The 72,089-nt window shown below is 31.8% G+C and overlaps 2 protein-coding genes across 4 annotated transcripts in view; both read right to left on the reverse strand.

Moving 5' to 3' along the window:
* Window positions 1-22,286: 22,286 nt before the first annotated feature.
* On the reverse strand, window positions 22,287-49,931 carry LOC132760023 (mucin-2-like). 3 transcript variants are annotated; one of them, XM_060751910.1, is made up of 18 exons: window positions 49,711-49,931; window positions 41,470-41,643; window positions 40,577-40,779; window positions 40,291-40,374; window positions 38,575-38,707; window positions 37,984-38,109; window positions 37,037-37,124; window positions 34,771-34,848; window positions 34,208-34,347; window positions 32,592-32,641; window positions 32,096-32,237; window positions 31,523-31,687; window positions 29,879-30,017; window positions 28,425-28,544; window positions 28,185-28,239; window positions 26,172-26,339; window positions 24,806-24,919; window positions 22,287-23,772 (listed from the first exon to the last, which is right to left on the reverse strand). In XM_060751910.1, the coding sequence occupies exons 6-18, from the start codon at window positions 38,061-38,063 to the stop codon at window positions 23,195-23,197; spliced, it is 1,917 nt and encodes a 638-aa protein (XP_060607893.1). In that variant the 5' UTR covers window positions 38,064-38,109; window positions 38,575-38,707; window positions 40,291-40,374; window positions 40,577-40,779; window positions 41,470-41,643; window positions 49,711-49,931; the 3' UTR covers window positions 22,287-23,194. The 3 variants fall into 3 exon arrangements, with proteins under 3 accessions (XP_060607893.1, XP_060607892.1, XP_060607894.1); XM_060751909.1 differs by lacking the exon at window positions 49,711-49,931 and adding an exon at window positions 44,067-44,216; XM_060751911.1 differs by lacking the exon at window positions 49,711-49,931 and adding an exon at window positions 43,120-43,214.
* Window positions 49,932-60,151: 10,220 nt separating this feature from the next.
* The window catches only part of LOC132760032 (uncharacterized), a 15,998-nt gene continuing 4,060 nt past the window's right edge, over window positions 60,152-72,089 (reverse strand). Inside the window, exons 4-10 of the mRNA XM_060751919.1 lie at window positions 71,513-71,677; window positions 67,924-68,062; window positions 66,456-66,575; window positions 66,221-66,275; window positions 63,855-64,022; window positions 61,884-61,997; window positions 60,152-60,354 (exon numbers count right to left, since the gene is read on the reverse strand). Coding sequence (XP_060607902.1) covers window positions 60,152-60,354; window positions 61,884-61,997; window positions 63,855-64,022; window positions 66,221-66,275; window positions 66,456-66,575; window positions 67,924-68,062; window positions 71,513-71,677 — 964 coding nt within the window. The remainder of the gene's footprint in view (window positions 60,355-61,883; window positions 61,998-63,854; window positions 64,023-66,220; window positions 66,276-66,455; window positions 66,576-67,923; window positions 68,063-71,512; window positions 71,678-72,089) is intronic.

Below are 72,089 nucleotides of genomic sequence, written 5' to 3' on the forward strand. Positions count from 1 at the left end.
TATATCCTTGTCGTTAATCATCAACTGGAAAAAAAGAGAAAAAGTACACTTAATGTAAAGTAAAACCATAATTTAAAGTTTAACATGACGTAGGGCGGAAAACTCAATTTAGGAAGAATATTATCATAAGAGGTGAAACTGATAAATAAGAAACATACAATCAAAATTAACAAAGCTTAGTTAACATGTTTATTGCAAGGGAAAATACTTGTTTTGAAAAATAAAGAAAAAAACATAGTTGATTTTTAAACATTATTTTTTGAAAAATGATTTTATTATAAACTTCGGATTCATGCAATAAATGAATTTGTGAAATTTGAAAAATGCCAGGAAAGTTTAATGTGTTATTCTCAAATGCTTTTCATTATCGATAGTTTGCCATAGGTTTTAGTAGCTCTATTTATTGACCACAGTTTGTGTTTTAGTTCTTACTGGAGCCAGTATAAAAGTAAAAGTGAATAATATTTGTATAGGATACCAACTCCCATCTTATGAGAAGTATTGTGTATTACAAATTAATTATATATTACACGTTCTTTTATTATTGTATCTCGATCTCAAACGGGCGAGTGAGTAGTATCACTGCCGTTCTGTAGTAAGATTTTAAAATAATAGGGCCCATTGTCAAAACATCATAAAGTATCGTAACGATATCAGAGATGTATATACAAGGGTTTGACTTTTTATTATCTGATACTTTAACATGAAGAACACGGAACATTCAATAACCACTCGTATTATATAGTTGCCCAACTATATGTGATGGCATAGAACACATTACAATTGACTATTTAGTTGAATATGTTCAACTGAGGCGAGGAGATTTTATAAGCATGACAATCCTTGCAAAAGAAAAAATAACCTGAAAAGGGAGAAATGCTAATCAAGTAACAATTACTGCTGGAAGTAAAATAGAACGAAAGAGTGAAACAAATTGTCATTAATTTAGCGTAAAATTTGATAAAACCAAAGGACATGAACAACCAAAGCATAACGATAGTGGACAAAAATGATATGTTCGAATGCAGACCGGGGATATAATGTCTTTCTCTAGAGAGTATTTTCGGAAGGATGCTGGTGTGACCTATATGGCGATTGTGCAAAAAATAACGATGGATTTCGTAATTTGATTAAAAGACGGGATATCACCATAACAATGATTGTATGAATGAAACCCAAACTTAAAACATTTTTAAAATACAAAGTAGATCAAAAGCTTAAATGTTGTAGTTTTATTTTCTCCCCTCTATATATTCATTTTACATTCTATGTGCTAATAGTAAATGATGTTTTGCATAGAGAAAATATACCTTTGCAAATTTGGTTTGAAAAACAATTGTTAACTTTACAATATCCCTTGTAAAAAATGCAGGTGGCATTTTTATTGGCGGGTGCTCCACTTCGGGTTGATATTCACCGACTTCAATTTGATTCTTATTAAAGAACCTGTAAACATGTTTTTGATATACTTTGAGATTTTTTGAAAAATAATTCATCACTGTGCTTAACAGTAACCTGTTAATTTGCCTTTAATACATATACATTTTTGTTTTGATTTTTTTTTTTCATTTATTCCAGATATAATAAGGTTCTTTGTTTAAATGTTTTTTACGCCAATTTTACACAATTTTTGTTCTATTCCCATAAAAGTGTGGAGAAACCAGACATACAAGTAAACGATTGTTAATCGAATCAGCGTTGAATGACAAATTACAAGTACTTGTATATTTGTACAAAATTTAAGATAATGTTCGAAAATAAAGAAATGTATAAATCTTAATCCTGGTTTGATCATACTTGAATAAGGTGAACGGGTATAATAAACACTTTTGATAAAAACTAAATAAGTTAAAATTTACTTTAAGCAATTGTTAACAGACAAACCAAATGATTTATAATGTAGAATGTTTCTATTACATGACCTATTTGAATTTTGTACGTAATCGAAGCAAAATGTGATGCCGTTTCATGTTGGACTTAAACAGATAAGCAATAATACCGTAAATGCTTAATCGATTCACAAGAATATAAACAAACTTTCTTATTTTGTCAACGTATCTTTATAATTATTTTGTTTACAAATTTTTTACATTTATTTTTCTTCAAATTACAGGAAATGATTACCATATATCTGAATATACTTTATTATTAAGTAAATTATAGTGAAATCTGCACACACTAGCCAGAATTTGTCTTGCGGTGATTTAACGTTACTTTATTCGTAACTTTCGACTCCTCTTCTCGGAATTAACCAGTTGTTATTATGAGGAAACATGAGCATGACCAATAAAGTTCGATGTCACGATCTTTTGGGTTAGGGAGCAGTCACTCTATTGTCTGGTTCAACTCCATAAGTTCCAAATCTACTATGTACTTTATATGGATGCAGACTTCTGACAGAAAAAGTTTTTTTTTTATTTTAAAACAAACATGTACTTACCGAAGCACGAAAACTGGTGCGGTTTTCACCGTCAGAACCAGACTGAATGCTCTTCTGCAATACATTTCGTTTTGTCGTTAAACACAGACATACTTTAAACAATTTAAAAGTAACCTTGAAAGTCCAATAAACATAACTAAAATTCAACAAGACAGACAGTTCTTTCAAAGCATGCCTCCAGACGATTACAGAAACTACCGTCTCAAAATTCCTCTTCAAACACATTATATAATATAAAGAAATGGAAATTACACTTCGAAATACCAATTCTTAATTTTTTTGGTCTAAAAACAGACCATTCGCCTTACCACCAACGAAGTATACCTTCTTTAATCATACTACGGAACTTTTTTATCCAGATTATTTCTAGTACCATGTGATTGTACAGAGCAATATCGTGATTGTGATACGAAAAGCACGGAACAGAGGAACGTATCAAACAAACACGGAAACGAATGAACTGCTTTGGTTTTGTTATTTGTAGTGATTTGTGGTATAATGTTTAAATCCATATGATGGCCAGCGTATCGATTTAAACATTAGCTTGAAGAATGTATAAGGACCAGCCCATTAACGAACATGAATTTAAGATACCGTGCTCTCTGGATTTTTCCGAAACACTGTTGAGACATATAAAATCAATTACCTCCTTTTTAAATTGGATACTGTATTGGTAACGCAATATATTATGAGATTAGGAAAAAAAGCTGTAACTGTTTTAAAATGTTAATTCTTGTGGCTTTACACAGACCAGTATTTACCACCTTTTTGTTGGTGTTGGTGTTTAACTTTATCTATTTATGTATTTATTTATTTAATTATTTTTACCATGCAGAGACGGAAGTCTTTAAGACCAGTTACAATCTTCTAAAATGAACTAGGACACACGAAAGCAAAATAAAGACCAAAAACAAAATTCATCAACGTCTAAACAAACTAACAGAGAAAGCGCTTACTAAGAAAGATAAAGCAAACATCGTTCAGACTTGGACATAGTGTTTTATTGACAATTGTCTATAACGGCTTATTTGAATGCAGGTAGGTCAAGTAGATCGTCAGTTATAGAAATACTTGTGAAAGAAACATCTATTTCATGCTGAGTAATCGTACCTTAAATCTCATATTGATAGATTGATTTTCTTTATCTTATATTATGCAATCTACAACAAGAAGGGCCATAATGGATCGCTATTTTTTAACTATTAAAGGTTATGTTAAATATGTGACCCCTAGGCAAACCATAATTGTCCCCACAGGAATAACTTAAATAAATTTTGTTATTTTCACTACGCAGTGAAACTAGTCAAATATTTTAGGGTGCAGGCATTGTAAGAACACTAAAGAAAACTAAAATGCATTTTCCTATACGAGTCTAAATAAACCAAGTGCTCACGTGACGTGTATTTAAATGAATGGCATAAAATATCATTTTCTCTGAAGCTGTAAATTCCAAAGCTTAGATCGTGACCATGGCGCAAAAAGTATTGTAACTGACATTTTTGAAATTTTACAGGAGACACAAAAGACTGATTTGTTTTGAGTAAATCTTTTTAAATCCAGACAATAATGTTAAAATATCATTAATAAGTATTACTTAATTGGTTATAAGCATCACAATCATTCATTTATATATAAAAAGTAAAACGCAAAAAGTGATGTAAGTGCACTTACCATAGTTTTTGCACTAACTTGAATTTTAAGTATCGAAGTTACTGCATTGCATAGACATTTTAAGATGTTTATTATAAACAAATGTATTGTAAAGTTTTCGTTTAAACTGAATCAGTCATTGTGGGTTAAGAACAACATTAAATACATTAAACTTATGAATGGAAGTTATAAACTAAATAAATTTAAATTAATTTTAAACAGTAACAGTTATTCCAAAGCAAAGTATTTTTTTAATTTCAAAGTAAATGTAAGCATTAATCACAACAAAATTACATAGAAACTGTAGACTCGCTTGATTAAGTCTATACATGAGCAATAATGAAAAGTGCGACATCCCTCACGCCCCTTAGCACAGACTTAGGCTGTACTCGATTTTCAACTCTTAAAAGTGCTGGAATCAATGATTACAGAGAATCAGAAAAGCATAACAACACTAAAGTGAAGACCGTGACAACTTATTAACCATGTTTTTACTGTTGTCTAATGGTACAGTTTATTTATGTATTTGTTATAATAAGGGGTGTTTTGTGATCTATATATCATAATATATATGTCTCAATAATATCCAACAATCAAAGGGACATAGACTTCGAAATTTTGGATAAAACCACTAGGAATCCTGAACTTTTCTGAACTTTTGGTTGGATGAAGTTAAGATATTGGATAAACCTGCTAAGAATCCTAAACTTTTCTTGCCCAACATATCCCAGTGAGATCCTTGTATAATATCTCTCATGAATAGACTTCAATTTCTATATATAAGTTTTTTTCATTGCTCTTTTTCAAAATTTTGATACATTGGATTCAAATTGTCTTATTTCCTGCCACCAATTTTTAAGCATTATACACCATATCACTATCATGGTTTAATTGATTAGATTTTAAAGGTTTTAAGTGAAAAGAAAAATTCAGAGTAATTTCTGTGACATAATGTGGTTTGGATCTATGTGCAATTTGTACAATGTGACATAATGTGGTTTGGATCTATGTGCAATTTGTACAATGTGACATAATGTGGTTTGGATCTATGTGCAATTTGTACAATGTGACATAATGTGGTTTGGATCTATGTGCAATTTGTACAATGTGACATAATGTGGTTTGGATCTATGTGCAATTTGTACAATGTGACATAATGTGGTTTGGATCTATGTGCAATTTGTACAATGTGACATAATGTGGTTTGGATCTATGTGCAATTTGTACAATGTGACATAATGTGGTTTGGATCTATGTGCAATTTGTACAATGTGACATAATGTGGTTTGGATCTATGTGCAATTTGTACAATGTGACATAATGTGGTTTGGATCTATGTGCAATTTGTACACTGTGACATAATGTGGTTTGGATCTATGTGCAATTTGTACAATGTGACATACTGTGGTTTGGATCTATGTGCAATTTGTACAATGTTTGAAAATTGAGATTTTCTGTTAATTAAAATTTTTTACATGCACGACATAGGGAATTAACTGAGTCATTCTTATTTTTTGATATTACCCCATTCTATATGTATGAATGCATGGGAGTTGTAGATGTACCACATCAGATGTAACATACTAGCAATAATGGTTTTGACCAACGTTATTGAAACAGATTACATGCCTTTGTCTGCCATGTTTTTATTATTATAGAAATTAAAATAGAAAAGATAAACCAATGTTAGAAACTGTTCCATTCCAAAGCTATAAACAGTAAAATTGCAGTTAAATTTTTATATTACAGTTGTCTTTATATAATGCAATAAGAATGTTCTTTTAAGCAATTTTTTTCTTTATTTTCATAATAAATAATTGAAAAAAAATATATAAGAGCTGTCATCGATAGAAATGATATTGATGTAACGTTGATATTTTTCTGTTGATCAGTACACATTTTAGAAAATTGATAATTTTTATTTTAATAATATTTGAATGTCCAGAAATTATGAAAATTCAACCAAAACATATGCAGAATAATATTTTATAGCAGTGATGACAAAAAATTTGTTAGCAAATATCATGCAATGGGGATTTGTTTGAAATAGGGCACTTTTATGAAAAGACCATATTTTTACTGAAAGCATTAAAACAGTTATTGAAAAGAATTAGAGACAAGTAGTTGATACTTAAAGTGTGTAATTATCAATATATCTGTGTATCATCAATATTTTTTCATGTTAAATTTGCTTTCCACCGAATCAATGACAGATCTAATATTATTTAAATCAATTAAAAACATCAACAAAATTTGAATACTAAAAAATTCCTAGCTGTTTTGTTTGTTGTCAAATTAAAATTTTTCTTTAAATGTTAGCTTCCTTAAGTAAATTTATATATAAAATTTGTATTTTAAAACTAATTTTGCTGTTTAATAATGCAATAGTGAAATATTTGAATGCAGTTACAATACTTTTTGCATCAAATACTAAAAAATTCCTAGCTGTTTTGTTTGTTGTCAAATTAAAATTTTTCTTTAAATGTTAGCTTCCTTAAGTAAATCTATATATAAAATTTGTATTTTAAAAGTAATTTTGCTGTTTAATAATGCAATAGTGAAATATTTGAATGCAGTTACAATACTTTTTGCATCAAATGTTCTACTTATTTGTAAAAACATTGGCGCAAAAACTCATGTAAGTGTACTTACAGTAGTTTTTGCACCAACAATTTCTGAAGCTGTACTTACGTTTTTTGTTTTTATGACAAAGAAGTCATTTTTTATCAAAATTCAGCTTCTAAGCTTCAGAGACTTGTGAAACTTTGTATTTCTAAAAAAGTGATTTTCTCAAAAAATGTCAGTTACATGACTTTTTGCTCCACGGTGACGATGTACTATGACGTCATTGGGATTGTGACGTTGCAATTCTTTCTAAAATGACGGCTTAACATTTGCAGGGCATGTTATAAACAAAGCGAACGTTTTCATCAAAATCCTTCGGTTATTGGCGTTTATATCTGTTTATTATTATAAGATATCAAGAAAATTTCTGTTGCAGTCACAACCGATGTATTGTATTCAAATAAAATGAGCGATTTTTATAGCTTTATGATGTTGATCAATACCATTTCGGATAACAAACAAGAAAAGGTTCGTTACCATTAGTCACGAACTTTTTCTATAATAGTCTATATGAATAACATAATATATCTAATTCTGCTATGTGTATTATATTAATTTAGTTAAACCTTGTGATCATATTATGTTTGTAAAGAGAATATACATATACATGTCTTAGTCCTATCAGAAAATTAAAAAAGGGTTAATTGAATAAATAAAGCTTTCGTTTTCGCTTGAAAGGCTTATTTATATAAAAGAAAATCATGCAAACATTATATGTCTGTGATTATAAATTTAAAATATGGGAAACATAATAGAATAACCATTTCTTTCAATGAAAGGCTCGTTATCATCGGTCACGAACCTTTCAGTAACCACAGTCTTTTTTCAAGCTTCTGGCCAATAATAACTTATCTTTTCTTACTACAGATAGATATGGCGATGTCTAAAGCTGAAATCATGCGAGAATACCGTAAAAGAATGAAACAAGACACGGAAAAATATCAAGAATATTTTTGACAAGCAAGACAAAGAAAAAAATACGTTACCAAAAAGAGACAAATTAAAACGCAATGCAAAGAATAAGGAGTATCTACAACGTCATCGACAGAAGAAGAAGATTGAAAGAGAAATGATAGAGATAGTCCGTGTACATCAACCGACATAGGAGACAAGTGGTAAAGACAGAGGTAATTCAGAAAAGTCTCCGCTTGTTGTCAACTTTCCATTTCCAACAGAAGAAATTTGCCAAGAAAAATATTGTCCAGATCACTTCCCAAGAAACAAAAGAACTAAGCAAACTTAAGACAAATAATATCCGAACCGCAAACATATGTCAGATATTTTTTCTTGCGTACTCTACAATATTCCATTATAATTTAAATTCTTTATTTTCAACGGAAATTAATATCATTACAGCCGTAACTATTTTCTTACAACAGCGTATGAAATTGCAACTTCATTCATAACGGTAAAATGACGTCATCCTAAGCGTGCCATTGTACGGCACGCGACTCCGGCATGGGTAAAACACACGGAAACGCTAGTCTGCTATGCAAGAATAATTATAAAAGATTGCAGTTGAAATACAAAAAAACCCTCCGAAGTTTGCAGATAATCAAAAATTCGAAAAAAAAGAATCTATGGAAAACACTGAAACAAATTCAATAAAAGTAAGCGAAAATTTAATACAAAACGAACAGATAGCAACGCCAAAATAAAAAACAAAGCATTATATGAAAACAGCTAAACTTTCACAAAAACAACAGTCGAAGTCAGAAAACAGCTCCTTTTCAGCTTTGCTGTTCAAAGTCAAATGCAAAACAAGATATGTTTGTAAAACATGTATACATGCCCCCTATCTGCAGCCAATTAGTCATGTGGTCAGGTTAATTTGATTGTCTTTTGACCTAGTGATCAAAACATCAATAGGGATTATTTACTGGTCATGACTAGTCACTAAGTAATTGTGAATGTAAAGGTTGTGTGCAGCAATTTTATGACAAAGTTATCACAAATCTTACCAAAAAATAATGTATGCATATATTTCATAAATCATGTAGGCCTCCTTAATGACAGCCAATTTATTATATTACAAAATACCTTGAAATGTGTATACCAAAAGCATTTTAAGTTAAATAAAAATACCAACCAAGGCAACTTGAGTTGTTGACTTACTGGTCTTGTACAAGGCCAATGTGACCTTGACCTTTGATCCAAAAATCATCTACTGGTCTTGATCAACCATCATACCAAGTTTGAATTTCCTAAGCAAAGTGTTATTTCAGTAATTGATCGGAAACCGTTATTGCCTACAAGGTCAATGTGATCTTAACTTTTGAACCCTCAACACCAAAATCTATTTTGTTTGTTTGTTTGTTTGTTTCATTTTAAGCCTTTTCTCAACAGTATTTCAGTCATATAGGCGGACGAAAGTTACTGTACTCCCAGTTCCGGAATGTAATTGCCTTCTATGTGCGGATGTAACGATCAAATCTGTCAATCTGTGATCTTTCGGTAACAAAAAGGAAACATACTGTTAACGTCTAAAGGTGCATTTGAAATACGACCGCCACAACGTATAACATTCTTTTCATCAATGTAAGGTCTATTTGCTTTACGATGCTGGATTTTTTTGTTCAATGTGTCATTTAGGTAGATGTCTGGAAAGCATGTACACTGCGCATCTTCTAATCATATGCATAAGGCATTCTCACTTTCTTCTAGTATGGACCACATCTTATCTCTCTATTTCTACAGTTGTATGCAAAACGCAGGACAGCCAGCACAACATTCAGCTGGACAATTGCTTTTTGTCTCCTTTTATCATGTCGAGCTGTGATGTGAAGCTGGCTAAACATTCAGCGCAGAATTAAGCTCAACATTCGCTATTTGGACTCTTTTGAATGTCAAGATGGAGCGTAAATGTGGCTAGACAATCAGCAAACATTTATCTCGAGATTGTTTTTCACTCCATTTTGAATGTCTTGCTGGCATGTGAAATTGGCTGGACATTCAGCTTAACATTCAGCTCGACAGTCGTTTTGTTTTGTCTTTTTCTTGACATTTGGTTTTTAATGTGTCTTCTTGAATGTCGGACTCTGGTGTAAAGCTGGTTAGACATTCAAACATTATTCGCGTGTTGACTTCTTTATGCATGTCGAGCTGGGATGTATTATAAGCTGACTAGACATTCAGCACGATTTTATTTCGTCATTCGCTTTTTTGTATCTTTTGAATGTGAAGAAGGGATGTGAAGATGGTTAGAAATTTAGCAAACATGCAGCTCGACATTAGTTTATTTTTTTTCTCTCCTTTATTTATGTTCAGCTTGTATGTGAAGCTGGCTAGACGTTCGTTTTTTATGTGTATGTTTTAATGTTCAGCTGAATGTTGTGCTAAATGTTTAGCCAGTTTCTCATACCAGCTAGATATTCGAAAAGAAAAAATACGAATGTTGAGCTGAATGTTGTGCTGAATGTCTAGCCAGCTTCACATCCCAGCTTGACATTTAAAAAAAGACGTCGAGATGAATGTTCTGCTGAATGATTCGCCAGCTTCTCATCCCCGCTTGATATTAAAAGGAGGATAAAATACAAATGTCGTGCTGTTTGCTGTGCTAAATGAAGAGCCAGCTTAACACATCCAATGTCAATGTTAAAAAGGTGATAAATAGAAACGAATGTCGAGCTGAATATTCTGCTGAATTTTCAGCTACACATACCAGCTAAACTTTCAAAAAAGAGGAAACAACAAATGTCGAGCTGAATGTTGTGCTGAATGTAGAGCCAGCTTTACATCCTTGTTGACATAAACATTAACGAATGTCGAGCTGAATGGTGTGCTTCACATACTAGCTCGACATTCAAAAATGAGGAAGAAAACGAATGGAATGTCAAGGTGAATGTTGTGCTGAATGTCCAGCCAGCTTCAAATCCCAGGACGACATTCAAAATGAGTTAATAGCCGAATGTCCAGCGGAATGTTGTGCTGAATTTCTGGCCAGTTTCACATGCCAGCTAGACAAATAAAAAGGAAACGGTAGATGAATGTCGATCTAAATGTTTTCTCAAAGTCTAGCAAGTTTCACATCCCAGCTCTAGACTTATCATAAGCGACAAAAACAAATGTCAAGCTGAATGTTGTATGCTGAATGTCTAGCTTGCTTTTCATCCCAGCTCGACATTATATAGAGACACAAAAACCAAATGTCTTACTAAAAATTGTTCCAAATATCTAGCCATCTTCACATCCCTGAAAGTGTCCAGTGCTCTCATTTAAAAAGTGGGAGATGACAATTGCAAAACTACTCGCATTATAGAATTCTGAAATTAGCTCGTAACGTGAGCTTTAGCCACTTTTATAAGGTTATGCCGGTTTCGCAAATGATTCACTGAAGTAGCAGTTGTAGCTTCATAATAAGCGCTTGATAAAAATTTCATCTGTTGCAGTTTTGCATCATACCTCACAAATAGATCGGCAAATGTCTGGAGTTTATAGAAAATTAACAAAAGAGGAAGTTTTATATTCGTTTATTTTACTACATTGTCAAATATATTTACGGACAACATTGAATTTCTTATACAGTACTTTCTTGTGGTTAAACTATTTAGAATAAATTAGTATTTCTTTTGAGTTACAAGATAAATAAGATCTTTCTTCTTTTTCTTTTTTTTTATCTAAACATACCTTTTATGTTGTTCACGTGTTTTCAGATTTATTGTCTTCATGTTATTTGTGTCTTATAGGCCCATTGGGCCGGGTGTATACTATTGTTTATACATGTCTTGTTTGTTCATTGCTTATATGTTTACATATGACACATTAATAAAATATTTATTTACTTTACTTACTTTACTTTTAAACATATTGCGCATTCTATGAAACATGCCTTTGCAGCGTCTTTTAGAATTTGGGGATTTTTTACATCTTGAAGATTATACAAGCGTTTATGTTATATCAGTGGGTTTTTTTTTAAATTTTGATAGCAGCTGAGCGACTTTTGATATTTTTGATATCATCGGACCTACTTGATTCATGTTGTGTTGCTAATAGTTAATAGTGGAACTTTTTGTTTGATACTCGTATTGTTGGGAATAATATTAAATCATCCGAATTTACAAGAAACTGAAACGTATTACCAGCCCAACAAACTTGACAAAGGCCTCATCACGCCCATTTTTGGCAACTCCGCGGCGGTACTAATCAGATGTACCACGCGAGAAGTATAGGATAGTTTTGTTCACAGTGATGTGAAGAATATTATTAGTGAACAGATATGTTCAGACAGGTAGGTTACAATACAACGCCTGAAGAACGCCAAAACGTACACATTAAAGGAAGCCTTGTGTTTTTTAGATCAGGCGTGAACATGCAATTGTCAATGTTGACCACACTAATACGTTTAATGTTAACTTTAATAATTTCTCCAGGTACCCAGTTCACCGTTTCCATCGAAAAACCGCACTCCTTACTATATCTTATATTATCTAAACTCTTCACTTTTTTTGGCCATTCTAGTAATGTAACGCGAAATTTCGACTAATGTGACACACCTGGCACTAATTCTCTTCTCTAGTGCATATATAATGCTTTCTACAAAAAGAGAATTATTAGTATTGAAAATTCAATATCATATCTACTTATAGAATTATGTCATGGCATTTTTTCCATGGCTTAAAAGAAAATATTTGTATGTGAACATATTATTTTGTTCTAGTTTATATATTGCTGTCTTTTTCACTTGGTTCACATAAAAACTGCCCTAGCCAGCGTCTGGAAGGCATAAATCAGTTTGCATCAAAAATAGACGATATGTGTAACAGTGATAATAAACATTAGTTTCATTGACAAGTTTTTTATACTATAATCAAGAATGAATGATATTAAAAAGTATTTTATTGACAATTAACGAATACAAATTATAAACATTCAATAGTTCGTGAATCAAAATAACATTTGACATAGACGTCATTAAGAACTGCAAATAAAACATACCGCGCTCTACAGTGATAAGTACAAATACAATTTTGATTTAAATTTTTATATTCATCACATTTCTTCCACGGATTAATAAAAACCATTAATTATAAAAAACAAAATCAAATCAAAATATGAGATTTATATGCCGATATCTTCTCTTAGCTCATGGTACATAACTTTTTTAGAAGTTGGTGTTCTCTTGTAGCACAATTCAGGTATTTTCTTCTTTAAATGTCCATCAACTGAAATCCCTTTTTGTTTTGAGCAAATGCGTCACATTGTTTTTTCATTCAGATTCTTGTTTATTTTCACCTTTATGGCAAATTTACAACAGAAATAAAATTTATTCTTTGGTTTCCTGTTTGTTTTGGACCGTTTAGATCCCCGATAAGATACACCTTAAGATCGATAGACACATTAGTTGGGGGGGGTTTTTTTCAAAAAAAAAGAATAACAAAATTTTTAAACCCCGGAATTGTTTGGCCCCCCCCCCTTCATTGCTAAGTTGGCATTTTCATTTCGTATTGATTTTGTTTGACTTAAAATGCATAAATCCAACCTATTTAACATTTTTGATGTTCTTGGGCGTATTCAACTAGTTACTTTCATGATATATATATATATATATATATATATATATATATATATATATATATATATATATATATATAATATATCTATGAATATATAATATATATTAATATATATACTATATAAATATATAAAAAGATATAGAATTCAAAGGAACATGGCTGCTTGCAGTTTAATTTCAGTCATTTGTCACAGAAATATTTTTTACCAAGTAAATTATATGAATAAAGAAAATCAAAAATATTGACGAATATAATGAACTCGTTTTCAGTATAATATCATATTGTAATGCAGCTATTTTTCCATTTCTATTTAATAAGCAAAACATAACAATACAACAATGTGCGTGAAGTTAGCCAGACAGCCGGAGCAGCCGGAACATATTTTCGTTTAGTCTAGTTGTTCCGGCTTCTCCGGCTATAGACCATTTATTTATTTCATATTTAATTTTTTTTTAATTATTTGAAACGCGATATTAAGCACTGAAACTTGAAATATAACACATTTAGATATTTAGAAGCTCAACTATCTGATATAATTTCAAATGTGATTTTTATTTGTTAATTTGACCCTGGCCAGTTCGAAACTAATACTCTAAAACTAAACTTAAACTGAATTACAAATGGTGATAATATTTAAAGGGAGACAACTTTATAAATTAGATATATCAAAGCTGAGCAATACGCGGTTGTTCATGATTGAATAGAGCATTCATCATGCCCAAACATTAAATTATATAATGATGAATCAAATAGAACAATGTTTGATGAAAACAGGCCACTCTCTAAAAAATATTTATATTGATATTGTCCTGCTATCCGAAGCAAATTCTACTTCATACAGTAGACTCTCTGTTCTTAAGACCATCCCGGAATTAAAACCATCCCGCTATTTGGACCATTTAATAAAAGAATCGTATTGTGTGCTTTTATGTCAATGGTTACATGATTCAGAATTAAGACCAGCCTGCTTATCCACTTTGAAAACCACCAGATTCAGTCCTAAATTTCTTATTTTAATCTTTTTTTTTAAACCCACTATTGAGACCACTTATTAAACTCAACACTTACTTGTAATAAATCAAAATTTGTTGTTATTTTCTGTTTGAATGCTCTTTGGCATGACGGTGTTAACAAGTGTTATTGGGTAATTATATTATATTACATGTTTTGCGTCACTGTGGTTTAATTTTGCTTTATACCCCGGTCACATATTCACGGAATACGCCCACGGAAGAGCCACGGATTAATTCCGGCATCGTCCGTAGCTACCCGTACTGGTCAGTAGCTCTCCGTATTGTAACCGTAATCAATCGTAGTAGTCCTTGTATATCCGTAGCGATCCTTGACAATTTTTGAACATGCACAAAAATTTGCTACGGAAAAATCAACCGTAGCGTATCCCTACTAGTCCGTTATTATCCGTACTGATACGTACTGGTGCGTACGAAAACCGTAATAGTCCGTACTGATTCGTAGTCCACCAACTTGTCAAGGATTTCCACGGGTTGGTACGGAGAACTACGTATTTGTACGGTTACCCTACGTATAAGCTACGGTTTTAATACGGATTATTACGGCATTGTCACGGAAGGCCACGATCGTAATACGTTGTTCTACGGAGAGGCAAGGATTAGCACGGTCTTATACGGTTTATTGCGTTGCAACACGAAACGGTACGGAATGGTACGGCCCACCACTGTTTAGTACGGATGAATTAAGTATCATGTACTTTTTCAAGGGTATAAATACTACCTTCTTGTTAAAAACAGACATATATATTTGCAGGAACATTTAATAAATATTAATTGCCATTTACTGGCTGCAACTTTATATTGACATGGCTCAGAATGCGGAGGCAGTGGTCGAGCTGCTTGATGACATGCATAGAAGTAAATTTATATTAATATCGTACTACAATTCATAAGAAATAGAATAACATTTAATGTTACATATTTTACAAACATTTGATCGTGAAAATGGAGTAAATATGTACATAAAAAGAAGTGTCTCATAAGCCTCGGACAGTGGCCCTTGAGTGATAATAAGATTAATTAACAAGCTTTTTACATATTTTAAAAACATAAACATCACGATCATTAATGTAATTGTAAGATGAACAGCAAATCTTAAAATTAAAAGAGAAGTAGTATTGATCAACATTTTTCATTAATGATTACTAGTCCATATCTAATCAGGTAAGAGAAGACAGACGAGATGGTGGACTAGAGATTGGCTTTTACGAAGACCGCTTCATGTTTAGTATGAGGCTCTCATGGCCGAACTTGTTGAGGATCCAGCGTCCTTCAAGAAATTCACTTTAATTGGACCTGATGTGTCTCGGGGTTCGGACGCGATTAGGCTGAATCCATTGAACGATGCAATTCGTTTTCTACGTGTTCTTTTCTTTTGAGGCATTTTGAAAATGAGCAAACAAGAGGTTGTGGACGGATGTATTAGGTCCGTATAGATCCGTGGCAATTCGTTCTTCTCCGTATCAATACGTTCTTCTCCGTATCAGACCGTACTTATTCGTACCAACCCGTGCTTATACCGTAGCAGACCGTAGTGTATCCGTAGTGCGTCCGTCCTGATTCGTGTCGCTCCGTATCAAACCGTGTCGGTCCGTAACAATCCGTGTCTCTCCGGGGGCTTTTGGTTGTAAATCCGTCGGACTCCGTACTCATACCGTTGTGTGTCCGTACTGGAACCGTAGCGGACTACGGAATTTCACATTTCCGTAGTAATCCGTGAACGATTAGACAGTAGCTCTTCCGTGGCATTATCCGTGAATATGTGACCGGGGCATTAGACACATTTATTTTGTAAAGAATTCATTTCTTATATGATAGTTGAATTATGCACATAATACTTAAATTAATATTTAAATGAATTTTATACAGTAGAATCTTTAGTTTAGACCACCCCGTAATTAAGACCAACCCGCTAAAAAGACCATTTCTTATAAGAACGGAATTTTCTGTTCTTTTTGTCAATGGTAACGTGATCCAGCATAAAGACCGCTTATCCATTTTTAAGACCACCAAATTAAGTCCCAATTCTTTGTTTTGTTTTTTATTTGACCACACTATTGAGACCACTGATTTAAAGTCAACACCCACCTAGACCATAAATTTGTTGTTGTGTTGTAACCATCTGCTTGCACGTTCTTGAGCATGACACTTGATTTCACAATATGTCAAAACACCTTATGTTTTGGTGGATATTGTATGAAATAAGATGAGAAAGTAGATTTTAAAGTTGTTTAATGTTGCTTTAAGCATATCGATTTTGCAAAGATTTTATTTTTTATTTGATGAATGCATTTTGTGCATCATATAATAATTAATAATGAAATCAGGCTAAATAGAATTTGATATTTAATTTCTTCAGAAATATGTTTTCTTTCCATCAGATGTAACATTAAAAAACTTAACGACATTAACTTTTATATTGTATTTGCAGGTTATCATACATATTTTTTTGTTCAAACAAAACAACTGAAATAGACCATTGTCATAAAGTGTATAAGAAAAGATAAGAATATTCACAATTAAGACCACCCCGCAATTAAGACCACTTTGGTCCAGTCCTAGTGGTGGTCTAAATTGAGGGTTTTTACTGTATTAGCTTTTCTTTAGAAATTTGTTTAACTCTAATCAGATTAAATGTTATAACAAACTTAAATATTGAATTTGTAGGTTATAAAGTCATGGTCATAAAGTATTTAAGCAATGATAAGAATATCCACAATTGAGACCAACACTGAATAACATCCACTTCAGTCACGATGTTTGTCTTAATTAAGGGTTTTAACCTTAGTTTATCTCCACCCAACCCCCTTTCTGTCCTCTATATAAAATCGTTTGAATTCTTCTTAATTCTGAAAAATCGATTTTGTATTCTTGAATTTTCCTTTTTAGTTTGTTCTTTGTGCTCTTCACTTCGACGAAATTGTGACAAACCACATAAATTTGTAAAATATCAATTGAAATATAGCATGGAGCTAAATATAAGATGGAGAAGAGACTGTGACGTCATACAGTTAAAATCAGTATCGGCGGAATTGTGTACCCACAAGTTCTCATATGTCTCAAGATTTGATGCATCCTGGTAAAAGTAGTCAAAATACCGCCATATTGAATTCATCAGCAAAAAAATACTAAACTTTTTTTACTTATGTAAGAAGCAATAGTTACAGTAGAACATCTATGTGTCGAACTTCGATTAGTCGATTTTCTCGATGTGTCGAAGAAAAATTAAAGTCCCGACTTTCCCCCTATATATTTCTTATAAAAACCTATTTATGAGTCGAAATTTTATGTGTCGAATTTTTCGATGTGTCGAAGTTTTTTCGTGGTCCGTGTTTAGTAAATCTAGTGCAATTTACCACAAATAAGTCGAAGTTGTTCGATTATTTTGAAACCGTCGATCTCGAGACATTTTTCACACCTTATCTGGCTGCGAAAACGATTTTCAAACAACTTGTGTAACAGGTGTTAATTACACAGCCGTGTGTTCAAACAGCCTTTGTTTGCGATAAAATGTGTGAAAAAATGCTTTAATCGTTACTATTTTAATTGCCGTAGTGGTATTCGAAAGTAAACAGTAAGAACTACTTTCATTTGATGATATCCATGACCCGGTGTCGCGAAATATATACTATAACTTGGTTAAGTTATCGCCCTTTCGTATTGTTACGCCTTTTGTAACTCTTTTGTATACGTCAACAGGTAGTCCAAATAATTAGCCGTGAAAAACGTTATTTAACATGCTATATGTATCACTGTAAAATGTGAATATATGATTATTGATGGAAAAAAACATGAAATAGCTTTCGTTATAGACTAGTCACGGGTCGAAATTTTGTCATGGAATTGAGAGCGATTCATGAGTCGAAGTCCCGATGTGTCGAAGTTTTTACGCAAGTCCCTTCAACTTCGACTTACCGAAGTTCTACTGTATTTATTCTAAAACGTACAAAACACACTTTTCCACAAAAATATTTCTCCGATGAAAATCTATGTCGGTAATGTAAGCAATAATTCACGGATATCGCCGAAGTTTAACGATAGCGTGAAAATCGGAGACTAGCGGGAAGGCCCGATTATCACCGAAGCGCGCAAAGGATTGTGGGTCTGAATCGGACTCACATCTATTTTCGGAGTTTTCTATCCGTAGTTTATATATCTGTGAAAATAGTTATTGAAAAATTACACAAATAACAAACTACACGTTCATAAGAAGGAGCATTAGTGCTAGGTGTATGTATTAACTCGAAATTTCGGGTTATTAACTCGAAATTTCGAATTACTTATTCGAAATTTGACTTAATTATCTCGAAATTTCGAGTTACTAACACGAAAAATCGACTTACTAACTCGAAATTTCGACTTACTTATCTCGAAATTTCGACTAACTTACTCGAAATTTTGAGTTACTAACTTGAAATTTTGACACACTAACTCACAATTTCGAGTTACTTATCTCGAAATTTCGACTTACTAACTCGAGATTCCGATTTATTAACATTACTAGAATGGCCAAATTTATGAGTAACAAAGAATTTAGATAATATAAGATACAGTAGGGAGTGCGGTTGAACGATGGAGATTGAGAAACAGGTGTCTGGACAAACTATTAAAGTTAAACTTAAACTTAGTAATGGCATGTACACGCCCGACCTAAAAAAACACAAGGCTTCCTTTAATTTGTGCGTTCAGGCGTTCTTCAGACGTTGTATATTATCCTACCTGTTCGCACCAATCATATTCTTCTCATCCATGTGAACAAAACGATCCTATACTTCACGTGTGGGACATCTGAGGAAAGTATCGCGGAGTTGTCAAATTTGTTTGACTTACTATATTTTTGTAAAATCGGATGCATTTATATTACTCCCAACATGTATATAACAACAAGTTCTCCTTTTATCAACTTTTATCAACACAATATGAATCAAAGTCTAAGTAAATAATGAATAATGTTACAAAAACATTATTAGTATAAAGAAACGTGACAGACTAACTGGCGTATACACGCCATTTAAAACTTATTTTACACATGAATGTAACACAGTTTACAAAAGGGTGGGTTTTAGGACTTGTTGTATCTCTACATGATGGTTGAATGTGTGCTTAAGAAAAAAAAACATCCGGTTAACACGGAAATGTGGAAAGTGATATTACACCCCCTTCCATAAAAAGCAAAGGATATGTTCAGTATGTGTGGACAATTTTACCCTATTAAATTGTTCTGTTAAATACATAGGTGCTCTACCATCAATGTGCAACAGCTACAAACGAAAGAAAGTATATTGAATTAAATCCTTACTTTCACCGGTAACCAATGAAAGTCGTACAATATAAGTCGAAATATCGACTTACTATCTCAAAATTTCGACTTATTAACTCGAAATTTCGAGATAAGTAACTCGAAATTTCGAGATAAGTACAATGTAACTCGAAATTTCGGGTTATTTATCCCCAAATTTTGAGTAAGTAAGTCGAAATTTCGAGTTATTATCTAGAAATTTCGAGATAAGTAAGTCGTAATTTCGAGTCAGGAATTCGAAATTTCGAGTAAGTAACTCGAAATTTTGAGTTAATAAAAAGCCTACCCCTGGCACTAATGCTCTTCCGTACGTTCAACATATGCCTGTAATGATTTTTTTTATTATATTAAAAAAATGAAAATTAGCAATTTATTAAAGGAAAAAGCTTAACAAGGAAGGTTAACAAGATCAGCTAAAAATAAATAGAATAACATCGTACATGTATTTGATGCCTTGATAGTGAAAAACAGAAAAATATGATATACCACAATAAGTAAATTGAGCATGCTATTTAATACTAATTGGGCATTGACTGTGCTGATAATTATTTGGCCACATACTTCTTTCATGTAAATGACTTTAAACATACCACTATCTAAAAAGAAATGTCGGATTCATCTTAAGTTGAAACCGTGAATTTCTGTTGTTGAAATCGTGATTTAGAGAAGTTAAAATTGTGAACTCGTGCACTTGAAAAGTTGAAATCGTGAATTCATGAAGCTGAAGTTGTGAATTCATGAAGTTAAAATCGTAAATTCGTGATTTGAAAGTTGAAATCATGAACTCATGCAGTTGAAATCGTGAATTCATGATGTTTAAGTTGTGAATTCTTGAAGTTTAGATCGTAAATTTGTGATTTCCGTATGTTGAAAACGTTAAATCATGAAATTGAATTCGTGAATTCACGAAGATATAATCGGGAATTCATGTAGTTGAAATGTCCCCACTGGTCTTTCGTACCTAAGAATATAAGTTTATGGGTTTCTGTTGAACTAAACCTTGGGATCACAAGAGAATGGGGTCAACCGAAATTGGCAAATATGAAGCTGAAATGACCATGTATTGTACGGTTTTGGACTCCACGCCGGCAAAAAACCAGAGTATTCCTGACGGGCACACCTATACCCGCGAGCAGACGGTCAGCTCCATAACCACCCCACTATATGGCATTCTGTTGAATTGGTTCTGGGTATCACAGGGGACATTCAAAGAAATTGCAAATATGAGCTAAAATGATCATTTATATTTTGATGTTTGACTAAACATAAGCAAAATACAAGAGTATTTCTGGCAGACACAAATAAACAAGCGGACACACGGTCCGACCCCCTAACCATCCAAATATTTGAGATTCTGCGAAATTGAGGCTGGACCTCACAGGGGCCAGCTAAAATAGGCGAGATATTGCTGAAATTACCAACTATAGTACGATTTATGGCTCAACGTCGGCAAAATCCAAAGTATTCCCAATGGAAACACCTATGCCAGCGGACACGCGGTTAAACTCCCTAATCTTCCCACCATATGGGGTTCTGTGCAATTGAGGCTGGGCCTCACAGGAGTCAGCCGAAAATGCCCTGGTATGAGTTGAAATGACCATGTATAGTAGGATTTTCGGCTCAACGTCGGCAAAATACCAAAGTATTCTCGACGGACACACTTATGCCAGCGGACACACGGTCAGACCCTAACCATCCCACCATATGGGGTTCTGTGCAATTGAGGCTCAGCCTCACAGACCATTTAAAGCACGATCTTCGGCTCCACGTCGGCAAAATGCTACAGCATTCCCGACGGACACACCTTTGCCAGCGGACCCACTGTCACTCTTTGCACGACACAAATATTCAAAAATTTGTTCCTGGATTATTTTTTCATCTTAAATAGCCTTCATTTTGGTTATTCTGGCCAGCCGGAATAGCCAGAGATCGAGGTGATAAGTAATTTGAAACTACATTATGGAATTAACCAATTGTCTATTGCACAGGTTTTACTGTATATTCTCTGGCTAGCCGCTTCAGCCGGAACCGAATTCCGGCTAGCCGGAGTAGCCGGAACAGCCGGGCGAGACAACATTTTGTTCCGGCTGTTCCGGCTGCTCCGGCTGTCTGGCTAACTTCACGAACATAATACAACATTACTCTCAGTACGTTTTAAAATTCAAACCCTGTCTTTTCATTTATGACTACAAATAATAGAGTACTAGTTTCACAGATCATAAGAGGAATACAATATAATAGTCAAGCTATACATGGATATTTGCTGCAAAAATTGTCTTTAAATTTTAAAATGATTGTATGAAATAGACATGGTAGTAAATTACCTTAAAAGCGATTGACGCATGTACGAAACCATTGCTAAAGGGATAAAATCCTACTTAAAATAGCAAAATATTTTGTTCGGCAATATTTTATTCTGTTTACTTACAGTATTTTTGTGTGTCAAATAACAGGGACATTCTACATTAAAATCATTTTCGAGAATCCACCATTATGATTATGGAAACAAGTATTATTTTACTGTTTATAATTTTTTATAAAATATGTTTCATTATACAGCTTTATTTAGCTTTATAATCTTTATGGGATACAACTAATAATGATGAAAATATCGTTTTGATAATAACTTTTCTTTAATAAGTTAATTGAATTTAAAAAAGATAATAATTTGAACTAATCAAAATACAGTTCATTTTAACCATGTGTACTTAAAGAAACAAAGACACACATCCAGAAATATATTTAATTGACATGCAATTTTAAAATAAAATTATCTTGCTGCCGATATGTACTTCTTTTATCGGCGAATGACTGGCAGATTCGCTAAAGTTATTAATTACTGAATTTGCTATGTAATAATGTAATCTAGCAGAAATCTGATATAAATGTCCTTCACATGACGTTTTGGTTTGGTGGACCCAAAACATCATTAACAACAATGCAAACGACTTTTAAATAAAGGCTCGATTTGATTACGGTTGAAAAATTCTGAAGGGGTGCTAGCGGGTATTGGGTTGCACATTTCACTGCTTCTCATCTTACAACCAAATCAAACATTATTTTCTAATGTTTTGTTTTGTTTTCATTACATTTAGGTTAGAATGTCCCTTATTGGAAATTTAACTATTTTACAAACTTAAGGCAAATTATATATATTCAAAGTAGAGCAGAGAATTTTCTTAAACGTTCCATGATAAAAGGGATTTAATTGAAACAAATTGATAGAAACAATGGAGTTCACCATCCTACTTTTTCATTCATTTATTGGCAAATAACTCAAAACTGTGGCAAGCAACACCACATTTGATATTAAATTTGTATATATTACTTTGTGCAAAATTTGCTAAAATTCTCTGCAAAATAAATGTATTCTATCGTTGATTAAGTGAAATATTCTAAATTTTCTTCGAGTTATATCTCTTTTTTTAAACAAATGTAGTATGTTTACTCATTGAAGCTTAACAAATTATGCTTTCGATAAAACTGTTTAAAACATTGCAAGACGAGTGAAAAATAAGTAACAAAAAAAATTTGAAATAAATTTTAAGTATCGGCATGGTGTACGATGTAAATTTCTGCAACGGTTTAACGTTATGCATAATTTTATCCTAGCACAATTAAAAAATGTATCAACATATTAACCGAACAACTTGTTAAATTGGTATAAAAACAAAGAAAACAACAACGTAGGGCTAACTTGCACTCGGCTTGATATAGCTTCCATTGGGGAAGAGGTGGTAGTGGGTGTTGGTGAAACAGGGGTAGTGGATGAAGAAGTTGTTGCGGTAGGAGTAATGGTCGTTGAAGTAGTATCAGCAGTTGTTAAGGAAAGTGTTATGGTCGTTGTAGGATTAAGAGTTGCCGTTACTGTAGAAGAATCTGTTAATGTGGTAGAAATAGCGGCTGTCATTAAAGGTGTACTAGTCGCTGTGGTAGAAGTAGCAGCTGTTGTTAAAGGTGTACTAATCGATGTCGTAGAAGTAGCTGTCGTTAAAGGTGCACTAGTCGTTGTGGTAGAAGTAATAGTCGTTGTTGTTGATGGTGAAATTGTTGCTGAAGGTGCATTGGTCGTGGTTGTGATTGTATCTGTCGTTGTCGAAGGAGTAACTGTTATGGATAAGGTGGTAGAAGATGCACAAGTTTGACAACATTCTTCAGAGTAAGTGCTGCAAGGTAACTCCGCACAGTTAGAATAGAAATCACCCCAAGGACAACCTGAAATGTTTGATACACTTATAACTTAGCAATAGACTCAACAAAACATAACATGTTGATTATCTTTAATACTTTTTAAACAAGTAGCAGTTTTCAGTAAGACTAGTTTACATTTCATTGCTAATGTTATGTGTTACTAGATTGCTCTCTAATATAACAATTACTTTGTGATATACATGATAAATACTGGTATGATGTGTCTCTTAATTTTGTTTCTCTCTACATTATTGTACATTGTAAGATCTTACTTTGCGTTTTCATTATGTATTGTAATCATTATTTTCGTGGACGAAGAGCTATACTCAAGTCCGAAAACAATATAAGAAATTGTTCTGTTCCGTAACTTTTATTTATATTCACACTACTTTTAAGGGGATACAAATATAAATGGATTATTTCTTATGGTAAAACATGTAAGATTATTTGTTCACAAAAATGGTTTTTTGAATGCTTAATTCTTTCAATTAATTGTGAAGCATTTACAGACTGTAATGGAAAGAACAAAACATAAATTATATCATTTTTTTTAAATTAGAAATGTTAAAACTAAATATCTAATAGTTTATTGCATATATCTGAGGTGTGGCAAAACATTAATACACGACGACCTTAAGAAACCGTTTAATAGGTATAAAACTAAAACCATAATAGAATACAGATGTTATTTATTTGAAATACTTCGTGCTAAAAAGAGAAGAGTAAAAATAAATTGAAAACGATAAAATACAGATGTTATTTATTTGAAATACTTCGTGCTTAAAGAAAACGATATGTATCGAGGTTAACCACTGATCGTGTTCTCATCAGCGTCTAGCTGCCATTCATCTCAAATTATGTGTAAATCTGGAAGGACCTCTTTCAAAAAAACAAACACCACTTTGTTGATACCATAAATAAAGTTAAACAATTAATTACATGAACGACTGTATGTGCAATTTAAAAAAAAAAATTCCTTGGAAAATTAAAGCATCTTAAAGGCTTTTTGGCCTTTAAACCTAAGTTTAAAACTGGAATTTCAGAAATTTTGTTTTACCTGGAATATTTAATTGTATATCTTGGCATCTTCGACAGCATAGTTCACTTTTAGACCGGCAACTATATAATGAAATTTCTGAACAGCCAGTACCTTTATCTCCATATTCACAATCTAAAAACAAAGAAATATATTACCATGTGTTTGTCAAAATGTTACGGATATGAATTGTATAAATGAACTCAAAGTGGATGGATAAAGGTCTCATGAGTTGTAAACAAAACATTATACATAAGGAGGTTACAATTTCCCTTATCACATACGAGAATTTTGTTGAATTTATATTTACTTTTAGTCAATGCTGGACAATCTATCGGAGTAGAATCTTTAAGCTCCACGTGCCCTTTATCCTACTACAAAAGAGATCTATGGGACATTTAATCATAAAGCTGCACACTGAATCTCTAGGTTTTACATATGGACCCTGTTGTTCAATACATTGGTTAATGATAACCACCAAGGGATAAAATTATATCGACTGGCTAAAAATTGTCGGTTGGATAAATTCTGTTGTTCAAAAGTTATCTAACGGATAAAATGCACTTTAACCAGTGCTATAACCACCGGATAACGTCCTTAACAAGTGGTTAGCTATCATCATTAAAACAGTAAAAATCATTCAAACTTGTTTGAAACCATATCTTTCTTACAAATATATTTTTTTCTTAACCAGAACATTTCATATTAAATGCATATGATTAAAATTAATTGAAACATTTTTAAAAAGTGCTTCAAGGACCATTTTCTAATCTCATTTGTTGTTGTTGTAGTTCAGAAAATTCAGTTAAACAGTCCTTACAAAACATGCAAAATTAATTCTTGGGGAGCTTCCTGATTGTTTGAAATTTGTTATTCATCAATAAATCGGCCATTTTATTTCCAGAACCACCGATTGAATTGTGATACTTAGCCAGTGGACCTGTGGTACGCAATCCACTGGTTAGGTAGCAACTGTCGAACAATTAAATTTTATCCACTGGATGGCCGCTGTTAAGGATTTAACCAATGAACAAGCTATCCATTGGTTAGTTTTTACCAATGTTTTGATGTATAGACAAACGTTCGAATGTCATTGGTGATCTGAGTCCGTTAAATGTATGTTGTCATGTATGCCACTTTTCCTTTCACAAACCATGTCAGAGTATTGCATTTCTCTTACACATAATCAAAACGGGTCATGTGAAAATGAAAAATGTATTAAGGTAACCAATCAAATAAAGCCATCACATTCTTAAACAATGCAAAATATGGTAAAAGTGTACCCTGACAATGATTAGAGCATTACAAAAACACAAGTGCCAAATGGCAACATAATATGCTGCGAAAAACTGTGGTAAACATCGAGGCAATCATAGCAAAAACATACCTACATACGCCGTGTTATTTTGCCTTATAGCTTCACAAGTTTCACAACAGTGTAGCCTGTACGTTTCATGGTAACAATTGTAAGATGTTTCACGAGTTCCAAGAAAATCATAACAACCAGATGTCTGGAACGGCATGTTGTAAGGAACATCTCCGAAAAGACACGTTTCTGTTCAACAAATAGTTTTAAGTCAAACGTTTGAGATATTCATGTACGCTTGTCAAAAAGATGCTACCTACTTCACTTTAAAGGACATATGTTAGAACAAAAATCAATAAGGCAATCCAACGTTCACAAAATGCAACCGCGGACATATCCTAGCCATTACGACCGTTCACAAAGAAAGTACCAAACTAAAGCCGGTCACAAACCGAGAATCGAACTAAGGCCGAAAAAAGAGTTCAATTTCCATTTCTCATTGTCATCTCATTTTCAGGCTTTTGACTTAGGACTCTTATTTATTTATTCTTATCTTGATATTTTTTTTTGAAAAAAAAGAAGTTTGGAAGTTTCATTTCACTATAACAAATAAAACATTGTTAAATTTTTCATCATTGTTCATTGTAGTGTTAATATGTTTTTTTCCCAATCATTCAGTATCATTTATTCGCGTGCAAATGTCATTATCGCACATAAACAGATTGACCAAAACGTCTAACGTCGCGAATAAGTAACAAGCTTCAACCACCATTCAAACAAATCACCATTCAATTATTATAGTGAAAATTTGTAGATGGGAACTAGAATAGTACTAGCTTAACTTCTTAGTGGCTTTATAAATTGGTATGGTATAAATGAATCCCTATCTCAGTTTCTGTTTTATATGTTGATAATTTTAATAATTTTATAACGTATTGTAAAACTGGCTAAATTAATGTAGTCATGTCCAGATAATTATAGAGTAAGTAGATCTAATAAGATTAGAATTCTGCTCTGTTTGAAAGGAAGTGACGCAAAGGCTTGTTTTCACACTAGATATTTATACTGTGTGTTCAAATAATTATGATAGTTGTAAATTCTCTTTGGTATTTCATTTCTTATAGGAAGTCACATGGTGCAAGTGTGCAATTTCCCTAAAATTGAAACTGACAATGATTGTTTTGAAAAGAAAAACAGTTATATTAGAACATGACGATGATAGCTATGTTTATAAATTATCCAGCCAATCAAAATGCAACGTTACATCCGACTTCCACAATGGATAGGCATAATCAAAAGTTCGAGCAAAAGTTTTAAATTATTTTTAAAAAGAAATCTCAATTAAGAAAGAAAAATTATGCAAAAATTATCTGAGATACCTTTAAATAATAAGACCACTTTCTAGTAAAATAAAATATTTAGCTTTTCTATTCCATATCAATGCGCTAAGTAGTTCTGCATTGTAAATGCTAAGTTTGACATGTTTACAAAGAAATGTGATCGAAAATTCATAACAGCAATTTCGTTTCATTGTAAAACTTGGCTCAAAAGTTCAAGAGTAAAGTATTTATACCGTTTCATCTGGTTCTCTTTCTTGTGTATATGTTTTTACATGGCAAAACTAAGTTTTACTTATGTTGACCTTCAATGGCATATTGTTTTGACAGCGCTTTTTTCAAATGACCTCTACCACAAAAATAGTAGTCAGTTTCGTATTCAGTGTCATCCATTTAAAAATCCAATATTTTAAATAGTATTAATTTATGTATTACATAACGCCTTTGGGTACATTTTATGATTCATTTGCTAATTCAAGGTTCTGATGAAAGTGATAAATTAAAAAAAAATGCAAAACATTTCGCTGGTGTTCCGCAGTTGTTATCAGTCAACAAATGACTTACGTATGCTATTAAATACCAGCCCATTATTTTCTGATGCTTAACCTGACAGAACTAAACGTCAACATATTAATCAGCATGTATTTTTACGACCTGGTAAAGTGAACAAAACTGTTTAGATGTTTAGTAAACACATGTATAAGTAATCGGGTACAGATCATTCCTTTACAATATTTGACATTGAAGTTTCACTTACCATTGTCGACTGGAGGTGCTAAGGGAGATTCGACGCAATGCCCTGATTGACACATCTAAGGATAAATGTACAGAGTCAATATATTTCTTTGTGATGCAATTATTTTTATTTTTATATGTTGATAACTTTTTATGGCATAGTTATGATTATAGATTAAGCATTTTTTATCCAAAAGAAGGTATCTTTAATAGCATATTTATCTTATCAAATGTTATTTTTGATAAATGAAATAAATCGTACCTTGCCATTTCCACAAGTTGTACCTTCCCATGGAATGTAGTAGTAGAAACTACCGGAAGTGGTTGTTGAGGCACATGCCATTGACTGACATATTGTCGAATAATTACCATCGTATTTGGACTAAAGTATGAACAAAATTGTGTCTGATACATAGATAACGTCATGTGCAATAAAATATTTGATAATTCAATTTTATTGTCAATATATCATGACCAATTTAGTAGGAATATAAAACAATTTAAGGGAAATTTATTACGTTTTTACACTGATTATGACTTTCCATAACCAAAATGTCTAAAAAAACTCGTACATAATCAAAATGTCTAAACCAAACACAAAAAATCCCCCAAAAAGTTTTTAAAAAATGGTTCAGGTGTTTCTATTGACCTTAAGTTGTACAAATAAACTGCAGATGATGTATTTTCCTTATATAATCGAGGTTGCTTACCTAATAAATATTTAAGAACAATTGTCGAAATAGTTTCTTGTCATAATTTGGTGTAAATGCTTTCTCTTGTTTATTTGTGTGTTTGTTTGTTTAAACGGTTCTTGTAATAGGGTTAATTTGGTCTTGATATTTGGTTATCCTGATTGTCAAATATAGGACATGAATTAAGTGAGGTTTGTAATAGTTTAAAATCTGTAAAAAGTCTATCTAATGATGTAGCGAAAACGATTTAAACCAAACCTTCAATGTCATTGTGACTTTGCATTAAGAAGCTAAGCTAAAAAATGAAGAGGTTTCCTATTCAGTGAGGGTTAGCATCCTGTGAAGTAAGTTTAAAGGTTATTGATCATATAGTTCTCTATTTTTTAGCGAAAATGGTATTTCCAGTTTCTAGAATTCGAGTTGAATGTAACCCTGACCAAAAGTCGAGCAAAAAGATAATAGGTTTTAATTTATAGGGGATAATCATCCTACAAAATTTGAAGGCTTTGTGTCTCATTTTTCTCTATTTCTGAACGGGAACGATTCACGGTTGGGAATTATTTTCCCTTATCTTTAAGCAGCTTAGAGCAAACATTGCTATTGTATTTAATGAGTTTTAACATCTTTTAAAGTTTGAAGGCTGTGGTTTACATAACTTCCTATTGAATGGTTTTCATATTAAATGACACATTCAAAAAACCTTGACCTGTTGACGTCAACGTTCAGAAATCTTGTTTATTGGAGATTAGAGGCTATGTTTTAAATGGTTCACTTGTTATTTAGCGGAAGCGATTTTCACATTCAAGATAACTGTGCATTCGACGTTTTTGCATCTACCCCTCCTAAATATTAGGTATTTTCTACTTAATTTGGTTAATTATCCTAGCAGTTTGAAGGCAAATGGTCAAATTATTGTAGTTACCGATCGGAAACGAAGAGGTCAAACGATCGGATCGAATGACGTCTGCAAACATTATACCCTATATCTTCAATAAAATATTGTAATTTCAGACATTATCCTTACCCTGTACAGAAACGATCCTGATCCTCTTATCCGCTCACATTGGATGTCAGGACTGTAAAGCTGACCCGCCAGATCATTTACATAAGGGTCAAGGTCATCATTGTTTATTGCTGTTCTTACTGTCATACAGTTTAAGGATCTAAGGTGGACAACAAATTTAGAAATATATATCCATTTAATACATTTGACTGTTAATGTATAAACATTTGACTGGACTTATAGTTTAAACATTTCCTACGCGTAACACAGCTGTCTTTCCTTTATCCGAAGTGGTGGTTATAGGTATTTCCGTGTTTTTCTTTGTAATTTTATCGTCCACTCTTAAATATGTTTTGCTAAATATAAGATTATCTAAGTGATATTGTACACTTAACAAATCTTATAAGTGTGCATGTATAAATATCTTAAAATGTGAGTCACTAATGACCTTATCTACTTTTAATTTTTGATATAAACTGTTTAGAAACATGGTATGATATTCCAATTTTTACAAACTAAACACATATGCCTAATAAATGTGATTGTGCGTGAAAAGTATATGTGGCAAAATTATTACACCTGTGATCTCTATTGTAAATCAACGTATGCGTACTTTAGCTTTGATACCAACAATTTTGATCTATTGTTGGACAATTTATTTTAGGATAGATTTTAGTCTTAAATGTGCTCATTAATGGTTATCTCAAAGCAGATCATAACTCATACGTTGAGGTTCAAACTTCGGTTTCATCAATGTGTTAGAACATTATATGATTGTAGTTTCTGCAGAATGGCTTACAAGCACACGCCCATAGCGCCAACAATCTTTTTTTAAATATTTAATAAACAACTGATCAACGTAATAGAATATCACCAAAATCTCTAGACTTAATTGTTGTAGAAGCTAAACGGAAATATAATCGAAGCCATATGGGGTGAAATGGTCCTCCTAATAGGAAGTGTTAGTACAATGACACTGACCATCGCCTAGGAATATGCATGCAAAAATTGTCCAAAAGTGAATATATTTACTCTAATATTATGAAAAAGATGGGTCATATCCATGCGACAACGCTGCCAGATTGAATTCAACAGTCTGGGTGGGCATAGGTAAAAGCTTTTAATGGTACATGTGTTTTCCCTCTTTGGCTTTAACGCACTATGACAATTTTTGGGCATGTTACTTAAATTTTTGCTTCCTATGATATTTAATCAATGAAATATCATATCATGTCTCTCAACTGTATTTATCGAAAGTTTTAGCACGTTCATACCAAAATTGACACACAAATGAGGCTATTTATACATACACACTAATAAAATTTGTTCAGTGTATATTTCCGATCGTGTATTTCAGTAAATATGTCGTTTTCACATCACATATTTGGTATGCTCTTTTGATCAATATGTTTCAAAAGCATCTACTATTCAAAAAGCCTGCATGTGTCAATAACATCTAAATAACCCTTTGTACAGATGATAAATCAATACAGTCTTCAAAATCAAGTTTAAATACAAACAAGATACCTTGATGCAATCCGACTCGTTTGTACAATTATACATTTTCCTATTTATTTTCTGTACTAAAAATCTGTAAGAGACAATGTTATGTTAAGAGCGTGGAAAATAAATCAAATTCACAACTAATTAAAACTTTAAACTTACGCATCATTTAAATCCGTGATATAAGTATCAAAATATGTCTGTGAACAAGAGGAGAACTGCCATAGTTCTAGGTTTTCGGATGCATTACGACTAACCTCAAGAGACGGCTCCATGACATATCCGCCAGAACAGTTATTGGAACTACCATCATGTGATGATCCGAGGCTGAAATAGAACACGGAAAGGATTAATGATAAAACTATAAAACAATGAAATATAGTATGCAGCTGATCATTTAATGAATTATCAAAATAAAGTTCAGCAAGGAGAAGCGGCGCTCAATAAACGCCTAATGAACACTTGCTAATCTTGATCTCTCAGTTTCACAGTTTTGTTTGTTTGCCTGTTTGTTGTTGTTGTATTTTTGTTGGTTTTTTTTTTTTTTGTTATTTTTTTTATTTATTTATTTTTTTTAAGGTGGTACATTTCAAAGTAATAAACAATTTGAAAATTACCAGAGAATGCTGCATTAGAGTTAATGCATCACTTGACTCCGACATTATTTTTTAACTTATCACTATCAACCAAACACTAACATGAAAAACAAGTAATTAACAATATTATTTCACTTACTTATGTCCAAGCTCATGTGCGCCAATCGTTGCCATTGTCGGTTCGAAATTCCCTCCTTCGTTGATAGAATATCTCAACGTTCCACAAACTGCGGCATTAAACAGTTCACCGTTTGTATTATACGACGGTAAATACGCAAGACCTTTAGAAAAGATATGCAAATATCTTTAGTTATGAAATAGAAAAATGGAAACCTTAAAGAGCAACACAACATAACAACATGACATTGCATTAAAACAGTTACAGACTGTATTTTATGTTTATTAAGCCAGCCTGTTCAGGAAATAGTAAATGAATACTACTACAAACACAACAGCACTGGCGTAAGCAGTTGAAAACATTTAATAATAAAACAATCCGTATATTGATATCAACAGGACGTGAGTTATCTTGAAAGATAGTTTCATAGAAGTCAAATAGTTGTGTTGAGAAACACAAAAATGAATAGATTAGTTGAAATAAAACAAAAATCACTATGTATCAATAATGTTTATACCTGCTATGTCAGAAATAAATACGCCATCAATTGTTTCTCCAATATCGTACCTATACGATAAAGTAAACAAAATATCACAAAACATGGTATGAACAAGAATTTGTTTACTTCTCATCAAATAGGTGAGTGTGAAGACACAAACGCGAGCACATTTGTTTCAAATAACATATTTTCTATAAATATTGTGATTTTTGTTTTGACATAAAAAAAACTCATTAAAACGTAAAAAATGTCAGTTGATTTGATATATAAAGTGTATTTTATTTCTCCCGTTTTCAAATTATTTCGACATTTGCCATGCAGAAAATAACCTTCATGGACACGAAATTATCAAAATTCTGGAAAACGGTTTTTTTTCAATGATTTGTAAGTTTTTAACTAAGTGTGACTCGCTTTCGGTAATGTGCTGATAAGATTCTTATAGAATAGAGAAAAAGAACGCCTAAAAGGCTCGATAAAGTCTGTTCATGGACAGTACTGGAAGGTGCAAGTTACCGTACTCCCCCCCCCCCAAGAAATTTCAGTCACTACTTTTCATAAACCTCAAATCATTGAAATGCCTTACAAAAACCGCTAGAAAAATAAGATTTCAATAATCTTTTAAAAATCAAACGACACCGCTTCATTCCAATTCTGAATCAGAACATCATTACCATTTGAAAATCAAGTTTGGCATCCGCTTGTTTCAAGTCAAGTGTCACGCATTAACCTTAATTTGCATTTGATTATATTTTTAACTATAAATTTATTAAATATGGAACTAATGTGATAAACAAATACAAAGTAATTATTTTCCGATAATTTGACCTTTTTTAGGAACAATATTTGTGTAATAGGTCATGGACTTCACGCAAGCTACAGTGTACGCAACAATTGGCATTAAATGGTAGAATTTTATATTCGAAACTATTTGTCCATAACTTTTTTATTTAGTACATATTGACTACAAGCTAAATGGCATACATCTTACTTGACATTTTTATTGAAACAGTACGAGTCATTCATGCATACATAAAGTCAATACAAGCACATCCAAATAAATGAATTTGACCTTTACATTACCTACAAACTCCTTTAATAAGGCTCAAATTTCTTAAACAAGGCTTGTTCAATTACTTATTACGTAAATGAGTTTGCGGTTTTGTCTTTCTTATCACCATCAAATTTAGAATAAGACAGCAAAATTAAGATAGTTTAAAAAAAAGTATTTATCTATCTGTCTTAGTTTTTCTTTAATATATATTTTCGTCAAATGTGTTCTGCCATTTCAGTAATAATTTGTCCTATTTCCTTTCCAATGTTGCCCCCCTTTCTCCATGTCCCTTTCAAGATTTTCTGTATCCAATTTTATTTTCAAATTCCGTCACTCCTAACTAAACTTAATGTATCCCTAGTTTACAAATGATAATTACGACCTTCGAACTCATCGTTTGTCTGCCTCTGCCTACCCGATGACAATTTTGGTGCTGTTGTTTCAGAGTGACATGGGAGCTGCATTGCTCTCCCTAGTTTATCTTTAGTGGCCATTAAGCAAAACCACATGACTGTTTCTTAAAGTCATATCATAATTATGAAATTGTATATATAAGACATAAAAGTAAGAAACCCTTTCTTACCCTGTAAACAACATAGCATGATCAAAATTAAAATCTCCCAATGAATCCTCTCCCCATTCCTTAAAAGCGCTAAGAACAGTTTCAGCTACAGCTTGGTTATTGGAGACATGGTCTTCTACAAAAGGTGCATCGCTTGAAACCTGATGATATTATATCTCAGATACAGAAATGTGGAAATATGCATTACAAATTCGGACATGATTTAATCCAAGGCGTCGTTACAGACAGTTGTGTTATAACATTAAAAGCATCGTACTCTTAAGGAATACGATTTTTATTTATGTGTCACAACATGGATACATTGCAAATGATTTTGAAAATATAATATTGTAATTAAATTGGAAATTTATATTGACTTGTGTTTTTTAAATTTTTACAGTTCATTTCATTTGAGTAGAGAGCAATAAAGATTCTTGGTTACTTAGACAATATGATTCATATCCTTCAAGTCTTAGTCGTCCTTATATTGGTATGAGCTGATTCAGTTTGTAGTCTGTCGTTATTTATTGAACGATGGACACAAAATGTTGAGTTTAATTGGCTAGTTCCTTGTTGATACTTACATCAGCTATGTAAATTCCAGCAAAAAGACAGGATATTGTATACGAGTAGTCTGTCACAGTTTGATATCGTAGATCAATCTGAAACATGTAATATTGCTTAATGTCCATATTTAAGGTGGTCTCGTCTCCGAATCAGGTAGATGGAAACAATATCGGTCAACTTAATGTGAACAATTAGCACACGACAATACCTAGTTTACACTTACCATCCACGTAATTAACTTAAAACAGGTCATAGACATTGATGCGTTTGTCTCGTAATAGAACTATTTTGATAAATACTGCAAAATCAGTCATTAATCACACATAACATGTAAATATATTATTCATTTTACTTTTTCTAAAATCTTAGTTAAATTTTCTTCGCCGTTCTTGAGGCACGCAAAACAGTTAAGAATGGAACCAAAAATCGGCCATAGAATAACGATATTAAAAGATCCCAGCTTCCGAAATAGTCTCGTTCCCGTTCCGTTTTGTTTGTTGTTGTTGTTTTTTTTCAACTGGGTATGTATTATTTGGTTAACTTTTTCACATACTCGCATTCAATAAATTTTTCTCAACCTTTGTTTTCTTGAAATATATTGAATCGTCTACAGCTTTATATATAAAGTGCGCGAGATGATCTGCATGTCTAAGACTTTTCAATTACATAATAATAATGCAAAAGACCAATATTGATCTGAATTTATTGCTCAAGATATTAACTCGTATAGAATAATATAATATACATTTACAATAACTAGCATTCCATTTGCGCAGTAATAATGCAAACTAATTGTCATAAACTCATGAAGACTCTTTAATATTTGCCAATATAAAGTGACTTGGTGCCTTATAGGTCCTATGGACTGGACGTAAATACAGTTACTCTGAATTCACATGTATCACATCATTGATTTTACACATGTCACTATAGTAAATGAATTTCTTTTCTTATCTTATCTTATATCTTATCTTATCTTATATGTGCGTCATATGTTTATTTATCTTCGGATATATCCTGTTTGATTACCTTATAACCTCTAGTATCTTCTAATTATGTGAATGCCATTCCTAATAAAGCTATAAAGGTAATTGGCTATAGGTAACAAAATTTGGGAAAATGTAAGGTATAAGTTAGTCACATTAGGGTGATTATTGATAGGTATGCTTAAATGGGGAATAGTGTTTCAGTTAATACCATATAAATTCCAAACCGTGGCCTTGTGATGTAAGATAGGAAGAACAATGTTGATTTAAATGAATTGATCAAGAAGTACGTTTTATTTTCAATTCAGTACGGATACGTCCTAAGGCCAGAGTCTGATTTTTTAAATCTTTTATTAGGAAATGCTTTCGTGAGATTAGAGGTTACTATCACCCAACTATGGATTCTTTTCGATAAAGACAAAGAAGACACTGTCTCCTATAATTGTAACTTAACAGAAACACTTTTACCCCTCTAATCATACCTATCAATAATTCATACGCCTTTTGATTTGCGTTATTACGCCTTTTGTTTCGCGTTATAACGCAAATAAAGGCTTTATTACGTCTTTTGATTCGCGTTATAACGCCTTTATTCGCTTTATTACGCCTTTTGATTCGCGTTATTACGCCTTTATTCGCGTTATTACGCCTTTTGATTCGCGTTATAACGCCTTTATTTGCGTTACTTCGCTTTTATTTGCGCTGCAACGCTTTTTTTTCGCGTTATTACGCTATTTGATTTGCGTAATTAAGCCTTTAATTCGCGTTATAACGCCTTTATTTGCGTTATTACGCCTTTTGATTCGCGTAATAACGCCTTTATTCGCTTTATAACGCCTTTGCATTTATATTTTTTATTTCATTTGACACTGTTAGGCTTTCGTAATATTACATGTAACTAATACGATGAAGAAAAAGACGATGAAAATGATAAGATATGCCTAATGATTAAAGTCTTTTAGCCAGAAATGAATAATACAATCGAAGACCACATCTTATTACATGCTTTTCGGTTGTTTATAGAAATTTATCAGTGATATAAAACTGGTAATTTCACTGATTGAAACCAAGAAATTACCACTTTGGTAATTTCACTGTTTTGAATTTAAGCCCCTTATGTTGTTTCAGTGAAATACCAGCGTGCACAGTACTGGGTACCAACTTAATGACGTGACGTCGTAAATGACGTCACGTTGTATTATTATTTGGCGCGCTTTTCATTCAGTATAGATATGCCTAATGATTAAAGTCTTTTAGCCAGAGATGAATAATACAATTGAAGACCACATCATATTACCGCGTTTAGCAGAAAAGCGGTGAATTGTATCATTTTAGTAACTGTAGCACTGTGTCTGTCGTTTTCTCCTTCAGTAGTAGCATACCAACTGAAAATAGAATAATCTAAAAATTCAGAGAAAACAATCGCATCATCCTACGCGTTTCTTTATAATTATTTTAATCAAGACTTTAATTGAAAAGGGTATGTTAATTTGGACGAAAATTGACAAATATTTAAGAAATATTGTACAGTTCCTTAATACAATTTTGCAAATAACTTTGAACGCTTTTTGTCATATATATGTTATTTAGCATGATCGATATGTATAGATATATATTTTGTCTGTACGCAAATCATTGAAACCCGCAATCCATAAACAGAAAACCTCTCATCTTTCATTGAATTTACCGAGCTTACTGAAATTTAAATTGATCCTGAATATTGCTTACTTAAACTTAAAAACAAATTGATTGTAATGCAGAAAATAAGAAAAGAAAAAATAATGCCTTACTGAACTAAAACATAAGATATAAATGAAATTAAACTATCCATTATAGCATGGCTTTGCAAAAAAAAGATGTGGCAAAGACTAGTCTCCAGATTCATGCTGATTTTCATAAACATTTTCAACATTTATTTAAAAGTAAAATATTGCAAAATGTAGAAAGAAAGTTATTTAATTCACATTGCAAACGGCACTTATAGTCCACGTTAATTACCAAAAAAAGAGGTGAAATATGCAAAATTAGCCCTTACTGTCTTAATGACGCAGTAAAAATATGATGATGATAACTGCAAAATCAGTCCGAATATATAACGCATAATATGTAAGACATTACTTGAATCTTGAGACCTTTTACATTCACGATATAAGGACAATTTTCTCAAGTATGATTTCCTTGAATATTATGGCTTATCTAGAGGAATACAGCATTAAGGAAAATAAGTGTATGTTTTTAACATACCTATTGTACATTGCAAAGTCATGCACGAAGAAAATTTCGACCTCGTAGTCGGTCGTCTGTCGCTTTTCTTTTCCGGTCATAGTCTTCTCTGATGATTCTGCATCTTCTCTTCAATTATGTTGGCATCTGACAAAATGTTTTAACTATTAGTTGCCTGTACAAGATGACTATCAGTTATAAAGTTATTACCATATAGTAATACATTTGCTTATTTACAGAACAGAAATATAAGGTCACATTGTGGCTTCAAGGAAGACTTTACTTTTATTGATTTACTGAAATAAAATTAGTTTCATTTTTTTGTAAGCAAGAGCAATCAGAATGTTTAAATATCATACACTTGTATCACTTGACCAGATCAGTCTCATTTTTTCTTGTTTAAAGTCTTTGCATACAAAATGGATTTAATCGACTTAAAGGTGAAAAATATTTACTGTCTCGCCTTAATTTGCAGTCATAAAAAAGATCAGACGATAAATAGTTAACAGCAAACCTTGACTTAAATAAGTACTGGATATATGAACTTAATCTGAGGCATTTATTTACATGAATAAACCTACTAAAGACTGAGTTATAAAACTAAAATTTTACCTGTGTCTGACAAACTAATATAATCAAACGATGTTGTCAGCTTTTCTTCAATCAGCAATACTGTGTAAGTACTTCGGTTATCTCTCGTTGGTTGTACCAAATATTCATGTTGTCCGGATACGAACGTTCCGTACTAGAAAAACGGTAATCACTGTAATAAATTTGTCTTTTGACCAGAATGAATATACCGTTACAACCAAACAAACAATGTTGCCCTTCTCATTATAAAACTTGCAAAAAAATTGATTCTTTTGTGGAAAAGTGGAAAACCAATGCGGAGTTGAAATTTGAAAATACATTGTATTTGCATGATATTGCAAAGGAGTTTATACCTTGTTGTAGTTGATATTTTATATAAATTATAAATATATACGGAATATTATGTTGTAGAAGCTTTCTAAGGCTTTGTATTTTTCTACGAGCAGCGGTGGAAAATTGATATCTCGCGAGACCGAAGGTCGAGCAAGATATCAATTTTCCAACGTTGCGAGTAGAAAAATACATAGTCTCAGAAAGCTACTACAACATAATTTTCCTTTTATTATATACTTGTTAGTTTTATTCAGAAAATTAAATGTAGTTGTCAAGAAATAAATTCATGATTGACGGATGAATACGTAATTCTTGCAAACCGGCCACGCCTTTAATAATGTTGGTTCCCGTTTCCGAATGCAACGTTATACAAAGCTAAGATCGGAACCAACGTCAAAAATAGTCCGGCACTTCCATATATGGTACCGTATTTGTCACTAACATAATACGGAAATTTCTATCCGTTGAAGCGTATTTGCGTTTCAATATTTGCGTGTATTTTAGGGAGAAAATATATAGGTATACAATAAACAAATAAATCTTCACACAAATTTCTTGATGCATATTCTCTTAAAAAAAACAATCTTATCCGTTTTGCTTAGTAAAATACCATTTTTATAAAAACAAATAACATAACGAAACAGTCGATCATCAGCGTGGGAAGACTCTAATTTTGAAAAGGAAAACGTTGAATGGCAACCATAGCAAGCAGTTAAATCCAAAATGTTAATGTCATAATATATACCTCATTATGGTCTTATGTCTCTTATAATGCAATGCTTGCAGTTGTAGAACCCTATATAAATTACGAGTCAAAAATTAATCACAGAACGAAGCCCAAAAATAAACCAAGTGGGCATACAGATGGCCTGGCCTGAATGACCTTAAACAACAGTTTTTAGTTTTCACATAAATAAAATATTGCGGCCGATTTGGTACATTACACGTAACGTTATGGGTAGCGACAACGCAACCTCTATCGTTATCGCATTTACGTCTTGTCGCAAGCGACAAAAAGACAAAGCACCAAACGGCGAGTTGTCGCACTGTCGTCTTGTAGTCCTGTCTTTAGCGAACCACGCAAAACGGCGTGGTGAATTGTTGCGATGTTGCCCTGTCGCTTGGCTTATAAGCCAATCCTTCATTTGAACTGAGCGACGTGACATCACGACAACACGCCGGAAGACAACGCGCCGTATGGCGTACATCGTAAGCGACAGGACGAAAGTCCGACAACGCGCCGATTGGCGCTTTGTCCTGTTTTTGCTAGCGCCAACACGACGCGCAAAAGCGTTACAAATCAGCCACCATAAACAAATGCGTACATGTTAGAGAAAGGGTTGGCAAGAAAACGTGTCACTGATTTTGTGGTGTGATTTGGTTGTGGTTATAAGCAATACTCACAATATCAAAATCTTTAGATCCTTCTGAGGCCAAAGAAACTCTAAAAGCAGCACCATGTTCAACATCAATATAATATGCAGAGTTCTGAAATAATTGATACAGCAATTAAAAATAATCTTACTCGTAGTACAACAAATACTTTACAAATGCTTGAAAAAATGTCTTTAAAATATGGCAAGAAGATGATTTTTAACATATACTAGTGCAATATCCCTCGTGTTTGAAATAATGACATTAGACAAAAGTTGCGTATAAGTGACGATATTGCAACAAAATAATGGATTACCTGTTTACTTTCAAATTTGAACATTTTAATTGCTCCATTTTCCATCATGTGAACATACTGAATATCTGGCACGTGATAATTTCTTTCGAGACTTTGAAACTGTTCATGGAATTCATCTGTTGACAAGTCAACATCTAATTGGTCAGGAAATTGGTCCATGGATCGTCTTTGCCTTGCATCTGTTTCTACGACTTTCACCGTAACTGAAAATTAGTTCCAAAAGGCATGGATGAACAAGCATTCTATGCAACACAACGGACACATTTTCCATAAGTATTTCTTTCAAATATTAAAAAATGCATTTTTATGTATCATTTTGATAAAATATCTATCTTAAAAAAAAGTTGATAGCCTTTTGAGTTATTTATTATGAATCCGTGTTGGTCTCTTAAGGGATTCTGCTTTTTTCTATTTCATTATATGATGAAAAATAATATGAGCCGCGTCACGACAAAACGAACATAAGGAGTATACGACCAGCATGGATCCAGACCAGCCTGCGCATCCGCGCAGTCTGATCAGGATCCATGCTGTTCGCTTACAAACCCTATAACAAGAAGAGAAACTGATAGCGAACAGCATGGATCCTGATCTCAATGCGCGGATGCGCAGGCTGGTCCGGATCCATGCTGGTCGCAACCCATTATGTTGGTTTTGTCGTGACGCGGCTCATATTTTGTTCTAGAACAATTTATTATCTACTATATGTTGAAATGTCAAATATGATCATGCATCTCACAGTTACCAACGACATCTATATGTTATTTTCATGGTTTGTCACGTATTATACCAAATGCTATCCACGATTTACATACCTTTTATTATGGAACAATTCACTTATTTATATTAAATGAAATAACATATGTAACTATTTTATAGAAAAAATGTCCCACCTGTTGCTGGCATCGTTACATTTCCTTGGTTGGCGTTGCACGACTGAAAATTCAAGCTTATAACAAGAATCGTTGCAAGGAAGATGTGATTCATTAACGGAATCTTCATTTCTTCAACAGATCATTTGTAGACGAATCTTTTTGCCAAGTTAATCTTCTTTGTCAATTTAAATTCTGAAAGAGTTATAAACATTCATTGCTTTATAAGAATATTAGATGCATTCTTTACGTGTTTTTTCATAGTATGTGTATACCAAATGAGAGAGCATTTATAAAAGATGATAAACATTTTATTTTTATTCTTTAAGTTAATGATTATATTAGTTCAAACTATTTTAATATGATTTATATAAAGTTTTTGTAAGTCTGTGTTAGTCTATGTAATGGCCAAGTTAATCTTATGTTGTCAAAATAGATTCTAATAGAAATAGAAATATAAAGTTAAACTTAAATTAATTTTTGTTATGTTTATAATTCGATTGACATTATGTCAAGAATATTCAATTTTATTTTAACAGGTTTATTTTAAATTTTTTTCATGGTATATGTATATCATACGAAAAACTATTGTATAAAAACAGTTAACATTTCGGTTTCATATGAGATAAACAAGAGTTTTTACTATTCAAATATGATTTAATATTCAATTATGTAAACTATTAAGGGTTGTATACTAGTATTTAACTATAAATCTGAATGATGCAACTTTTAAATCACATTCACGTGTATCATACGTATAGATAATACAATTATTTCACTCATTATAATGTTAAAAATAAAAAAGATAAACTATATCATTCATTATTGTGATATTTATGAGCAAGGTACATACGCATTAATTATTAACTAAAATAATTAAATAAATGCGGTCAATACCAAGTGCGTTTATTGCCCTATTAGTGTAGTGTAATTAGGATCTTGTTACCGAAATATCAGACAGATCGAATGATCAGTATCATTTAAATTGTATAGAGTCAATTACGTTGAAGTACTTATTAAAACGTATATTGCAAATCAAAAATTTGATATACCATTAAACTTACCTGTATAAATTCAGTTTAGGCAGTGATGTTTGTAAATAAGTTGAAAAGTCAATTTTATAATGATTGAAAATTTTTTATAAAGATTCTGATTTGATGCATGAAACATATTTGACAGTTCAGAAAATGATGTTTTGATAGTTACACATACAGAAGTATCCCTGGTCAAAAACAAACGTGTTTTTTTAACTTTAGAAAGCAAGGGAAGTGCGCGGTAAAAAAAAGTTATAAATTGTTACTCAGAAACATTTAATTTTTGTTCTGTTTAGCTTTATTTCAAATATCATTATCATCAGATAATAGAAACGATTTTTATTTACTTTGATTTCGATAAATATTGTATATCTGGATAATGATAAAATGTCTTTTCTAATATACATAACTGTGGATGAAGAAAAAAAGCTAATATGCATTTAGGATGTGTCCTCCTTTTTCGTCCAATGATAATTTATGAATGAAAAGTATGAAATACTTTTAAAAAAAATATTGTCTTAACACAGTTGATACATATGTCAACATACTTATGTTCAGAAAAAAAATCTACTGGCATTTTTTTCATGACAATATAACTGACTAAGTATTAAATAAAATGAATATAAAATCTACTTACTATATTTTTTTCACATACAAAATATAATAATATAACACTTAAATCTGTAAGTACTTAAATCAAGGACCTATTGTATGTCTTTTATACATGGCATCAAATTACAAACATATCAAATGAGATATGGATTTTTAAATTACAGGTTCAATTTCTGAGTCAATTAAGCGCATTTTTTAATGTATGACGCAAAAACCAGAAAAGATAGGAGACACGTGTGGTACCCAATATACTAACAATCTATCAATTTAAACAATAGTTAGTATGGAACGTTCAAGGCCAAGTGATTGAGGTCGTTCATTAAAAACCAATTGCCTCTCACCGCTGTAATCTTCAAGATTCGTAAGCGTCTTCGGATATTCTTTCAACCTGAGTTTCGGACCGTCGATGGTTCTGCTCAGGTGCCCGTTTGTGACCGGAATAATGGTCAGATTGGCACCAGTAGAGTTTGAAAGTCACAAATGACCTATATTGTGTAGTTGCGACGTAAAAAACCAACGAAAAGTATAGTTATAAATTACATATGAGCCGATTCATGACAAAAGCAACATAGTGCGTTTGTGACCAGCATGGATCCAGACCAGCCTGCGAATCCGCGCAGTCTGATCAGGATTTTCATGCTGTTCGCTATCAGTTTCTGTACTTGTAATAGGGTTTGTAAGCGAACAGCATGGATCCTGAATAGACTGTGCGGATGCGCAGGCTGGTCTGAAACCACGCTGGTCGCGAACGCATTATGTTGGTTTTGTCATGGCGTGGCTCATATTCATTAACTATATTTATCACGTTGAATCTGAAGAATCATTTAGGAGTCCATAAGGATCCTTTTAGAAAAGACTATGAAATGGGTGATAAACAATTCTTAAATCATAACCTTTCTTTCCACCGTGTAAGATCAAATAAATTAAACGTGATGTAAAGGTTTTTAAAAAAAATCACTCTGAAATACTTACTTTATTGCCCCTTTATACACTTTCACAAATTAATTTGAACAGCGCAATTTACACTTAAAACAATTTAAAATACTTGCTTAATTATCCAATTATAAACTTTCTAATTTTAAATGAAACGGTTTAAGACGTAAATTATTCTAATATCGTCCGCTTAACGTACTATTTTGTTTGATCTATTTTTTTTTTAATTTTGGTCGTTCCTTTGTATTTAATGTCATGATTATTAACCCGGGATTTCAATCAATAGTTAACTATTTGATTAATATGATGATAATGCATACCTCTAGCCCAATTAATCTATTTATCGCCATATCATTTTTTTTTAAAAAGATCAAAAGACATTAGATAATATGTAATACAAAGAAGAACTATCAATGAAGGTTTTAAAATATTCCATTGTTAATATCAAAGCCATTTCAAACAGACACGACCTTTTCGAAATTTTCGGCGATTGTTCTTCAAAGATCGATATCATATTAGATATGTTATTTGAAAGATTGTGCTGAATGATGTTTTGTCAAAGCATGAAATTTAAGCAGCTATATAATTAATAGTTATAGCAAATTGATAAATAATTTAAAATGTCCTTGAACTTTAAAATCATATCCAGTCAAGACAGTATGATGATACTGTCTATCTGTCACATTGTTGTGTCCTTATATTTATCAAGCCTGTACACGATATAATATGGAGTAATACATTATTAAATACATTGTTGGCATTTGTCCTTGAGGGACAAGATCATTTTAATGTCAAGGTCGTATTTCATTACATTAAATGGCCAATTGGTCATTTCGTCCCAGTAAGAATCGAAGCGTTCATTAATGCGAATGTGATGAATATTCGTTATGATGAATTGAATTTCAAGGTCATTTTGAAGCCAAAGTCACACATGAATTATTCCGCTTGAATGAATTGTCCAATTTGTTTGTTAACCAAAGTGTGGCTCAAATAAATCCATTATGAACAAAGAAATAGAAATTTAAATTTAATTTATTTTCTATGAAGGTTTTTGTCAGATTATGGCCAATGTATTACCGGAATTGTTTAATATGACAATTTTAATGTAAATTTTATATTATCAAAGTATGAATCAGATTTGTCCATAAATAACAAAGTTATGGCAAATGTTATCGAAATTCATTAATGATACAATAAAGGTGAAGGTCTTATACAGGGAAAGGTTCAGTTGACCTTCTTAGGTTGTTTTTTTTTTTAAATTGAAATTGATCTATACATCTAAAAAAAACAAAGTTTTGGCCAAACTTAGCAAAATTCAAAAACTTAAACTCAAACATCCTGGGTATTTAAAGTCTAGGTCATACCTTTACCGCTACAAACCATTGGGCAACAAGTTCTTACAACAATAGATTAAGTCCTTTCCAGATTAAAGGGACTCAACTGAGGTTTTTTGACATGATGGGACTGAAAATATTTTTTCAAGATAAATGTATCATTTGATGTAGGTGTAGACCACGAATCTTTGTGCAAAACTTTCAGATCATTCGCGCACTTCGTTTTTCCATAATAATTATTCAAATTGTAAACAAATGACCCAAAATGAAAAGCGTTTAAATGCTTTTCACTCAAATTAGGCTAAGAAAAGCATAAAACTACGATTTTCGATTTATTTTAAGGTATATTTTTTCACTATCTTTGCATACATTTCTGTTTAAACTGTCCCAGTTCATTTATGTAAGAAATTCTAATGTAATGTTTTAGGGTTTTAAACCTCAGTGGAGTCCCTTTCAGCCCTTTCCGTGATATTAACTCATATATGCTTAGAATGTCCATGCAATAAATGAAAGTCCAATTTTCAAAAATATAAAACAGTTGTTGATATCAATCTCTTCCTAGACAACAATTTATCAAATTTCTAGATTTGACGCTATATGTCCCGACGAAAACAAATCTTTGTAGCTCAACTTTTGGAAGAAAAAAGTAGTACTATTCCCCTGACCCTCTTTTCTTCTTCGTCATGGTTCAGAAACTTTTCACTGTAAATTTTATATGCATATCAAATATCGAAAATAGCAACATTTTAGAAGGGCAGATAATCCTTTCTCACAAAGTAACCTCCCATTTTTATTTGATTTTATGTTTCCAAGGTTAAACTATTTTTTTTTGCTAAATTATTTCCTTTTTAACTTAGAATGTTTGTGTTAGTCTAAAAACCGCTAAACTTGAAATATTTGTTTACTATTAAGAGCAGGTTAGGCTTTTAAGCATGTTTGCAGAAGTATGCCCCCTTTTTTAATTATAAATTATGTTGCCTTTTTTCAACTTTCCAGCGCTGCACATTATTGCAAACCAGTCTACAGCGGATATCAGACTATTTTACAAATTAAACTGCATTAAGTATTTATGTATGTATGTTAACTGTTTTTATTTTAGTGTTTGCGCTAGTTAAGTAAACTTACATAACATGATTTATTACCATCATCCATGTCATAGTCTTTTCTGAAATGGTCCCCAAGAACTCCTAAATGATTCTTCAGATGCAACGAGTGATAAATATAGTGAATCAATATGTATTTTGTAACTTTACTTTTGGTAGGGTTTTTATATGCAGTTATTTAAAAAGAGAAAATAAATACAAAAACAAATTTAACAACAAACAAATTTTGCACAGCTAAAATAAACACACAGAAAAAATACATATAAATAAACTGTGAGACATCAAAGACGACATTGATCGAGCTAGTATTGTGGGATTACCTTTGAAATAAACTTCATTGTTAAGCGTATTGCACTTAAGACATCACGCGGTTTATCTCAACTTATTTAGAATACGAAAATGTAATTTGCATTATTATTTTAAAACAAATAGTTATAAATATGCATTTGAAGTAAAGTAGTCTTTATCATTATAAAAAGAAAACATTGTGACAGAACAAAGTTGATAAAATAAAGATAACATTATCTTATTCAAATACCGGTGTCGCGTAATAACCCCACGGGCGTAATATTACCACGGTTTATGCATGTTTTCTAGATCGTGACTATGTCTTTGTTTACAAACAAAGCGCTTTTAAAATTAGAATAAATCTTTAGCATAGACAAATTATTGCGGAGCATGTATTTGAATATTCTGACAATATGTATTTTCTTTAGAACTTATGCGTGAAATTGAGCAAAATCGTCAAATTTTGCATCTTTCGTAGGGCTTTTTGAAAAAACCTGCAAGGTTCTAAAAGTATTGAATTCATGAAAATAAATGCTTTTAAAATTTGTCAAGAGTGTTAAACGTTGTCTTTTGTCCATTGTTTATTTCTAAATGGGTTAAAACTGACTTTAAGCTGTAGTTGAAAATTTGCAATTTCTCCGAAAACTAGGTCAAATTACGCAAAAACTTTGCCCGAAAGGGTACTACAAATGTACAACTTGTCATTCATAACCATACAAATTTTTTCTTAAAAATAAAGGTCTCATAACTTGTCCCATATTCTAATGTTCACAATTCAATTATTGGTTGTAATCAACATTCGCCATAAATATAAATAACACGATTTGAGGCGGCTCGTATCCTTCGGCTGTCAGCACGCGCAGCATTCAGGTCGCTCAAGGAGTCGTGCAGAGTTGTTTCCGCAAGTGGGTCGCGCGAGTGTCCAATTTTTGCAAATAACGCTACCTGCATGCGCCAAGTAAAGTTTAAATAAGCTAAAAAGTTTGTTAGTTCTTTTTTTTTGTTTAATGGAGTTAAAGAGATGTTGTTCTTAAGTTGTTGTAGCTTAAGTATTTAATTTGCTTTAAGACTGTTGCTAGTATATTTATATCATGCATAATTTTATTTTAATTGACGTGTTTAGACAGATTTCTGTTAAAACAGATTAATTTCGTAACAATATCACCGAGCACTAGAATATGACCTAGTGAACCGTGTATGAACATTTTGCTGCATCTTTAACTTCGAAACACCTCGCCTTTTATTCCTAATTTGTGCATTTCAGGGAACTGAAGGGAATAGCCGATATGTTGACTTGCTATTGTTCGTAGATGCAATTCGACCAATCAGAAGTTCTTACTTCCCGCAATTTGAACAATTGAACAAATTTTCCAGAGCTGTAAAAGACCTCTCGCATGCTTCTTTTTAAAGAAGCAAATGCTTCTTTTAAAGAAGCAAGCCTAACCTTTAAAGAGATAATATATGAAACTTTATTAAAGTCCTGTTATCAAGTACATCAAAAGATATTTAACATTGCAATATTATGGAAAATGTCCTGTTAAATATGAATTGTATGATTCTTTACATATAAGGTAATAATATAAGAATTGCATAAAATAAAACGAAAATTATTCACAAATAAATCAAGTAGCAGTCATCAAATGTCTGTGAATTTTCATCTGCTTGTGATTAAACTCAGATAATTTTCATTTATTTTAATTGATCTGAAAAGTCTTAAATGTGTATTCGTCGATATCTTCTTTCATGTGATAAAAGAACATACAATATTGATTAAAAAATATTATTCCACATATATTAAAACATTGAACAATAAAACTAATTTTAAAAGAAAGACAAATTTCTTTCTAGTAAACTTTTGTGACAGGCCTTTGAAGATAATTTCAATATTCGAGATTTTGTGATTAATTTACCATATTTTTTTAGAGAACAGAGATCAAATGCTTAAAACATGTATATCAATTTATCACATAAACCGCGGCGCAGGAATGTAATAAAGCCATTTAATAAAAACGATATTACACTAGTGTAATAACACTTTGATGTGACGTCATTTGCGCTATATGGAAACATAGCGTTAAAGCGCGCTAATGTTAGCGTTACACTATGGGCGCGTCATTGAAAAATTACTCATTTTAACAGTTTACTGTTCTTATTTTACATATGTGATAAATAGAATATTATATTCGTGTATATTCAATACTAAATTTATTGAACTCGTTGAATAAAACGATATTATGCTCGTCAGAGGCTCGCATAATATGATTTTATTCAACTCGTTCAATAAATTTAGTATTAAACTACACTCATTTAATATCCTCTATATATAATGGACAGTGTAGCAATTTATTCATGTCATCTTCAGCAGATTCAAGACAAATACAACATGTTCTATTTAATTTAGACATCAATATTATCATAGCCACCTGTCTATATTCTTAGCGGTGTTACACAACATCGAAATGTTCTAAAAGCTCTCACTACATATAATGAAGATATAAGATTTTGTATGTTCTTAATTCATTAGCACCAATTCCTCTTACTGTATTATAATATAATAATATTATACAGGTTGAAATATGATTTTTTTCAAAACGGCTTATATTAAGTTTTATTGATATATATTGATATATTTCATATATATATGATCAGTACATGTGCTGGGATTGACAAATATACATTTAAATTGGATTTTAAAGGCTTTTTGAGCTTCACACCCCAAATGTCTGTGATAATTGCTTGTTTATTTATTTATTTATTTATTTATTTATTTATTTATTTATTTATTTATTTATTTGTTTATTTTCAATTAATTGTTAATTTCATTTATTAATTAATTTATTGTGCTATTATTTCATTTTATTGAACTTAAATGGAAGTTTAAAGTATTAAACCAGCTAAGGATTATACAATAGTTTACAAATAGATACAAACACATACCTTGTCTTCATGAAAACTTACTTGGTTACTCCTTATTAGCTTTATCCTGCTTCGTCGAAAAGAAAATAATTTTATGAAGTCCTTTAATAATTCTTTTCTTGTAAAACTTATTATTGATTGTGAATGTATTATAATCTACGCCAGAGCCCAATTTCTACCAATCTCTAATAATTAATGTCAAATTTAACATTCAGATACTTCTATAGTTTTAAACCCTATTTATCAGTTTTAATCTCGGGACGGTAGTTTTTCCTTAATTTATTCATGTTCGTTTGTTTGATTGATTGCTTTTACAGCACACCGACACAGTATAGGTCTTATGGCAACGTTTCAGCTTTACTGGTGAAGACATCATGTTTAATTCCGTGTATTATTTCATGCTGGTTGAGAACCAACAACCTTTCGTAATATAGATTTATTTACATTTATAATATTGTTTTGGCAAAATTGACCTGAGACTGATAAATTTTCCGTTAGTTAAATTTAAGGCATAGTGGAACGATAGCCTAGTGGAAAGTATGGTGGCAATCACATTTTCAGGCACTGAGAGTACGAACCCCGGAAACGTCACCATTCATGTCCTAAATGATTTTTATACACCTAAAAGTGACCTATAGAATTTGAATACAGTGATTCACTGAATGATACTGAATATGTTTAAAAGTCGATTTTTGTGATGTTTAGTATTTTGATGCACGGAAGGCAAATGAAGCCTTTATATTAACCATGGAGAAAAATAAGTTTTTGCGACCAAAATAAATGATAATGTCTTTCGGACGAGATTGACTGGCTGGTAATGTTATGCAGCTCGCACTTGTACCTGTCACATGTATTCGCATGCATGACCGTCATGCAAAAATCATTCTTTCTTTTACAAACGAATTTTGAATGAAATTTAAGCCAAAGAAACAGGATCCCTTTTTCATTTTGTTTAATAATATGAATACCCCATACCTGAGAAATATAGATAACATTATAAGATTCAGCTTTTTAGTTTGTTTGCCTGTCCTAGTCAAGGGGTGCTTGACTCCATTTTGTATCATTCTTCACAGATGCATTTAGGTTGGCGCATATGACTGTATTCATTAAGTTTAAGTATATGGCCAAGTATTGTCCATATTCTTAAGAATATGTCTAATATGCGATGAAAAAATTCTGTTTTAATATATATATTGATGGTCGTAGCTTCTTAGCATTTTGTGAAGTATCTAACCCCATATTTCCCCCTAGATTCTTCTTACGAAATTAAAGTATTGCCATTAAAATACAAAGAAAACATGTTTGGTTTTGTTTATCTTATTGGTAAATTACGAAATTACGTTTACCAATTTCCTTATTATCAAGTGAGAAGCAAGTATCATGTTAAAACATGTTTTACAACAAACTACTGAATGAATATGTACAAACTCATTATCCAATATTAGCCTTGACACCACATTGACTATCATCTCTGCCTGTTAGCCATCTTGTGTTATTGTTTTCACTATTAAAACACTAAGCATATTAAGCATGTTTTTGTTCTAATTTATACTGAAACATATTAACTGTCTCCAAAGCATGTTATAACATAAGGACATTTTGTTTCCGAATATGAAATCATTTCTTGTTATGTTATTATGTTATCATTCTACTATTTTCCTACAAATAGATTACTTGATAATGTGGAACTTCGTAATTTTTCCATTACACATTTATTCCTTTTGCCGAAATCAAAGTAGTAAGAGACGCTTTGTCACAAATTCATAATTCATAATTGCTATCTTCTGTTCCTTTTTTCACATCTGTTTTCTTTTTGTATTATCTTTAAGGAACTACATGTAATTCTAATTTGATAAGCGTCAACTTTAATTGTATTATATTTTACGACAAATTTATTTAGGACATTACTGACAATTATTTTATTTCAAACAGCAATAAAACTAATAAATAGATAATAATGATATAAAAATTCTCAATTCAACACCCCTTCCCAATGGAATTATTAAATCAGAAATATTTATGCCCATAAACGTTTTTGCGTAGATCTAGTAAAAAATCATAATGCCTCCAAAAAAAGTAGTTTTAATATGTTTTAACTATTGCTTGTCGAAAGCGAAACTAAAAGAATGCTCGTATTATTCGGAGTTCTCTTGTTGTTGTTGTTTTTTTTGTCTTTTTTTTATTTATTTATTTATTATTATTATTATTATTATTATTATTATTATTATTTTTATTATTATTATTATTAGTTGTTGTTGTTGTTATTGTTGTTTTTGTTTTTGTTGTTGTTGTTTTCCATATTATGGGCTATGAGAACAGAGAGAAATATTACTGTGGATTTGAAACCTGAAACGGTTTATTATGAAATATACAATATATAGTGTCATTGTAAGATAGCACTCCACGATAAATTTCAAGAAACTGTCGTCAGTGTCTTGCCTGGGTTCCAGCCTGTCGATTTTTTATGTGCTTCTGTTCGGCAAATTGATACAATCAAAACCAGAGATGTTGTGCTATCTCTGACGATCGAGTATGAAAAAGCGCGTATGTTATTAACAAGCACAAATATCAACGCCTGAATCCCAGGCTTGTCAATGTCCTACAAGCAATTCGTGTGATAATTCTGATCCCAAGCTGCACAACCTGGTGAAAAAAACACATTTTGTAAAGAGCAATGATGACCACAATGTTTTTTATCCCATCAAAAAAAATGTAATTCGTTTCTTTGAAGCCCTAAATCTACTGTGGCCCGAGACCCAAAACAACACAATTCTGGCTAGAAATACCTGCAATTTACCGGCAATGCTTTAGCAACTTCCTAAACATGCAAAATACAAAATGTATCACAAAGAAACAGGTACTTGGACTTGTAGATTTTTTGTTATTTCTCAAAATTTGTTTACCCTTAAATAGACTTGTTTTAACCGAGTATGCTGTTTAGAAGCAATGGTTACAAAAAGGGCGGTCTTCGCATCTTTAATCAACAGCATGTGATTTCTGGTGGCACAAAGACAAATTTCATGTTGAAAATGCACTTTAAAGAAAACCAGTCATTTAAACTATACCCAAGAAATCCTCTCTGGTCATTCGAAGCTGTGGTTTCAATTATCGGGGTATGCTACCTATAATTCATACCCACTCTTATATGCTTAGTATAAATTTTAAATGCATAATTTTATCTTAGAGTTAACATTTGTTAACTGTGGTGTTATTTCATAAAAAGTAATGTATATTAATAAACATAAATAAAGTCATACTTAGTTTTAACAAACTGCTTTTTGTTTGATTATAAATAAAATGATAAGAAATAAGTTAAATCTTTTAGTAACAAAACAGAACAGAATTTAATTTGCAGAATTGTACATAGGTGCATCGTCTTGTTTAACAAAAGATTTGATTAAACATAGTCACATGGCATACGAAAACATAAAAAATTATAAACATTTTTAAATAAATAAACAATGATTATGATTATTATTATTATTTATTATTTGTTTCTATGATTTCTGTTGTCAATGATTTTAGGCTTCCTTTTCTATTTTTTATTTTATTATTTTGTAGGTTTTATTCTCATTTTTATTATTGAGAGATTTTTGTGTTATATCGATACATGTAGTTATCAGCCGACATTTTTCGACATTTTAACGACATTGTCCGGCAGCATATTTCTGTAAGATAGTTATTTGATGTGATGAGATTTTTACCCAAGCAAGTTTTTTGCAGTTTTGTAAGGAGATGGGGTTTCCATCTTGCACTTACAAACACATTTAACTATAAACCTAGTTGTAAATTTGCATCAATAGCAATCAAATCCTTTACATTCTCAACCACTTTTGGCGAAGTTGCAGTTTTCGGACGGCGTGCATCAGGTGCATCTTTTACTGAATCCACGAATCCACGCCACTTTTAAATTTCTATCACCACCGTGTGACAGATGGAAAAGAAAGTTCATTTTCCAAAAAACACGACATATTTCATAAAATATATATTTCGCTTATATATCAGTAAGAAAAAGCGGCCTTACTTTTTAGAAAGAGTATGGGACATGTGCACTTGAGACAGCATGCTAAACTATTTTCATTGCTTGACAGTAAGAAAAAGGGCCTTACTTTTTAGAAAGAGTATGGGACATGTGCTCTTGAGTGCTCAACTATTTTCAGTGCTTATCAGTAAGAAAAGGGGCCTTATTTTTTAGAAAGAGTATAGGACCTGTGCTCTTGAGACAGCATGCTCAACTATTTTCAGTGCTTATCAGTAAGAAAAGGGCCTAGCTTTATAGAAAAGGTATCGGGCCTGTGCTCTTTATAGTTAATCACAAAAAACAAGTGTGTGAGGTGTCAACCTATTTTTCTAAGTAGATTAGGAAATACCAACTTGCAAGCAAAACCTTAACCAAAGTGTGATGGTGGCAGAATAGCTGGGGTGAGTACGAAAGCTCTCCCTATTCTTCAAAAAAATGAGCTAAAGTGTAACTGCACATATAGGACTGTCAGACCTGGTCAATCAACTCTCTCAAGAACATGCGTCTCGTACAACTTCTGATTATTGTTAACAAAAGATCATTCAAAATGCATATATGTGCTAATTGTTAGCAATTCAAATATATATTTTTAAGATTTAATATATTTTGTATCAAATGAATCTACAGTCAATATGCGCTTATAACCACCTGAAACTATTAACTTCCTATATTGGATGTCAATTAAAAAAAACAGTTAGTTTATCTATCACCCTATAAGAGTCAATCTTTCAATAATAAATGTTTGGATTTTTGGAAAAATATAACAACAATGATCATCCAGGCAAGGCACATTGATTATATCATAACAGCCAAAAATAAAACAGCTGGGTCGATAAACAAGGTATGTTAAAAAAAAGTTCGTTGACCCTTGCTAAGCTTTAAGGATCGTTGAATGTCCAGTCTGATAAAAATCCGCTCTAAAAAACCCTCCGCTCTTAGATCTGACCGTCACCAAATACGAAGCGACTTCTGGTGACCTTTCACACAGCCAATCGGCGAGCTTTTATAATTTTGAAAGCGATATGGTTTCTAATTTTAACTATGGGAAAAGTTTAGTAGGTAATTTCATACGATTTTAAAAAAAAAAACATGGCGTTTTATTAAAGTTTGTTTAAAAATACCTCAAACATTTATTTCTAACAATAATCAACAATTTTTTTAACGTCAACTGTTAACGGTATTTTTCTTGCGTTTTGACGTAAGCCATCAACTTTGGACCAAGTATGTAATTCCTAATGCTGAATTGGATTTTGATAGCAGCTGAGCGAAATTTGATATTGTTGATATCATCTTTATTCATGTTGGGTTGATAATAGTTGATAGTGTGAATTGTTGTAAATTGTTGTTTGATACTTGTTGGGTATAATATTAAAGCATCCGATTTTACAAGAAATTAAAACATTTACGTATAATTAGCCCCACAAACTTGACAAAGGCCTCAGCAAGCCCATTTTTGGCCACTCCGTGGCGGTACAAGTCAGATGTCCCACGCGTGAAGTATAGGATAGTTTTATTCACAGTGATGTGAATAATAAGATTAGTGAAAAGATGTGTTCAGACACGTGGGTTACAATACAACTCCTGAAGAACGCCGAAACGTACACATTAAATGAAGCCTTGTACGTGTTTCTAAGGTCGGGCGTGTACAATCGATTGTACACTAATAAGTTTTAAGTTAACTTTAATGATTTCTCTAGGTACCCAGTTCACCATATCCATCGAAAAACCGCACTCCAACTCCAAACTCTTGATAACTCAAACTTTTGTGGCCATTGTAGTAATGTAACTAACTCGAAATTTCGAGTAATGTGACACACCTGGCACTACACTTCCGTAGTGCATATATAGTGCTTTCTACGAAAGGAATTCTTAGTATTGAAAATTCAATATCATATTTACTTATATAATTAAGTCATGGCATTTGTATGTGAACATATTATTTTGTTCTAGTTTATATAGCTGTCTTTTTCACTTGGTTCACAAAATAAAACTTAGTTGATATGAATCGAAAGGATTTCTTTATTTCTGGAAGTAAGTTTTACTATCATTATAAAAATGTTTTGCCTTCGCGAGGTGTGAGCATTTCAAAAACCATGGCAGCGCAAAATCAGCGCAAACCGAAATTTTAATACAAATTACAAATTATATGTAGAACCAATTATGTAAAAAACACATTTTATTTCTGATATTTAAGTGTATCATGTATCATATTTATCATCATAATTATGAATTTTCACAAAACATTCTAAAACTTAGTTATTTAATGAATCTTTCTTGGGTTGCTTATACTGTTATCGACAATGTAGTACTATCAGCTGTTAGCTAGTTTATAAATATATGCATATTGCGCATGCTCAGAAACATGCCCTAGCCAGCGTCTGGAAGGCATAAATCAGTTTGCTTCCAAAATAGACGATATGTGTATCAGTGATAATAATTATTAGTTTCATACAGTTTTTTATACAATAATCAAGAATGAATAATATAAAAATGTCTTTTATTTTCAATTAACGAAAACAATATAGAGGATATTTGTTTAGTACAGTGTAAGATCGGAATATATTTCACTGAGTGAGCACCAAAAGGTATATTTCACGAGTGGCGCAGACACAAGTGAAAAATGAACAATTGGTGTTCACAAGGTGAAAGATATTTCTATTTTACACTTAATTAAACAAATTTTCTTTTTATAATATGCAAAGAAACGTTTAATAAAGATATTTAACCTAAAACTGAATGAAAAGCGCGCCAAATGATAATACAACGTGACGTCATTTACGACGTCACGTCATTAAGTTGGTACCCAGTACTGTGTACGCTGGAATTTCACTAAAATAACGTAAGGGGCTTTAATTCAAAACAGTGAAATTATCAAAGTGGTAATTTCATTGTTTCAAACAGTGAAATTACCAGTTTTATATCACTGATATATATTAATAAACCACCCAAAAGCAATGAATAAAAACATTCAATAGTTAGTGAATCAAAGGAACAATATGAACCATTCTTACACTATCGGAAATTTTTCTATATAAACAAAGAAGGCCCGAAGCGTGCATTATTCTGCAACAATGCACTCGCCGTTCTTATTATCTCCCTGTGTATTTTCACATTGAGGGCGCCATTTTGTTTGAAAAATCTGATAAATAAAAACAATTTTTTGTCGAATTTTGTTGTGAAAACTATCTAGAATGATAGAAAATGGTCTAACTAAGAAAATACATCCGAACACCAATATCTTTAATTCAGTCGTTAACGCTGTACAGACGTTTAAAGTGTTGTTTATGTGACGCCACAATGTAGCGCCAAACAGCACGTGCAAAACAATCAAAATCAGGTATTTACGTCGCAGACGAGTTAAATTTTACATTTATTTCACTTTTAATAATTTGTATCTCGCTTGGAAAAATTATAGACTGAAATAAAATAAACAAACAAAGTTTAATCAACGTTTTCAAAATTTGTTATTCTCAAAATGTTTCTATACACGTTAGATTTAACGACAGTTTTTTTCAACCCACTGGAACGGCCTTTAAAGAACGTTTCTATTGGAAACTCTGAGGAGAAAACAAATTTAACAGGCAAACATAAAGTCCAACTTTATAATAATAATTATATTTTTTCTTGACGTGCTAGAATGGAAATAGATATTAATTCTTCGTGCATTATTGTATAATAATGCACGTTTTTCGTTCAAATGCTTTGTAATTAATCACTCAGCCCTATCGGCCTTCGTGATTATATTACTACACATTTGAACTCAAACCGTGCGTTATTCTACAACAATGCACTCAGAATTGATATACTAAATAAACCACATAGACGTCATTATGAAACTGCAAATAAAACATTCCGCTCTTTACAGTGATATGTAAAATTACAATTTTGATTTAGATTTTTATATTCATCACATTTCTTCAACGGATTAAACAAAAGCACTTATAATAAAAACAGAATACAATCAAAATATGAAATTTATATGCGGAAATCTTGTCGTAGTTTTGCCTTTGCCCATTCTAGAAGTTTGTGTTCTCTTGATGCACAACTCAGTTAGTATAATCTAGGGATTTTCTTCTTTAAATGTCCATCAACTGAAATCTCTTTTTGTTTGAATGACTTTTTAAAGCACATTTATATTCAGACGATCGTTTATTTTCACCGAAAGTTATGACAATTTTTACAACAGAAATGATAATTGTTCTTTTGTCTTTTGTTTGTTTTGGACCGTTTGATACTTCTGATCAGATACCTCTGATTGATGAGATTATAAGTGTTTTCAAAGATACAATTTAATTATTTGGGCTTTTGGACCGATGTTGGCCATTGCAAAGTTGGCTTTTTCACTTCGTATTGATTTTGTTTGACTTAAAAAGACTAAACTCTTTTTTGGAGGCATTCAACTTGTTTCTCTTATGATATATTGATAATGCGCTAGTAAATCATTTTTAAACATCACTAAAGAAGATACTGAATTCAAAGTAAAATGGCTGCATGCAGTTAAATGTAAATCATATGTCACAGAAAATATTTTACAGGGTTAATTATATGAATAAAAGAAAATCAAACATATTGAAGAAAAAAATTAACTCGATTTCAGTATCATTACATAGAGGATATTGGATGAGTGTAGTTTAATACTAAATTTATTGAACGAATTGAATAAAATCATATTATGCGAGCCTCTGGCGAGCATAATATTGTTTTATACAACGAGTTCAATAAATTTAGTATTGAATCTACACGAATATAATATTCTATTTATCACATATATAAAATAAGAACAGTAAACCGTTAAAATGAGTAATTTTTCAATGACGCGTCTATAGTGTAACGCTAACATTAGCGCGCTTTAACGCTATGTTTCTATGTAGCGCAAATGACGTCATGTCAAAGTGTCATTACACTAGTGTAATATCGTTTTTATTACATGGCTTTATTACACTCCTGCGCCGCGGTTTATGTGATAAATATTGTTATGATCTATATTTGATTAGCAAAACATAACAATACAACGTTACTGTCAGAACGTTTGACAATTCAAACCTTGTCTTTTCATTCATTACCACGGCGAATCACAAAAACATCCAAGTGTATAATATATGTTATTTTGGTTTTGGAGTGATATATGTGGATATATTACCTGGCAAAATTTTATATCACCCGAGCCGTTAGGCGAGGGTGATATAAAATCTTGCCAGGTAATATATCCACATATATCACTCCAAAACCAAAATAACAATTTTATTACCCTTCCATTGCCTAGTACGATTTTAAAATAAATCATTGCTATTTCAATTGAAACGTCGAAATAAGATTCCCTTTTAGGGTACCCCTTCACCACAACATGACGTCACATAAATACATGACGTATTTGCTTTCGTACCTAACAAATGTAAACAAGAAAAAAGGAATAGTCTGTTAAAGACACTTTTTTGTAATTAATATCAAGCATTGGCGAGGCCATATTTGTTTTCAATACTGATGAGAATATTTATCATTACTTTCTTTTGGTAAATATTTTGTATTTGACATTTAAAAAGTGCTTGTATATCGGAATTCACACCGCGTAAAATAGAACCGTACGCGCATCGCCACAACGCATGTTGTTTACATCGTTGGGTACCCAACGGGTATATTTAGTGTGTATATTACCCGTCTGGCTCGGTTATATCAATTTCTTTCGACGGAAAAAAGGTGGAAAAAATCTGGAAGGGTAATAAAACTATATATTTGCTGCAAAAAGCATTTAGTTTTATAATAATTGTATAAAATTGATATGGAAGTGAATTGCCTTAAAAGCGAATGACGCATGTACGAAATCATTGCTAAACGGATAAAGTTAAGAGAAACAAAATTGGAAATGTTCCAGTCTCGGTTTTGATTAAGCCTGTTCATAGACTGTATTGTGAAGTGCAAATTACCGTCCGCGCAATGGTCCCAAAGTAAAAAGATGCGTGTGTGGCCCTAAACGAAAACAAAAACAAAAACAATAACCAGAATGAAATTACTACTATGACCTCATTCCTTTGTTCTACTTTATGCGAAATTTGCTAAAATTCTCTGCAAAAAACCTGTATTCTATCGTTGATTAAGTGAAATAATCTAAATTTTTTTCGAGTTATATCCCTTTTTTAAACAAATGTAATATGTTTACTCATCGAAGCTTAACAAATTATATTTTAGATAAATCTGTTTGCAAGACAGAAAAATTTAAAAAATAATTTTAAATTTTTTAAGCATCTAGGGGTACGAGAAAGTTTTTGACAAAACAAAAACAAATTTTTAAAAAATGAAAAAAGTTTAAGTTATGCATTTTTCCCCGTAAATTTAAAAAATTCAAAATATTAACGAGCAACTTTTTTTTAAATTTTATAAAAAAAACAAAAAAAAAAAGTAGGGGTAACTTGCATCGGTTATAAGTTCCTTGGGGGAAAGGGGGTAGTGGGTATGGGGAAAAAAAGATTAAAATTGTTGCGGGAGAATAAGGGTTTGTTGTTTTATTTTAAAAAAGTTGTTAGGGTATTGGGCTTTTGTTTTTTTCATCGGGCGTGGAGCAATTTTTATTGATATGGTGGTAGAAGATGCACAGGTTTGACAACATTCTTTAGAGTAAGTGCTGCAAGATAACTCCGCACAGCTAGAATACAAATCACCCCAAGGACAACCTGAAATGTTTGATTTTTATAACTTAGCAATAAAGTCAACAGAACTTAGTAAGTTGATTGTCTATAATATCATTCAAACAAATAGCAGTTTTCAGTAAAACTAGTTTACATTTCATTGCTAAAGTTATGTGTTAGTAAATTGCTCTCTAATATAACAATTTTTTGTGATATACATGATAAATACCGGTATGCTGTGTGTCTTAATTTGGTTTATCTCTACATTATTGAACATTGTAAGATCTTACTTTGTGTTTGTAATCATTATTTTTGTAGACCAGGAGCTATAATCAAGTCCAAAAACAATATAAGAAGCTGTTTTGTTCATGTTCACAGTACTTTTAAGCGGATACAAATATGGATGGATTATTTCTTATGGTAATACATGTAAGATTGTTCACAAAAATGCTTTTTGAATACTCGATTCTTTCAATTAAGTGTGAAGCATTTACAGACTGGAATGAATAGATCATAACATAGAGGGTACTTGTTTGTTTTGCATGTAAGATTGACTTGATTCACATCAGATGCAATATTTTCATGAGTGGCGTAGCCACGACTGAAAATGTAATAGCTGGTGTTCACGAATGAAATATATTTCAATCTTATATGTAAAACAAATAAGTTTTCTTTTTATTTCATGCCTTTTAAGTGCTTTTAAGTATTTATTACTGATTTTGCCGCGTAACGACGCGCATTCTCCTTTGTGACGTCATCACATCATGACGTCACATCATCAATTTTGAAATATAGCTCTGTTTAATATCTCTAATTTTGTTACAATTTTAACATGATGTATGGTGACATCGACTTTCTTTTCCTAAAGAAGCAAAATTTACGTATGACGGCATCTATTCCTGCCTGTTATGCCATTTAGTTATGATTTTCTTTCATTCGCATTCAGATATAGTCCGGCTATATTTTATAAATTTCACAAGTGGTTTATTAGAATATAATCATCTGATATATTACAATAAAACACTGAAAAGCATAAAATAAATAAATAATATCATTTTTTTTAATTTGAAATGTTAAAACTAGATATCTTATAGTTTTATTGCATATATCTGAAACGTGGCAAAACATTAACACACAACGAACTTAAGAAACAGATAAGTATGTATAAAACTGAAACCATAATAAAATACAGTTGTTATGTATTTGAAGTACTTCGGGCTTAAAGAGTAAAAAAAATGAAAACGAAAAATACAGATGTTATTTATTTGAAATACTTCGTGTTTAAAGAGGTAAAATAAATTGAAAACAATATGTATCGAGGTTAACCACTGATAGTGTTTTTATCAGCGTCTAGCTGCCATTCATCTCAAATTATGTGGTATATCTGGAAGGATCTCTTTCAAAAAACAAATACAACTTTGTTAATACCATAAATAAAGTTAAACAATTAATTACATCAACGACTGTATGTGCAATTTAAAAACAAATATAAGTTTGAAAATTCAAGCATCTTATAGGCTTCATTGGCCTTTAAACCTAAGTTTAAAACTGAAATTTCATAAATTTTGTTTTACCTAGAATATCTAATTGTATATCTTGGCATCTTCGACAGCATAGTTCACTGTTAGACCGGCAACTATATAATGAAATTTCTGAACAGCCAGTACCTTTATCTCCATATTCACAATCTAAAAACGAAGGAAAATATTACCATGTTTTGTCAAAATGTTACGGATATGAAATGTATAAATGAACTCAAAGTGGATGGATAAAGGTCTCATGAGTTGTAAACAAAACATTATACATAAGGAGGTTACAATTTCCCTTATCACATGCGAGAATTTGGTTGAATTTTTATTTACTTTTAGTCAATGCTTGACAATCTATCTGAGTAGAATCTTTAAGCTACACGTGCCCTTTATCCTACTACAAAAGAAATCTATGGGACATTTGATCATAAAGCTTCACACTGAGTCTTCAGGTTTTACATCTGGACCCTGTTGTTCAATATATTGGTCAATGATAACCACCAAATGATAAAATCATTATCGACTGGCTAAAAATTTGTCGGTTGCATAAATTCTGTTGTTCAAAATTTTTCTAACGGATAAAATGCGCTAAGCGCTGGTTAACTTTCACCAGTGCTATAACCTACGGATAATGTTCTTTTCAAGTGGTTAGCCATCAGCATTAAAACAGTAAAAATCATTAAAACTTGTTTGAAACCATATCTTTCTTACATATATATTTTTTTCTTAACCAGAACATTTCATATTAAATGCATATGATTAAAATTAATTGAAATATTTTTTAAAAAGTGCTTTATCAACCATTTTCCTATTTGTTGTTGTTGTAGTTCAGAAAATGCAGTTAAACAATCCTTACAAAACATGCAAAATTATTTTTTGGGGAGCTTCCTGATTCTTTGAAATTTCTTATTCATCAATAAATCGGCCATTTTATTCCAAGAACCACCTGTTGAATTGTGATACTTAACCAGTGGATAAATACGCAATCCACTGGTTTTAAGGGCCAGTTACACAGACGATCGGTCGCCAATCGGTCATTTAATTTTAAATTTACTCGCTGTTATGATCGGTTGTCATGCGTGATTTTATATCTGGTTTTCTGTGTAAACGGCCATCGGTGACAGAAAGCAAATTCAAACGGGGTCGGGTTCGTGATAAAAATGCTGAAATACTATCGTTTTTTATCGTTTGTAAATCGGAGCTAAATCGGGCGTAACGCTGGTTAATCGGTGTTTGATAGCTAGTCATCAGTGGTTAAACACTTTCCGTCAGATATGGCCGGTGATTCATATTTGGTTATCTTTGTCCGATCGGCGATATCGGTGATTAAGAGCTTGCATATCTCGTGATATCGGTTGCTGTCGGTTATTTGTAAAACATTTTCACCGATCGAGAATTTTAAACATGTTTGAAAAATCCCAATCGGTAATTTCTCACCGATGAAACTTATCTTTCCCAAATAGCAGTTGATATGTGGAAAACAGGTGACCAATAGGTGATATCGGTGTTAAATACGTTGTCATCGGTTCACTCCATAATTTGGCTAAAAAAACTACCGATCAATCACCGATGGCTCTGTGTAACTGGGGTGTAAAGGTAGCAACTGTCGAACAATGACATTTTATCCACTGGATGGCCGCTGTTAAGGATTTAAACAATGAACAAGAAATCCATTGGTTAATTTTTATCAATGTTTTGATGTAGACAAACGTTCGAATGTCCTTGGTGATCTGAGCCCGTTAAATGTATGTAGTCATGTACGCCACTTTTCCTTTCACAAACCATGTCAGAGTATTGTATTTCTCTTACACATAATCAAAACAGGCCATGTTAAAATGAAAAAAGTATTAAGGACACCAATCAAATAAAGCCATCACATTTTAAAACAATGCAAGATATGGCAAAAGTGTTCCCTGACAATCATCAGAGCATTTCAAAAGCACAAGTGCCAAATGGCAACATAATATGCTACGAAATACGGCGGTAAACATCTAGGAAATCATAGCAAAAACATACCTACATACGCCGTGTTATTTTGCCTTATAGCTTCACAAGTTTCACAACAGTGTAGCCTGTACGGTTCATGGTAACAATTGTAAGATGTTTCACGAGTTCCGAGAAAATCATAACAACCAGATGTCTGGAACGGCATGTTGTAAGGAACATCTCCGAATAGACACGTTTCTGTTCAACAAATAGTTTTAAGTTAAACGTTTGAGATATACATGTACGTTTGTAAAAAAGATGCTACCTACTTCACTTTAAAGGATATTGTAAAAATATTAGAACAAAAATCAACAAAGCAATCCAACGTTCACAAAATGCAATCGCCGACATATCCTAGCCACTACGGCCGTTCACATAGAAAGTACCAAACTTAAGCCGGTCACAAACAGAGAATCGAACTAAGGCCAAGAAAAAGGTCAATTTTCATTTCTCATTGTCATCTCATTTTCAGGCTTTTGGCTTAGGATTGTTATTTATCTATTCTTATCTTGATATCTTTTTCTTTTTAAAAAAAAAGAAGTTTGGATGCAAGTTTCATTTCACAATAACAAATAAAACATTGTTAAATTTTTCATTGTAGTGTTAATATTGTTTTCCCAATCATTCGGTATCATTTATTCACATACACATGTCATTATCGCACATTAACAGATTGACCAAAACGTCGCGACTAAGTAACAACCACCATTCGAACAAATTACCATCAATTATTATAGTGAAAATTTGTAGATGGGAACTAGAATAGTACTAATTAAACATCTTAATGGCTTTATAAATTGGTATGGTATAAATGAATCCCTATCTCAGTTTCTGTTTTATATGTTGATAATTTTTATAATTTTATAACGTATTGTAAAACTGGCTAAATTCATGTAGCCCATTCCAGATAATTATAGAGTTAGTAGATCTGCTTTGTTTAAAAGGAATTGACGCAAAGGGTTGTTTTCACAGTAGATATTTATAACTGTGTGTTCAAATAGTTATGATAGTTGTAAATTCTCTTTGGTATTTCACTATTTATGGGAAGTCACATGGTGCAAAGATGCAATATTCCCTAAAATTGATACTGACAATGATTGTTTTAAAAAAGGTAATATTGTCGCAGAATGAAAGTCTTAGCGATTATGAAGGGAGAGCCACAAGAGTGTATAAAATAACAGGGTAGGTATGATTTGACTCTGACAGATGGCTGATATTTTTGTTACCTGTGCCGACCCGACCAGGGAAATTCAACAAGAAACACTGACATTTTCAAAACAATAAATTCTTTTTATTCATAGAAATATATGATGACAAGAGTTATGATAAACAACTCAATACCCATACTATGAAGGTTATCGATATGTTTTTTGTTTATAACCACTTAGGCCAATATAGCTTAAAGATTCACCTATTTCCCCAATTTTTATTTCATCACTTAATGCACTGCTGCTTATTTTTTTATTTATCTTCATCTTTTTGTAAAACAAGTCTGCTTACTTCATTCGCCCGCCCTGACCTACAAGATGAACGACTCTTTTTCTCGCCTGATTTTTTTTATCATCTAATATTACTGACTACAGTTGTGACACAAACAGAACAATGTTGCACTACTCTCATGTCACATTGCATTTACTAGTCTTGTAAGTTGTGTTTGTTTTACTTTCCTTACAAGGTAGGCATCAGTGAAAGCACTTTTTTTTAGATTTAATATCTGGCCCCTCTGTCATGGAAAGTGTATACGATAAGTTTCATTTGCAAATTTAAATGATTTACAAAATATCCAAAATAATGTACACTTGTCCCTCATCTAGAATAGAAAATGCCTTGTGTGCAGAAATGTTTTAGCAAGGTATCTGTAATGAACGCATTGTTTTGCGCGAAACTTCTCAATTGCTGCATTGCAGCAACATATGAATTTGTATGTATTAAGCTTTGAAAACAAGGTTGAACTTATGTTGACCTTCAATGACGTATTGTTTACAAATTATCTCTATCACAATAAAATATTTTTCTGTAGTCAGTTTCGTATTCAGAGTAATCCATATAAAATCCAGTTTTTTGAATAGTGTTTATTTTTGTTTTAGATAACGCATTTTGGGTACATTTTATGATTCATTTGCTCATTCAAACTTCCGCTGATAGTGCTGCATTTAAAAGAAAAATGTTAAACTTCACGTTGGTGTTCCACATTTGTTACCAGTCAAAAAATGACTTACTTATGCTATTAATTGCCAGCCCATTTTTTTTTGGTGCATAAACCTGACAGAACTAAAGGTCAATATATTAATTATCATGTACATGTGTTTTTAGGTGTTTAGTAAATCTAACAATACATAAATATATTCAGGTACAGATCATTCCTTTACAATATTTTACATTGAAGTTTCACTTACCATCGTCGACTGGAGGTGCTAAGGGAGATTCGACGCAATGCCCTGATTGACACATCTAAGGATAAATTTACAGAGTCAATATATTTCTTTGTGATGCAATTATTTTAATTGATAAATGATGATTATTTATAATGGCATAATGAAAATTTTAGATTACGCAATTTATATCAAAAAGAAGGTATTTTAGCAAGTTATCTAATTAAATGTTAATTTTGATAAATGAAATAAATCGTACCCTGCCATTTCCACACGTAGTCCCTTCCCATGGAATGTAGTAGTTGTAACTACCAGAAGTGGTTGTTGAGGCGCATGCCATTGACTGACATATTGTTGAATAATTACCATCGTATTTGGACTATAGTTTGAACAAAATTGTGTTTAAATTAACTTATCTGATACGCAGATAACGTCATGTGCAATAAAATATGTGATAATTTAATTTTATTGTCAATATGTCATTACCAATTGAGTAGGAAAGTAAAACAATTAAGGGAAATTTATTACATTCTCACACTGATTATGACAGTACATAACCAAAATGTCTAAAAAAATACAAAATTTCCCCCAAGACGTTTTTAAATAGTGGTTCAGGACTTCAGGTGGTATTCTATTGACCTTTCTTGTTAAAGGTCACTGTAACCATTCAAGTAGTACAAATAAACGATAGATGATGTTTTTAACTTATATAAACGAGGATGCTTATCTAATGAACATTTAAAACAATTGTCGAAATAATTTCTTGCTATAATTTAGTGGAAATGCTTTCTCTTTTTTGTATTAACGGTTCTTGGAATAGAGTTAATTTGGTCTTGATATTTGAGAATCCTGATAGTCAAATATAGGACATAAACTTAGTGCGGTTTTGTATAGTTTTAAATCTGTAAAAAGTTTATCTAATGATGTAGCGAAAACGACTTAAACCAAACCTTCAATGTCATTGTGACTTTGACATTCAGTAGCTTAGCTACAAAAGAGGTTTCCTATTCAATGAGGTTAAGTATCCTGTGAAGTAAGTTTAAAGGTTACTGATCATATATTTCTCTATTTTTTTAGCGTAAATGGACTTTCAAGTTTCCAGAATTCTAGTTGAATGTCACCCTGACCAACAGTCGAGCAAAAAGATAATAGATTTTACTTTAAAGGAGATAATCATCCTTAAAAATTTGAAGGCTTCGTGTCTCATGTTTCTCTATTTCTGAACGGAAACGGTTTACGCTTGGGAATCATTTTTGCCCTTATCTTTAAGCAGCTTAGAACAAACAATGCTCTTTTATTTAATGAGTTTGATCATCATTTAAAGTTTGAACGTTGTGGGTTACATTATTTCCTACGTATTGAATGGTTTTCACATTAAATGACACATTCAAAACACATTGACCTGTTGATGTTAACATTCAGAAATCTTGATAAGATTAGAGGCTATGTGTTTAATTGGTTCACTAGTTATTTAGCGGAAGCGATTTTCACATTCAAGGAAACTGTACAATTGACGTTTTTGCATCGACCCCTCCTTAATAAATGATGTTACTTAATTTGGTTGATTATGCTAGGCATTATGAAGGCCAAGGGTCAAATTTCTCTAGTTATCGATCGGAAACGAAGAGGTCAACCGATCGAATGACATTTACAAACATTAAATCCTATATCTTCAATCAGATATTGTAATTTCAGAATATTATGAAATACATTTAGATTATACTTACCCTGTACAAAAACGATCCTGATCCTCTTATCCGCTCACATTGGATATCAGGATTGTAAAGCTGACCCGCAATGTCATTTACATAAGGGTCAAGGTCATCATTATATGTTGCTGTTCTTACAGTCATACAGTTTAAGGATCTAAGATGGACAACAAATTAAGAAATATATATCCATTTAATACAATTGACTGTAAATGAATAAACATTTTACTGGAGCTTGCACATTTCCTACCCGTAACATAGCTGTCTATCATTTACCTAAAGTGGTGACAATAGGTATTTTCCGTGCTTTTTTTAAATTCTATCATCCACTCTTAAATATGTTTTGAATAATATAAGGTTTTCTAAGTTATATTGTCCACTTAACAAATCTTTTAATTGTGCATGTATAAATAATTTAAAATGTGATTCACTATTGACCCTATCATGCTTGAATTTTTAATATATACAGTTGAGAGACATCTGTAGACTTAAATGTGGTAGAACCTATACGGAAATGTAATAAGAGCCATACGGGGTGAAATGATTCGCCTCATAGGGTGCCACAAACCATCGCCTAGGAGAAAATGCAAAAAATGTTCTAAAGTGAATAAATCTACCCCAATATTATGAAAAAGATTGGTCACATTCAGGCGACAATGCTTCCAGATTGAAATCAATAGTCGGATTGGGCATAGGTTATTACAGAACTTTCAATGATATATTTATCTTGCCTCTTTGGCTTATAACGCACTATCACATTTATTGAGCATATAACTTATTTTTCATTTCTTACGATATTTAATCAATGGAATATCATGTCATGTCCCTCAACTGTTTTTAAGTTTCAGCACGATCGTATCCAAATTGACACACATATGAGACCATTTATAAATGAATAACATTTGTTAAGTGTATACCCAGCAAACACAAAACGTCATACTGACGTCAGATTTAAGTCAGGTTCTGACGTCGGATGACGGTCGGAAAAACGGTTGGATTTGAAAGTTTTTTTGACGTAATAATCTGACGTCAGGTAGACGTCAGAATCTAACCATTATCCAACCTTTTTCTGACCAAAATCTGACCATTATCTAACCATTTTCCGACCACAATCGGACCATTTTCCGACCTAAATCTGACCATTTTCCGACCTAAATCTAACCAGTTTCTAACCATTTTCTGCCCTAAATTTGACCATTTTCCGACCTTAATCTGATCATTCCCTAATCCTTTTTGTTTTACCACATTATAAATATTTTCTGGCTAATCCTGCTTTGATCAAATTTAATGTAACTCATTCTATTAAGTAACTTTCACTCCAATGAAATGTATAACAAAAAACTAAAATCAAAAATATGTTTTTATGTTTTTTATTTATTTAAAATAAAAGTTCCAAGGCTAAATACTTTTCATAAATTAAACAAAAAACATAAAATAAGTTAATAACAAAACAAAAAGTATTACAAAAAACAATGACATAAATGAAACTAAGAAAACATATACAAATATTAAAGAACAAAACAATGTATGTACATTTCAATAAAAATATAATTTTAAGAAAAGTTAAAAGATTCGGATAATAATGTTTCAAGCAATTTATGACAGATTTTCAGTATTTTAACTATATTTCTACAGCATTACTAAAACATTTAGTGCCATTTTGCATATTTTGACCTCCTTTTGATACTTGTCACTAAGGTATACAGTAAATTACTTCCTTTTAGTTACTTCACAAAGTTATACTTTTAAATATCCATGAGAATTAGCACAAATTTGGAGGTGTTATGCTTTTAGATATGACCTTTCTCTACCACCACCCCTCGTCTGTCCGGAGAATACGTTTAATGTCCAATAGCGTTTGTGATGTCATTTTCACTGAAAATAAAAAAATTTATTAAAAAATGGGACAAATAACAAGCTAAAATGTTTTTCATGGTTATCTGCCCTTTAGAAATTTTGAAAGTTATCTTAACTTAATGAACAATTTTGCTAGCTTTTTATAAGATAGCTTTAACAAAAATTGAAACTAAACATGAAATACTGAAAATTTAAAAAGGCCACTTTAAAAAACTCCAGTTTAGTTATGGATTATAAGTATGTAAAGAATTTGACAAAAATCTTACTTTGCCATGTTTCTTTTTACATAATCACGTGTTTCTGTCCCTCCGACCTTTGAGAGCATGTCCAACACTTGAACTATCTGAAAAGAAAATTATATTTCTAAAATTATGTATATTCTACCCTTTTAAAAACAAGGGCTTAAAAAATTTTTTATAGTTTTTAAATTAAAAGTTTCAAAAAGCATTCTCAATTCTCCCGATTTTAAGTTTACAAAAACATCCCCAGGTTTAAAAAAAATATGAAAACTAAGGGATTTTCTTTGGTAGTACTGAAAAGGGGGACATTATTTAAAATTAAAAATTAAAATTAAAAATTTAAAAGATTTTTTTTTCCCCCAAACAAATTTTGGGGAAATTGTGTGACATTTTGGGTTTAACTGTTCCGAATAATAAATTAATTTAAAGAATGGGGTTTAATCCCTGCAATTTTTTTTATCAAAAAATTAAAATTTAAAAAAAAATAAATTTAAATAAATTAAATTTACCTTTTTTTTTCAAGAAAATCCTTTAAAAATTCACTTTTATCAATTTCTTCCCGATTCCTGAACCCCACAGCCAAAAAGTAACGCCTACGAAAATTTTAATTTCCTCCACGTGGCTGTAATTGAATTATAGGTTATATATATTTTTCTTTTCCCTTTTCTTTCACTATGAAATTAAATTTTAAGGCACTATTAAAAACTCTGGGGGGATTTTGGATACATATAAATGTACCACAAATATAATATTAGTAAGTTAAATATTAAACTGTAAACGATCTTGGCTCGTAAATAAATTTCATAACAATAACACATGATAAACTTGCCTATATAAGGCGCCACCTATATGTTTTTTAGGATGGCAGGGGGCCCCGGATCTTTTGGCTGGGGATCAATATTAATACTTCACTTCATTTGTAAGCCCAAATAAACATTTGGAAAAAAGTTTAAATGATTACAACAGTGCAAATAACGATTTTTTTGTTTGTTAATTTTTTAACCCTACCGTTCAGGATGGTCCGACCAGAACCTGACTGTTAGTACGACGTCAAAAAGAAACGTCTAATCAGACATCGGTTTTTTTTAACGTCAGAATTTACGGTCGTATTTTTGTTCGCCGACGTTGTGACAAAATCTAACGTTAATATCCGACGTTATTTTAACGTCATGTGTTTGCTGGGTATGTCCGATTTGTTATTTCAGTAAATACTCGCCTTCAACATAACAGTTTTTGGTATGCTCTTTTGATCATTACGCTTCAAAAACATCGACTATTCAAAAAGCCTGCATGGGTCAATAACATATAAATAACCTTTTTGTACATGTAAATTACCCTTTTGTAATAGATCAAGACAGTTTTCAAAATCCTGTTAAAATACAATCAAGATACCTTGATGCAGTCCGACCCGTTTGTACAATTATATATTTCCTTATCTATTTTCTGACAATGTTATGTTAAGAACATGGATAATTAATCAAATTCACCACTAATTAAAACTTTAAACTTACGCATCATTTAAATCCGTGATATAAGTATCAAAATATGTCTGTGAACAAGAGGAGAACTGCCAAAGTTCTAGGTTTTCGTATGCATTTCCACTAACTTTTACAGACGGCTCCATGACATAACCACCAGAACAAGTATTTGAACTACCATCATGTGATGATCCAAGGCTGAAACAGAACATGGAAAGGATTAATGATAAAACTGTAAAACAATGAAATAATTATGCAGCTGATCATTCAATGAAATATCAAAACAAAGTTCAGCAAGTAAGAGTCGCACTCAATAAACGCCCTAATGAACACTTGCTAATCTTGATCTCTCCTTTTCACTCCCTTTGTTTAATTTCCAAGTAATTAACAATTTGAAAATGACCTGAGAATGCTGCATTAGAATTAATGCGATTCTAAAAAACACAGTAAACAAATGAACTTTGAAAGTAATTCCTTTAAAACCCAAACACTTTTTTTCAAAAGGGTTAACGTGAAAAACAAGTAATTAACATTTTTTATTTTTATTACTTATTTTCCAAGCTTTATGTGCGCAAATCTTGCCCTTTCCCTTTTTAAAACAAACCCCCTT

This window comes from Ruditapes philippinarum, unplaced genomic scaffold (assembly GCF_026571515.1).
Source record: "Ruditapes philippinarum isolate M1 unplaced genomic scaffold, ASM2657151v2 ctg1528_1_1_1_1, whole genome shotgun sequence".
Classification (NCBI taxonomy): domain Eukaryota; kingdom Metazoa; phylum Mollusca; class Bivalvia; order Venerida; family Veneridae; genus Ruditapes; species Ruditapes philippinarum.

Coding starts and splice junctions, on each gene's coding strand:
- LOC132760023 (XM_060751910.1), bottom strand. CDS start 38,063: ATGACCGGAAAAGAAAAGCGACAGACGACCGACTACGAGGTCGAAATT. Junction 28,545..29,878: donor CAGGATCGTTTCTGTACAGG/GTAAGGATAATG, acceptor TTCATACTTTAG/TCCAAATACGATGGTAATTA. Junction 28,240..28,424: donor CAACTTGTGGAAATGGCAAG/GTACGATTTATT, acceptor ATTTATCCTTAG/ATGTGTCAATCAGGGCATTG.